The following is a 72089-nucleotide window of genomic DNA, read 5'->3' on the forward strand; positions in this document are numbered from 1 at the left end:
CAAAATACTATTCGATCTTTCGAAAATCCTCAGGAGCCTATTGCTCTTGAAATCCTTGTTTGCTTGCTTTATGGTTAATCCCATAAGTTTCGTAATCTTATTGGCATCTCTTGTCATTATCATTTTGAGTCCGTTGATTCAATTTGTTGCGAATGCTCGCAATCCTCAATCATATCCTAGAATTCATTCTTCCGACTCAGACGACATTTTAAACGTGAGCTGGATCTCGACCTATCAAATTGCCATCGATTGTACCCCTAAGCCTACTCAACTTATCCATCCTTGATCAGAGCGTTGCTTCTGACCCCATGATTTGGAAATCATAACTCTTTTGCATTTGAACTTTGAGTTAGTCAGTTGTTTCTTTAATCAGATCTCCTTGCATTCTTTCTTCCTCTGGTTGAGTACTGATGCTCACATCAGATCCCTTGTGGACCACCAGACCCTTTTGTCGGATTTTATCCGACAATGTCCTCCATATTAAATAAGCTTGTGAGCTTTTCCTCGGATACATGATGCCTTTGGTAAATTGTATCCTCTGCTTTGTCGACCATGCTCTACTTCTGAGTTTGTGTTATTTACTCCTGAAGTTTGTAGTATATCTTTCTTCGATGCCCCGATGGGTTGAACCTATGCCTTCCTTAATCTGTATGAACCCGAAAGATTTCGCGGGACATACTTATCTGGTATTGCACCAGGTAAAACTTTCGAAAACTAATGTCATTATCAAAATACGAGAGGCGAATGGAAGGTTATGCATTGAAGAAGTGGGAGTCGACCTTGAACCTTTGTGTTCATGCCCATGGACACGATATAGATCCTATCATGGAAGCTTCTTATAATAATAGCTATTTCCCTGGTATAATATCATCTGGTATCGGTGAATTGATCCTTGGCAATCGTGGTTCCGACCATGTTTCTCCTTGATTCCGTTTCTCGTGCAAGTTTGAGCATTTGTCTTCTGCAAAGCAATACCCTAGTCCAACCTCTACCTTGATCTGTCGTCGAGTATTACCCCCTGGTATCTCGAGATTATCATGGAACTGCATAACTTCTTACGAGTTCTTCATCAAGTGCTACATTCTCACTGATTCCAATTTTTCACGGGCTCTGAGTTATTAATCACGCAAAGACACCGATAACTGAACCGAGTCCGCACTACGGTTCAACAACTCTTAGTAATCTTCTTTAAGTACGAGTTTGTACCCGATCACGCCATTCCTGGCATGTTTGGCTATATCATTATCTTGATGATTTTAACTGTGCTACCTGGTCCTTATTCCCGGAGCACCACTTTCGACGATGAGCTAAGCTTACGTCGATTTTCCTCGTCACATCGTTTCACCTCGAACAACAAACTTGACCCCGAGTTTGTGTAGTATCTGTGGCTCCAATAATCTTTTGTTGCATCAGTCCTTTTGCTTGATGCAGTCACTGATCAATTGCTTCTTCATGGATCCCCTCAACAACAAAATGTCGTGATTTTCATCAACATTTTGACTCCTTCCAGGATATCAATGGAATTCTTGATGATAAGTGCCATCCTCGTTCCTTGGTAATTTGAGTTACCATCGACAACATGCTTACATTCCTTTCATCACAAACTTGATCATGTTATGGAGCTCCTTGCTAACCAGCTTATGTTATGTTCTACCTTGGAGTATTACCATCTTTTATGTCAAGTATGTCGTAAGAATCTCACCACCTCGTATGACATCTTGGTACAGTGATACTTCTCCCCATCACCATTCTTTCTTGGTCCCCGTGTTGTTTCTAAAAGGAATACCGACTAATGGTCAGTGATGTGTAAATTCTAAACTTCTAGCAAACCTATTGCTTTGAAGTTATTGGTCTATAGTTTCATTCTACGTCTATGGCTTAATGAATCATCATTCGGACATTGATTGTGCTACCTAGCCCATATTTCGGGTGCACATTTCAACCAATGTTTAACTGTGTATGTTTTCCTCGAGCATACATCATTAAGTCATTCGATCTAGCTAATGTTATCTCCTTGTTCACATAGTGGTGGAAATCCATCTTTTGGAAATCTCAATGGGTTGTCGCTGAGTCAAGCAGTCACCTCCTCACCTCTCCTTGATTTAATTATGAACCCTTGTTCGGAACTCGCTTCCATAGTTCATCTCCCGAGAATCTTCGATGTCGTTTCGACAATTGGTGTTGCACCTTTTCTTCTCAGGCCTCCTAAGTCTGAGTTATCCTGACACCAATCAAATCTGAATCTCGGTCAGATATGATGGTTGGAACATATTTCCAAGAGTTATAACATTGGCCTATTTATGACCCGGTAAGGTGATGATACCCAGCACACCTGGCGGGAGGCCCTATTGTTATAAGTTTTTCCTTTTAGCAAGGTTAGCTATTCTTCCATGAGGAAATTGTAAGACTTATTCTATAAGTTGTTCCTGATGGATCCTTTTTGTTTCCAAAGTCTGATCTTCCCCTGTTGACCATGTCAATGCTATCTCGAAGCATGTCTATGGTACTCCGATTTTCAACAGGAACATTTGAAGCCCAATGCTAAATGTTTCCTGCTCAATTATCCAAACACCGTTGTATGGGTAATGTCATGAAATTTCTCTCCCCTACCTAAAGAGTTTTCTACATTATATCCTGTCATGAATATCATGCTCAGCTTGTCCTTGGGAAGGATATAACCTTGAAGGATGTGTTTAAACACATTTTCCTTTCCATTCTTCTGTTTAATCTGATAATCATATTTTCCTTTCCATTGTGTGGTTTAACCTTTCTGGTGAACTATATGATCTAAGCAGTAATATTCTCCTGCTTATGTAAACACCTCGGTGTACAACTCTGTCAGTAAGACCCTGTTATTATTGTTGGTGACATTTCGGTAACCACCGATGGACGAGAACTTTGCCTAATGGTCCGCCTCGTTTCAACGAGCAGGAAAATGGTTCTCTTCGTCCCTCGCCCTTGGTACCGACGATGTTGCTGACATATAACTGACAGGCTACCCTCTGCCATGCCTTGCTATCATGATCGTGCAAGATGTCACCGCCCTTCCTACATTAACCACATGGTGGGCCCATAACCCACAGTTCCACGGGATCGAAACCTGACTCTCTTGTACACCCCCTGTTCCCAAGGTTATTCCTCACGCTTGGCTTCGTATGTAATTCACGTGCCCCCTTTCGTGAGATCATCAATTTTGGTATCAGACACAATACTTATTCCCGTTGCTCAGAACCCTTCAGGCATCAAACGATTGCCTACCCGCTCGAAACTTCCCCACGATCCTCATTACCTTGCTCTCGATGATTTTCTTAAATTTCCACTCGAGAGTTGCCTCTATGCCACGTTCACTGGGATAGTCCCCAGGTACCTATCTTGTGTTGAGCTCCATCCTTCCCGAGTCTTTCCCCCTACTACACCCTTTAAATCTCGGGACGAGATTTCTTGTAGTGGAGGAGATTTGTAATGCCTGGATAATCATGCTACAGTAATCCCATGCTAATCATGCCACGTCACTTTGGTTACTGTTGCTAACCTCGCAATGATTCGAAAACGTTTCAAAATTTAAATTCAAAATAAGTCAAATAATTAAAGTTTTCAGAAGTGGAAACAAAAATGCTCGGGCGGTGCCGAATATTACAAAAATAATTATAGTAAAGAAAACACAAATTTATAAAATTCTTAAGTGCTGAAAAATTAAATAAAACAGAAAAGGAAAATAAACAAAAGAAATAAAAAAAACAAGCAGATACAAAAAAAAGGGAACCCCCCCCCCCCCGCTGGGCCCTTTGGCCCAGCTGGCCATCCACGCGGGCCCCCAGCCGCCCGAATGGGCCGGCCCACCCCGCGCCCCCCACTCCCCTTATCCACTCCACCGACACCCCGTCGTCCCCCCTCCCCCGCACGATCCCCCCTCCTCCCTCTCCCTCCCTCGATCCAGATCGGGCTCCGACCCCGGTGCCCCGCTGCCCACCTCACCGTCGGCGTTCCCCTAGCGTCGCTCGTCGTATCCGGCGCCGCCTCGACCCCGTCGCTCGCCTCCCCGTCCTCACCCCTCATCGTGGATCCGGGCACGACCTCGACGCCACCACGCACCGCCGTCGCCGAGCGCCGTTCGCCGGAGCCGTCAACCGTCGCCGCCGTCATCCTCATCTCCCCCCCCGAGCAGCTTCACCAAGCCTCACCGCCCCTCGCCCCTACAACGCTGGTGAGGCCACCGGCCTCCTCTCCCCTCTATCTCTGTCACCGGCTCCGTCCACCCGCGCACTCATGGCCGCGGCCTCGTCCAGCGCACGCGCGCGCCCTCGCCGTCCCGCACGCGCGCGCCACCTGCTAGCTCCCGCCGCCTCCTAGCCGTGTGGCCTCGCCTCGACCACCTGCTGCCTGCCTGCACGCCGCCCGCTCCATCCACCCCTCGCCGCGGCCTCGCCCCCTCGCCGCTGGCATGTGTGCCCCCACGCGCTCGTCCCCTGCTGCGACGCCTTGCCGCTGGCGCCGAGGTTTCCCCCAATGCTGGTCTGCTGCGGAGGCTGAGGATGCGGGCCTAGCCCCTGCCGCCCCCCCTCCCGCGCCCGCCGAGGCCTACGGCCACTTCCGCCCACACTGGTCACGCCCATGGCGCCCCACCTACGCCTGGCCGCTCCTCCTATGCCTTCCCGTCTCAGGCACCACGGCCTCGCCCCGCCGCGTCGGGCGATGGCCACCGCCGGCGCCCCCTGTTGCCCTGTTCGGGTGCACAGGCGCCCACGCCCGCCCCGTTACCCGTTAGCCCGCACCCGCTATGGCCTATGGGCCTTTGACAGGTGGGGCCCAGCCCCAGAACGAATTTAAAAAAATAAAAATAATAATAAATAATAATAATAATAAATTAACTAATAAATAAATAAATAAAGAAAGGAAAAATAAAGTTATAAAAATAATAATAATAAAATTTAGTTAATTAACTTAATTAATCTGTTTAATTAAATAATTAAAACTAATTATTCAATTAATAAAAACTAACTACTGTTTAGTTAACCTGAGACTATGACGAACGGGACCCACGCATCTGATGACCCCATCAACAGATGGTTGACTGATGACATCATGCTGACCTCACGCTGACGTCATAATTAATTTTCTAATTGAATTAATTCTATTAATTCTAGAAATAAATTAAATCTTTATAAATTAATATAAAATAATCCGTAGCTCGGATGAAAAAACTTTGTACATGAAAGTTGCTCAGAACGACTAGACGAATCCGGTTACGTAGCCCGCTCGTCCGCCACGCATCCTAGCATAACGAATACGCAACTTTTCCCCTCCGATTCATCTGCCCGAAAACGCGAAACACCGGGGATACTTTCCCGGATGTTTCCCCCCTTCGTCGGTATCACCTCCTACCATGTTAGGGCATACCTAGCACCGCGTTTTGCCTCCTTATGTTTTGAGATGCTTTGTTTGCTCCGTATTTACTGTTTCTTCCCCCTCTCCTTCTCCGGTAGACTGCGAGATCGACGCTGCTGCTACCCAGTTCGACTACGGAGTTGACGATCCCTCCTTCTTGTCTGAGCAACCAGGCAAGCCCCCCCCCCTTGATCACCAGATATCGCCTATTCTTCTCTATACTGCTTGCATTAGAGTAGTGTAGCATGTTATTGCTTTCCGTTAATCCTATCCTGATTCATAGCCTGTCATTCTTGCTACAGTTGTTACCCTTACCTGCTATCCTACTGCTTAGTATAGGATGCTAGTGTTCCATCAGTGGCCCTACACTCTTGTCCGTCTGCCATGCTATACTACTGGGCCGTGATCACTTTGGGAGGTGATCACGGGTATATACTATATACATTATATACATGACACATGTGGTGACTAAAGTCGGGTCGGCTCGAGGAGTACCCGCAAGTGATTCTGATGAGGGGGCTGAAAGGACAGGTGGCTCCACCCCGGTAGAGGTGGGCCTGGGTTCCTGACGGCCCCCGACTGTTACATTATGGCGGAGCGACAGGGCAGGTTGAGACCGCCTAGGTGAGAGGTGGGCCTGGCCCTGGTCGGCGTTCGCGGATACTTAACACGCTTAACGAGATCTTGGTATTTGATCTGAGTCTGGCCATTTGGTCTATACGCACTAGCCATCTACGCGGGAGTAGTTATGGGTATCCCGGCGTCGTGGTATCAGCCGAAGCCTTCGTGACGTCAGCGACTGAGCGGCGCGCGCCGGATTGGACTGGAACGCCACTAGGCTAGGTCTGCTTCCGGCCGCGTACGCAACGTGCAGGTGTGCATAGGGCGATGGGCCCAGACCCCTGCGCGCATACCGGCGTGCTGACCTCTCTGTTGTGCTTAGGTGGGACTGCGACGCGTTGATCTTACGAGGCCGGGCATGACCCAGAAAAGTGTGTCCGGCCAAATGGGATCGAGCGTGTTGGGTTATGTGGTGCACCCCTACAGGGAAGTTTATCTATTCGAATAGCCGTGTCCCTCGGTAAAAGGACGACCCGGAGTTGTACCTTGACCTTATGACAACTAGAACTGGATACTGAATAAAATACACCCTTCCAAGTGCCAGATACAACCCGGTGATCGCTCTCTAACAGGGCGACGAGGAGGGGATCGCCGGGTAGGATTATGCTATGCGATGCTACTTGGAGGACTTCAATCTACTCTCTTCTACATGCTGCAAGATGGAGATGTCCAGAAGCGTAGTCTTCGACAGGACTAGCTATCCCCCTTTTATTCTGGCATTCTGCAGTTCAGTCCACTGATATGCCCCTTTACACATATACCCATGCATATGTAGTGTAGCTCCTTGCTTGCGAGTACTTTGGATGAGTACTCACGGTTGCTTTTCTCCCTCTTTTCCCTTTTTCTATACCGGATTGTCGCAACCAGATGCTGGAGTCCAGGAGCTAGAGATCCCGAGGATGATGCTACATGGAGTTCGGCTTCGAGGAGTAGTTAGGAGGGTCCCAGGCAGGAGGCCTTGCCTTTTCGATCGTTGCTACTTTTGTGCTAGCCTTCTTAAGGCAAACCTTTTTAACTTATGTCTGTACTCAGATATTGTTGCTTCCGCTGACTCGTCTATGATCGAGCACTTGTATTCGAGCCCTCGAGGCCCCTGGCTTGTATTATAATGCTTGTATGACTTATTTATGTTTTAGAGTTGTGTTGTGATATCTTCCCGTGAGTCCCTGATCTTGATCATACACATTTGCGTGCATGATTAGTGTACGGTCAAATCGGGGGCGTCACACGATCGTAGTGATACACATATTCATAATAATGAAGCCAAAAGATGCAAAGTTAATAATGATAGTGCAACTTATTTGTGGCAGTGCCGTTTAGGTCATATTGGTGTAAAGCGCATGAAGAAACTCCATACTAATGGGATTTTGGAATCACTTGATTATGAATCACTTGATGCTTGCGAACCGTGCCTCATGGGCAAGATGAAAACAACGCCGTTCTCCGGAACTATGGAGAGAGCAATAGATTTGTTGGAAATCATACATACAGATGTATGTGGTCCGATGAATATTGAGGCTCGTAGCAGGTATCATTATTTTCTGACCTTCACAGATGATTTGAGCAGATATGGGTATATCTACTTAATGAAACAGAAGTCTGAAACATTTGAAAAGTTCATATAATTTCAGAGTGAAGCGGAAAATCATCGTAACAAGAAAATAAAGTTTCTACGATCTGATCGTGGAGAAGAGTATTTGAGTTACGAGTTTGGCCTTCAGTTAAAACAATGTGAAATAGTTTCACTACTCACGCCACCTGGAACACCACGGTGTAATAGTGTGTCTTAACGTCGTAACCGTACTTTATTAGATATGGTGCGATATATGATGTATCTTACCGATCTACCACTATCGTTTTGGGGTTATGCATTAGAGACAGCTGCATTCACGTTAAATAGGGCACCATCAAAATCCATTGAGACGACGCCTTATGAACTGAGGTTTAGCAAGAAACCAAAGTTGTCGTTTCTTAAAATTTGGGGTTGCGATGCTTATGTGAAAAAGTTTCATCCTGATAAGATCAAACCCAAATCGGAGAAATGTGTCTTCATAGGATACCCAAAGGAGACAGTTGGGTACACCTTCTATCACAGATCCGAAGGCAAGACATTTGTTGCTTAGTATGGATCCTTTCTAGAGAAGGAATTTCTCTCGAAAGAAGTGAGTGGGAGGAAAGTAGAACTTGATGAGGTAACTGTACCTGCTCCCTTATTGGAAAGTAGTTCATCACAGAAATCTGTTCCTGTGACTCCTACACCAATTAGTGTGGAAGTTAATGATGATGATCATGTAACTTCAGATCAAGTTACTACCAAACCTCGTAGGTAAAGCAGAGTGAGATCCACACCAGAGTGGTACGGTAATCCTGTTCTGGAGGTCATGTTATTTCACCATGACGAACCTACGAACTATGAGGAAGCGATGATGAGCCCAGATTCCGGGAAATGGCTTGAGGCCATGAAATCTGAGATGAGATCCATGTATGAAGAACAAAGTATGGACTTTGGTTGACTTGCCCGATGATCGGCGAGCCATTGAGATTAAATGGATCTTCAAGAGGAAGACAGACGCTGATAGTAATGTTACTATCTACAAAGCTAGAATTGTCGCAAAAGGTTTTCGACAAGTTCAAGGTGTTGACTACGATGAGAGTTTCTCACTCGTATCTATGCTTAAGTCTGTCTGAATCATGTTAGCAATTGCCGCATTTTATGAAATATGGCAAATGGATAAACAAAACTGCATTCCTTAATGGATTTATTAAAGAAGAGTTGTATATGATGCAACCAGGAGGTTTTGTCAATCCTAAAAGTGCTAACAAAATATGCAAGTTCCAGCGATACATCTATGGATTGGTGCAAGCATCTCGGAGTTGGAATATACGCTTTGATAAGTTGATCAAAGGATATAGTTTTATATAGACTTGCGGTGAAGCCTGTATTTACAAGAAAGTGAGTGGGAGCACTACAACATTTCTGATAAGTATATGTGAATGACATATTGTTGATCGGAAATAATGTAGAATTATTCTGCAAAGCATAAAGGAGTGTTTGAAAGGAGATTTTCAAAGAAAGACCTCGGTGAAGCTACTTACATATTGAGCATCAAGATCTATAGAGATAGATCAAGACGCTTGATAAGTTTTTTCAATGAGTACATACCTTAACAAGATTTTGAAGTAGTTCAAAATAGAACAGTCAAAGAAAGAGTTCTTGCCTGTGTTACAAGGTGTGAAATTGAGTAAGACTCAAAGCCCGACCACGGCAGAAGATAGAAAGAGAATGAAAGTCATTCCCTATGCCTTGGCCATAGGTTCTATAAAGTATGCCATGCTGTGTACCAGATCTATTGTATACCCTACACTGATTTTGGCAAGGGAGTACAATAGTGATCTAGGAGTAGATCACTGGACAGCGGTCAAAATTATCCTTAGTGGAATAAGGATATGTTTCTCGATTATGGAAGTGACAAAAGGTTCGTCGTAAAGAGTTACGTCGATGCAAGTTTTGACACTAAATCTAGATGACCCTAAGTCTCGGTCTAGATACATACTGAAAGTGGGAGCAATTAGTTAGAGTAGCTCCGAGCAGAGCATTGTAGACATAGAAATTTGCAAAATACTTACGGATCTGAATGTGACAGACCCGTTGACTAAAATTATCTCACAATCAAAACATGATCACACCTTAGTACTCTTTGGGTGTTAATCACATAGCGATGTGAACTAGATTATTGACTCTAGTAAACCCTTTGAGTGTTGGTCACATAGAGATGTGAACTATGGGTGTTAATCACATGGTGATGTGAATTATTGATGTTAAATCACATGGCGATGTGAACTAGATTATTGACTCTAGTGCAAGTGGGAGACTGAAGGAAATATGCCCTAGAGGCAATAATAAAGTATTATATATTTCCTTATATCATGATAAATGTTTATTATTCATGCTAGAATTGTATTAACCGGAAACATAATACATGTGTGAATACATAGACAAACAGAGTGTCACTAGTATTGCCATACCTACCTATTATGGCATTTCCATAGCCATTTCGAGATATATTGCCATGCAACTTTCCACCGTTCCGTTTATCATGACACGTTCATCATTGTCATATTGCTTTGCATGATCATGTAGTTGACATCGTATTTGTGGCAAAGCCACCATTCATAATTCTTTCATACATGTCACTCTTGGTTCATTGCATATCCCGGTACACCGCCAGAGGCATTCATATAGAGTCATACTTTGTTCTAGTATCGAGTTGTAAATTAATAGAAGTGTGATGATCATCATTTTCTAGAGCATTGTCCCAAGTGGGGAATTAAAAAAAGAGAAAGGCCAAAAAAAGAGAAGGCCCAAAAAAAGAGAGAAAAAGAGAGAAGGGACAATGTTACTATCCTTTTACCACACTTGTGCTTCAAAGTAGCACCATGATCTTCATAATAGATATTCTCTTGTTTTGTCACTTTCATATACTAGTGGGAATTTTTCATTATAGAACTTGGCTTGTATATTCCAACAATGGGCCTCCTCAAGTGCCCTAGGTCTTCGTGAGCAAGCAAGTTGGATGCACACCCACTTAGTTTCTTTTGTTGAGATTTCATATATTTATAGCTCTAGTGCATCCGTTGCATGGCAATCCCTACTCCTTGCATTAACATCAATCGATGGGCATCTCCATAGCTCATTGATTAGCCTCGTTGATGTAAGACTTTCTCCTTTTTTGTCTTCTCCACATAACCCCCATCATCATATTCTATTCCACCCATAGTGCTATATCCATGGCTCACGCTCATGTATTGCGTGAAGGTTGAAAAAATTTGAGATTACTAAAGTATGAAACAATTGCTTGGCTTGTCATCGGGGTTCTGCATGATGAGAGCATTCTTGTGTGACGAAAATGGAGCATGACTAAACTATATGATTTTGTAGGGATGAAGTTTCTTTGGCCATGTTATTTTGAGAGGACATGTTATTTTGTAGGGATGAACTTTCTTTGGCCATGTTATTTTGAACCTCCTATATTGCTTAGTTAGTATGCTTGAAGTATTATTATTTTTATGTCAATATTGAAATTTTATCTTGAATCCTTCGGATCTGAATATTCATACCACAATTAAGAAGAATTACATTGAAATTATGCCAAGTAGCATTCCGCATCAAAAATTCTGTTTTTATCATTTACCTACTCGAGGACGAGCATGAATTAAGCTTGGGGATGCTTGATACGTCTCCAACGTATCTATAATTTTTGATTGCTCCATGCTATATTATCTTCTATTTTGGACATTATTGGGCTTTATTATACACTTTTATATTATTTTTAGGACTAATCTATTAATCGGGAACGTGATTTTCGGAACGAACGAGATCCAGAGGACTTGGACCCTACGTCAAGAAAGCTACCAGGAAGCCACGAGGTAGGGGCACGCCTACCCCCTGGGTGCGCCCTCCACCCTCATGGGTCCCACGTTGCTCCACCGATGTACTCCTTCCTCCTATATACACCTACGTACCCCCAAACTACCAGATACGGAGCCAAAAACCTAATTCCACCGCCGCAACCTTCTGTACCCGTGAGATCCCATCTTGGGGCCTGTTCCGGAGCTCCGCCGGAGGGGGCATCGATCACGGAGGGCTTCTACATCAACACCATAGCCTCTCCGATGAAGTGTGAGTAGTTTACCTAAGACCTTTGGGTCCATAGTTATTAGCTAGATGGCTTCCTCTCTCTTTTTGGATCTTAATAAAATGTTCTCCCCCTCTCTTGTGGAGATCTATTCGATGTAATCTTCTTTTGCGGTGTGTTTGTTGAGACCGATGAATTGTGGGTTTATGATCAAGATTGACAGTAGGGGCAGCAAGGCACGTATTGTATTGTTGCCATCGAGGATATCAAGATGGGGTTTATATCATATTGCATGAGTTTATCCCTCTACATCATGTCATATTGCTTAAAGCATTACTCTGTTCTTATGAACTTAATACTCTAGATGCATGTTGGATAGCGGTCGATGTGTGGAGTAATAGTAGTAGATGCAGGCAGGAGACGGTCTACTTGTCTCGGACGTGATGCCTATATACATGATCATGCCTAGATATTCTCATAACTATGCTCAATTCTGTCAATTGCTCAACAATAATTTGTTCACCCACCGTAAATACTTATGCTCTCGAGAGAAGCCACTAGTGAAACCTATGGCCCCCGGTTCTATTTTCCATCATATTAATCTTCCAATACTTAGCTATTTCCGTTGCCTTTTATTTTGCTTTTATTTTACTTTGCATCTTTATCACAAAAATACCAAAAATATTATCTTATCATATCTATCAAATCTCACTCTCGTAAGTGACCGTGTAGGGATTGACAACCCCTTATCGCGTTGGTTGCGAGGATTTATTTGTTTGTGTAGGTGCGAGGGACTCGTGTGTAGCCTCCTACTGGATTGATACCTTGGTTCTCAAAAACTGAGGGAAATACTTACGCTACTTTGCTGCATCACCCTTTCCTCTTCAAGGGAAAACCAACGCAGTGCTCAAGAGGTAGCAGTATGTGAATGAAGGGAAGGTTGTGGAATGATTTCTATGTCTGCACCACATCAAAGATACTACATCCGAGTCACTGAAGTTAGCTCTTGTAAAGCTTCTTGATCATTACAAATTATCAATTTCAAAGCTATGAGGGCAAGGATATGACGGTGCTTCAAACATGAGAGGTGAATTTAACGGTTTGCAAAGAAAAATTCTCGACGAAAACCCTCATGCTTTCTACGTCCATTGCTTTGCCCATAGATTACAGTTGGTTGTGGTCGCTGTTGCTAGTTCTTCTTGCTCATATATTCATTTTTTTTAGTACATATCATTGATTGTGACCACAACAACTTCATCTTGCAAGAAGATGGAAGTGTTGGTGGAAGAATCTCACAATGATATTTTGGAAAGGCTTGAGAGGGGTGAGATATCTACATGAAGAGGCTTGAATCAACAGACTAGTCTTGCTAGACCTGGAGATACTAGATGGGGTTCACATCATAAAACTTTGCTTCGCTTGGACCAAATGTGGGCCTCTGTAATAAAAGTTCTTAGCACGGTTGATGCAAATGGGCGTAATCGGAGCCATGCTGCGGGTTGCATAGAAAAAATGGAGTGCTTCAAATTTGCTCTCGTTTTGAAGTTTATGCTAAAGTTGTTTGGTATAACAAATGAGCTCTCACAACTTTTGCAAAGAAGGGATACAAATATTGTGCTTGCCTTGGAATTAATTCATGATGTTAAACTCCGGTTGCCTACCATGAGAGATAGTGGTTGGGAGAGTATTTTTGATGAGGTCAAACAATTCTGCAATTCCAAAGGTATTCCAGTGCCAAATATGGATGATGAATACCAGTTCGAGGTCGCTCGAGGCTAGAGGGAAGGACTATCACTAATCTTCATTATTATCGGGCTGAGATTTTCTATGTCGTTATTAACAAAATATGTGTTGAGATGAATCATCGCTTCAGTGACTCAAACCAAGAGGTAATTGCATGTTTCTTGTGTCTTGATCCCAAGAATTCTTTCTCCAAGTTTGATGTACAGAAGCTTTCTCGGCTTGCTGAAATATATAGTGCCGATTTCTCAAATAGTGATCGTACAATATTGAGGGACCAACTTGAGACTTTTGTTCTTCATTTGAGAAATCATGCTGCATTTTCTACTTGCAAAGATGTTGAAAGTTTAGCTACAAAAATGGTTGAAACAGAGAAACATTTGGTCTTTCCATTGGTTTACAAGCTCATTGAGTTAGCTTTGCTACTGCCGGTGTCCACGGCATCTGTTGAGAGAGCTTTCTCGGCAATGAAAAATATCAAGTCTAAACTGCGCAGCACGATCAATGATGGTTGGTTTAGTCACTTGATGATATGCTACACTGAACGTGAAATATTTAAATCACTCGATGATGAAGTTATCACTCGAAGGTTTCAGGCCATGAAGGCTCGAAAAGGGATTTTACCGAGGCATCATTAGTTCGTATGTTTCATTTCCCATGTGAATACGCTTTTACAACTCCACTATAGACTACTAATTCTTACATTTTCCAATTGCAGGGTTTCTTTTTGGGTGCTTGATCGGACATTTGGATATCAAGTATTTTTTTGCGAGTACTATCATTTATTGAGATATTAGTTGTCGTATTTAATTTTAGTTTTTATTAAAATTATGTGTATGAACAATACAATATCGATTGTTTGACTTTGAAACTATTCCGAATTTATCAGTCTCCAGTTTAGTGCCTTATAGTTGTATAATTCGTATCCAATTATTCGGTTGCACTTAGCCGGTTCTTTTAGACAGTTTGTAGTCCGCCGTGGCTCCTAATTTTTCCTGGCTCCGCCAGTGGTCCAGCCCGGCCACGAGAGAGACCGACCGACGACCGATTGGACCAACGCGTCTCGGGTGGCCGATCAATGCTAATGCACATCACTTACCTTTCAGATGAACCATCTTAAACAGTTCACAACAATTCCAACCAAGTCATCCAACAGGACACACGTTTTGCCCCAAAAGTTTTGAACATTTCCATGCATGATTTCTCAGTAGTTTTCATTGGCTGTGAAATATTCCATCATTTTTAAATCTTCACAGCTCTCTTGTCCCTGTTAGTTGTTCTTTTAGGCATAGCTTCTATGATCCGCAACATCTGCTCTTAGTCACGCCAAAAGAAAACATTTCCTCTTTGTTTTAAACTTTGCCACTCTCTCCGATCCATATTAATTGTCGCTGGTTTAGTACAACTATCTTTTGGGAGTCTGTATGCTCCATGTTCTTATATTGCTACTAGCTGATAATCCCAGCGTTTTAATTAATTTTGCTCTTGAAACTTTGTCTGGCACTATCATGGTCCCATGTTGAGCAGCATTGGAACTTAAGACCTTGTTACATTTTTTTTATATTATGGCCGTATGCATCGATCGGTGCAGAGGCCAGAGGTAAACCTCTTTTTCAAAAAAAATGTTGGGCGTGATTCAAAAACAAAAATAAGCAGTGATGGAGGTGCACGGAAGATCGACTAGCCTCCTTTATTCATAAAGTAGCAGGAACCAACGATGCATTAAGCAGACCCACTGCTCAACGGCACCGGTGGATGTTGGGGGTCAATAGAATACAAGTGGTTAAGCAGCAGATGCGTCAAGGCAGACCCACTGGCCAAGGAAGATCTTGACGCAGTTGATGTTGGGGTTGAAGCCAAGGAAATCCTCCTGGGCCAGGCCGGCGCCCTCCGCGATGGACGAGCAGGTGTCGCCCGACTGCACCGCGTTCACCTTGTTGCACGTCAGTGCCGGCACCGCCTTCGCCGCATATCCTGCAAAACGCACAGACGCGCGTCATGCGTGTGCAAACTGGGTGCGTGGGTGGACACAAGCCGGTTGACATGGACATACCTCCGTTAATGCTGTCGCGCTGCACGTTCACGGTGGCCTTCACGGTGATCCTGGCGTCGGTGAGGGTGACCGCCACCACGAGAAGGGACGCGATCAGGAGAGCGGCGACTCCGTGGTTGGCCATTGCAGATGCAGATGCTGCCGACGCGGAGGACGGTTTGAACTTTAGTTATTAGGCTCTGCTTGCGGTGGTGATGACTGATGAGAGGCCTACTCCTTGCCCTTTTTATAGCGGATGGCAAAGTTGATAATAAGATGCATGCAACAAAAAAGAAACATGCCGGGGGCCTTGGAAACTGCGTCCAGAGCGTGGATGGTATGGACGTGTCGTTGAGGCCATTTGTAAGCCGGCCAATGGTTCCGTGATTTGGTCATCCATGACCAAGTGAACGGAGGAAGGGTTTATGATTCCTATGAAACTAGATTGGCATGTTTATACAGCTTGATCAATTATTCGTTCGCTATTACTCCCTCCGTTTTTAAATATAAGTTCTTTTAGTGATTTGAAATGAACAACCAGTGGCGGAGCTGGTACCCGGCGACCCGGGGCAGCTGCCCGGGCTCCTAGCCCAGCAGCACTTGATAGTGACTAATAAACCACGTCCTAATTAGAAGAGTTTGGCGTTATTTGCCTCCTAAAATCTAAAAAGTGCATACGCACTATTTGATTGAATGGAGCGGCCGCGTTCGCATGCATGTGGCTGTTAATTTTTTCGTCTTCTAGTGCATGTGGCTGTTAGCATTAAACGCGTTCACACTGATTACTCCATTCCGAACTGAACGGATTCATGCATATTCATTTCGGAGTTTTAAATTCTAAAAAAAGTCATAACGCGCGTCGGAATTCAGATCCATTTTCACTGTTGGAACTCTTGCGACGAGATCTTTGAAACTAGATCTCGCATGAGTATGTTTCGACAAAAAAAATTTGATGCCAACTTTGGTGCTATATGGTGCAACTTTAGTACTGTATTGTGCAACTTTAGTACTACATCGTGCAACTTTTTGTAAAACCAGTTTTTGGATCTGCATGATTCAACTTCCTATGAGATTGCAGTCTAGCAACCATGACAACTTTGATGTTTAGTTGGCAGGACTATTGGCATACACATATGCTCATTTGGCGCGACAATTTAGTCTAGTTGCACACATATTGATATTTAGTTGGCAAGACTAGTTACACACACATGTACTCAGTTGGCGCGGCAATGTAGTCTAGTTGCACACATATTGATGTTTAGTTGGCAAGACTATTGACACACACATATGCTCATTTGGCGCGGCAATGTAGTCTAGTTGCAGACACATTGATGTTTAGTTGGCAGGACTATTGGCACATACATATGCTCAGTTGGCGCGGCAATGTAGTCTAGTTGCACACACATTGATGTTTAGTTGGCAGGAAGACTAGTTCGTCGAAATATCCCCATGCGGGATCTACTTTTAAAGAGCACGTCGCGAGGGTTTCAATGATGAAAACAGATTTGAATTTCGCCACGCGGTTTAGAAAATATGTCTTTTATAATTTTGAAAACCAAAAATTAATGCACTAGAGACGAACATGAGGGACAGGCATCCATCACGTGAGAAAAGGCCACATAGGATGATTAATTAGGAGTGTCCTTTTTAACACTTTTAAATTAAGTAATTTTGCTCTTTTTAATATGTGGCAGTGACTAAACGTCTGACCAGGGCCGGCCGCTTGCGAGCGGCAGCGAGTGCCCCGGCTAGACCGGTCCTATTTGCCCGGGCAAAAAGTTCCTAGGTGGCTGGGCCTTGCACCGTAGTCCAAACGTAGAGGCCTAGGCCCATTTAATTAATACATTTACGGAGTACGTTGTAGGCCTAGCCCAATACTCGTGGCTCTACGCCCGCACGTCTACGCGTAAAGTCTTAAAAAAATCGCCAGGGCTAGCAAAACCCTTGACGCCTTCTCGCCTCCTGCTCCTCCCGCCGCGATCGACCGCGACGGTTCAGTTCGTTCAACAGCAGCGGCACATCGCTGGGCAATCCACGGAAGGACGGCAATCCACAGCGCCTCCTCCTAGCAGTTTGTGGCTTGTCTTCCAAATTCTAATTAGGAGAGGAATTAAGGTGAGTTTAGGGCTTAGTCTTGTGCAGCTGCAGGCACACGCATGAGTAATTTGGCGATTCTAATTTCGGCATGTAATTTGCAGCGACATGTGTAATCAAAGATTCTATCACCCCCAGCAGGTTGATTGAAGGAATATCGATCTCCACTTGGCATAGGTATTGTCACTTTTGTTGTCGACACATCTAACCTGACCATTGTTAGTTAGTTCATTCAATCATTCTAAATCATCCAACTTCAATCTTTTGTTATTAATTTCAGATATGAGGAGGTTTTTGATTCCTAGAGCAAGTATTGAGAATGCAAGTGTTGTGCAGCCGGAATCAGAACAAGACCCTCCTATTCATGTTGCTAACAATAGTGAGTTTAATCCGGACGAAATTCAATCTGATCCCGCACTGAGAAAACAAATTGCTGAATATGCACCACAAATTCAAGACCAAGTTAGGAGGGCATACATATTAAAGGGTCGAACCAAACCAGTATTAGAATTTCTCACAGATTATATAAGATCCGCTTGACTTCTTCTCTAGAGTGTGTAAGGTATCTCATAGCACAAGGTTTGTCATTCCGTGGCCATGATGAATCTACTACTTCATTGAACAAGGGAAACTTTCTAGAGATGATAGATTGGTTAAAGGATAGCAATGAAGAAGTAAGAGATGCTTTTGATCGTGGTGGAGAAAACTGCAAGATGACTTCCGGTGAAATACAAAAGGACCTTGCAAGGTGTTGTGCAGAAGAAGTCACCGAAGTGATTATGGGGGAGCTTGGTGATAAAAAGTTATCTGTTCTTATTGATGAGTCACGCGATATATCGGTGAAAGAACAAATGGCAGTAATGTTGAGGTTAGTAACTATCTTTTATTTTTTTGGGTTCTTTATTTACTTCAATTCTTCGTTCATCCATGATTTATCTATTCATTCTAATTTTTTGTAGGTATGTGAATGAAGGGAAGGTTGTGGAACGATTTCTATGTCTGCACCACATCAAAGATACTACATCCGAGTCACTGAAGTTAGCTCTTGTAAAGCTTCTTAATCATTACAAATTATCAATTTCAAGGCTACGAGGGCAAGGATATGAGGTGCTTCAAACATGAGAGGTGAATTTAACGGTTTGCAAAGAAAAATTCTCGACGAAAACCCTCATGCTTTCTACGTCCATTGCTTTGCCCATAGATTACAGTTGGTTGTGGTCGCTGTTGCTAGTTCTTCTTGCTCATATATTCATGATTTTTTTGAGTACATATCATTGATTGTGACCACAACAACTTCATCTTGCAAGAAGATGGGAGTGTTGGTGGAAGAATCTCACAATGATATTTTGGAAAGGCTTGAGAGGGGTGAGATATCTACATGAAGAGGCTTGAATCAACAGACTAGTCTTGCTAGACCTGGAGATACTAGATGGGGTTCACATCATAAAACTTTGCTTCGCTTGGACCAAATGTGGGCCTCTGTAATAAAAGTTCTTAGCACGGTTGATGCAAATGGGCGTAATCCGAGCCATGCTGCGGGTTGCATAGAAAAAATGGAGTGCTTCAAATTTGCTCTCGTTTTGAAGTTTATGCTAAAGTTGTTTGGTATAACAAATGAGCTCTCACAACTTTTGCAAAGAAGGGATACAAATATTGTGCTTGCCTTGGAATTAATTCATGATGTTAAACTCCGGTTGCCTACCATGAGAGATAGTGGTTGGGAGAGTATTTTTGATGAGGTCAAACAATTCTGCAATTCCAAAGGTATTCCAGTGCCAAATATGGATGATGAATACCAATTCGAGGTCGCTCGAGGCTAGAGGGAAGGACTATCACTAATCTTCATTATTATCGGGCTGAGATTTTCTATGTCGTTATTGACAAAATATGTGTTGAGATGAATCATCGCTTCAGTGACTCAAACCAAGAGGTAATTGCATGTTTCTTGTGTCTTGATCCCAAGAATTCTTTCTCCAAGTTTGATGTACAGAAGCTTTCTCGGCTTGCTGAAATATATAGTGCCGATTTCTCAAATAGTGATCGTACAATATTGAGGGACCAACTTGAGACTTTTGTTCTTCATTTGAGAAATCATGCTGCATTTTCTACTTGCAAAGATGTTGAAAGTTTAGCTACAAAAATGGTTGAAACAGAGAAATATTTGGTCTTTCCATTGGTTTACAAGCTCATTGAGTTAGCTTTGCTACTGCCGGTGTCCACGGCATCTGTTGAGAGAGCTTTCTCGGCAATGAAAATTATCAAGTCTAAACTGCGCAGCACTATCAATGATGATTGGTTTAATCACTTGATGATATGCTGCACTGAACGTGAAATATTTAAATCACTCGATGATGAAGTTATCACTCGAAGGTTTCAGGCCATGAAGGCTCGAAAAGGGATTTACCGAGGCATCATTAGTTGGTATGTTTCATTTCCCATGTGAATACGTTTTTACAACTCCACTATAGACTACTAATTCTTACATTTTCCAATTGCAGGGTTTCTTTTTGGGTGCTTGATCGGACATTTGGATATCAAGTATTTTTTTGCGAGTACTATCATTTATTGAGATATTAGTTGTCATATTTAATTTTAGTTTTTTATTAAAATTATGTGTATGAACAATACAATATCGATTGTTTGACTTTGAAACTATTCCGAATTTATCAGTCTCCAGTTTAGTGCCTTATAGTTGTATAATTTGTATCCAATTATTCGGTTGCACTTAGCCGGTTCTTTTAGACAGTTTGTAGTCCGCCCCGGCTCCTAATTTTTTCTGGCTCCGCCACTATGGACAACCATATACGGATGCATATAGACATATTTTAGAGTATAGATTCACTCAGTTTGCTCCGTATGTAGTCAATTGTTGAAATCTCTAGAAAGACCTATATTTAGGAATGGAGGGAGTACTTTTTTGCAACTGTTTTTTTTCAAGCGCCAGTGTCCTTCTTCACACTCACACAGCCCTCTAGGAACTCTTTTTTTTTTTAGAATTGCCCTCTAGGAACTCTAGCAGGCTTAAGTCAGCCCCACAAAAATGCCATTACTAACTGAGGCCCGCTTCGGTACAAACTCCCATCCCCCTCTAAACGTATAAAGGGTAATATAGAACTTTGACAAATTATAGCCACTTTCTATGTATGATGGGTCGTCCGCCGGAATGTATACGTCGTAGGTTTGGGGAGAAGCGTCAAATAGGAGGCCGCACGACTAAGCTGGCCCATTGTTGCATGCGAAAACAAAGAAAAGTTCACCAAAAATGAATGGCAGCGTGAGGAATCAAACAATGTAACTATCGCTCGTCGCTAGCTACATGAGCTGATAAGATTCAGTGTCGAACTAGGAAACATGTACTACAAGAATTACCCTCAACGACCTGTTTACTATAGCGAATTGGTCTTTTCCCACTATTTCTTTTTCTTATTCCTGTTTTTTGTTTCTTTTTCATTTTTTGTTTTTCCTTTTCCACTTCTTCTTCAAAAAATGCTCGCGCATTTAAAATTTTGTTTCAAATTTAAAAAATGTTCGCCTTTTCAATTTTTCTTCATAAAATACAAATATTTACATAGCCAAAAATTCAAAAAACATGTTTGTATCTTTCAAAATTGCTCGAAATGTCAAACACAAACATTTTTATAAAAAAGAGCAAAAAGATCGAACACAAACACTTTTTGAATTTTTTCAACTGTTTTTTTTTAAACACTAACAAATGTGCAATTTCAAAACAAAACTGAAAAATAAGAACCAAAAAAATTAAACCATTTTTAAATTTCCCCGAATTGTTTTTGTATTTGTGTAGAAAAAATTGAAAACTAGAACGTTTCTGAAATTCCAAACAAATTTCGAAAGCACAAAGATTATTTGAAACTCCCCAAAAAAATTCAAATTTGTAGATTTTTTTAAAAGGTACATCTTTTGAATAGTGAATAAATTTTGAAAATAGAGACATTTTTAAAACGTTGTACAAAATTTGCAAAAGCGGACATTTTTTGGATTTGTGAACAATCGTCGAATTCTGAACAGAGTTTGACAACTCGAACATTTTTTTCGAATTTACGAACATATTTCAGGCAACATTTGTGTCCGGGTAGGCCAGAAGGCTCCGTTTGAGAGCACGTTATTTCTCTACATCCGTCAAATGACCCTAATTTTTTCATTGGCTTGTATGACCAATTCAAGGCATCATATCAAGTTGTTTTGGTTTTCGACATTTTGCATTTTCTAGAGTATTCTCGGTCAAAAAAGGTTAATAAATGTCCGGACGTGTCGCAACTTGCAAACAGTCTCGGAAATCGTTCAAACCTGTCATGGATGCCTACCATGGGGGCATGCCCACTTGCTTGCAAAAGTTAGGGCCATTTAAAAAACGGTGTCGAAAGTCGTTCAAACCAGGCATGGATGTCTAAAATGGAGAGTGTTCCAGTCTTGAGATTGCAAAAGTTGAGATCAGTCCTGAGACTCCAGAAAAAATACCATGGTCAACGGAGAGTGTTCGGGTACGCGAACATTCTCCGTTGCACAGGGGCCATCATGTCAAGTTGTTTGAATTTTTGAAAAGTTTTGCATTTTCTAAAGTCTTCTCGATGAAAAGGGGTAGATAAATAGTCGGACGTGTCGCAAAGTACAAACAGTGTCCGGAGTCATTCAAACCTGGCATGGATGCCTCATATATCCGTGCTAGGCTGCTACAAGAAGTTAAGAGTCATTTATCCATGGTCCCAAAAAACAATTAAGAGGAGTGTGACAGACTAGGCCAAACCGGTGCATCCATGAGGATTTAGTTTTTTTTTCTAATTTTGAATGCTTTTGTTACTACAATTTCTGTCATTATCAATCAACATGAACATTTTCTTATGGCCTTAAAGCAGCCGATAGCCACCTTACCCCCTCTCCTTGTGGCAGCAGCATCGTGGCTCTGGACTTGCAGCATTGGTAGGTTGGCGGGCTGTAATGGCGTACGTCGTTCCTTTGTTGTTGTGGCAGTTAGCATATCATATCAGTGATAAGATGTGAGAGAGAGAGGAGGAAGAAAGACGAGAAAAGGTCAGTAACATGTGAGATGAGATATTTCTAAAAATAATGGAAATGGTGTGTGGGTCCATGAATGACGCATGATACACAACCGAGGCGGTCGAGGTCGACGCTGACAGTTTCCAACACCTCATCCTTTGCAACAAGGCCCATATTGCGGCCATGTTGCAATACCGGATGAGTTTTCACAAAGACAGACGTTTCATATGCGAGACGGCAGATAACACAAGAAAATTAATCGGTTGAATTTCCGTTATATATTTGAGAGATTATATGTTTGAGGGAAGGGTTAGCTGAGCTTAATTCTTCAAACGATTTTGTTTTAGAAATTAAAGGATTTTTTGAGGATAAATTAAAGGATTTTAGGAAAAGGGCCGGAGATGGTCTTAGACCACCGGTGCACGACTTGTGAGTTCGAGGACTGAGTCACCAACAACCATAGACAAAATCGGATCGAGCCAACGGGTGAGGCGTGAGCATGAGGGCCAACTTCACCGCCCGACCTCATCCTGTTCGTCCTGGTCCGTTTGGGGTAAAACAGATAAACGGACAAATCAGACGGCATAGCGCGCGGGCGCAAATGGATTTTTGTTCGTTTTCTATCCGCTTTCGACCCATCCCCAACTTTTGGGGTGAAACGGACAGCATGCGGACGCGCGGGCCGTCTGCGCGTGTCCTCCTCTGGCCCGCCCGTCGGTGGCATAGGGGCGTCTTTTTCTATCCGGCCCCTCCCTTCCTCCGGCCGCACACCCTCCATTCTTCTTCACTCTTCCCCACTCTTTCCTCAACGCCGCCGCCGCTGCCATTGTAGCTGTGCAGCTCGGACGCGCGCTCGCCCAGCCCCTTCCCCTCGGCGCCCGCGAGCTACCCAACCACGGCCACCTGATTTGCGCACCCGCCGGCCGGATTTGGGGCGGATCCGGTCGGTCTTGAGCTCGCCCGGCTGTGGGAGGCCGCGCCGCGCCATGGACTAGCCGGGCACCGGGCCGGAAGGCCCTGGCAGGGCCGCAAGGCCACATGCAGGCAGTGGCTCCTCCTCTAGCCGCTCGGATCTACACCGTCGGTGGTCCACCGGCAGATACACGAATGGCGGGCGACCGGGCTCGGTGCTAGCCCAAAAGCTCGTCGGCGCCCGTTGCCGCTCATTAAGTGCGACCACTGCCCACAGAAGGTCGTGCGCCGCGTGTCTACAACGCCGGAACATCCCGGATGGGTGTTCATTAAGTGCTTAAACGATGGGGTATGTGCTCTTTTTAGCTTCGGGTTATGCTCTAGATTTGACTAGTTGTGCTCACTTTAAATTTTGTTATGTAGAATGGATGCAAGTTTTGGTATTGAGAAGAAGAGTACATCGATATATTGATAGAGCGCAATTTAGTAGATGCTCGTGCACTTTTAGCTAGCATAGAGGCTGTAGATGAGACAAGTGCACTTGTTGCTAGATTAGAGGCTAGACACGAGACTAGATGCGAGGAAGCAACCTCTACTTATTTAGGCTCGATGAAGAAGAAAGAAACACGCAAGATGGAGACGGCTCCTCCATAGATCAACAATGAATGCATCGAGAAGGCACTAATCTAACTTACAGGAGCAGTTATGAAAGTTGGACATCTTCTAAAATGTATTCTTGTAGTTCTTGTTTTTTACTTACTTGTCTAGTTAAAATTTGGTGATGTATTCCCATGTATCAAAAAATGGATGAAGAAAAAAGTTAAGGGCTTGCAAAGAAAATGATATGCGGACAGGATGCGATATGCGTCTGTGCTTGGACTCACGGTCACCGCATCCCAGAAACTGTCCGAACACGATCCATTGCCCTACCTAAACGAATAAAATCCGGACAAAGCGGACGTCTCGCGCGGTGGTGGAGTTGGCCTCAGTCAACGGGTGAGGTACGCAGATTTACCGCTCCAATCGTATCAGACGGCAGGCTCATCTCATCCGGTCCCGCCCAATCTCCCTCCCACCCCGAACTCCGATCGAGGCGATGCCCCCCACACCACACGTCCGCGACCGCGACGCCGCGACGCTACCGCCACCGCCACCGCCACCGCCACCACCACCACCACCACCCGGCCATGGCCACGCTGCTCCCCTCGTTTCCGCACGCCCTCTCCAAGCCCCGCCACCTCCACCACCACTCTCGCGTCGCCGCCGCCTCCGCCAGGCCCGAGGCCCCGAGCCCCGCCTCCGCGGCCCCCGCCAGCTCCCGCCTCCGCCGCCTCATCGCGCGCGACGACCTCGCCGAGGCCGCGCGCCTCGTCGAGACCTCCACCTCCCGCGGCGAGGCGCCCGACGTCTACCTCTGCACCAAGCTCATCCGCAACCTCTGCCGCCGCGGCCGCACCTCCGACGCCGCGCGCGTCCTCCGCACCGCCGAGGCCTCCGGCGCCCCGGTCGACGTCTTCGCCTACAACACCCTCGTCGCGGGATACTGCCGCTACGGCCGCCTCGACGCCGCGCGCCGCCTCATCGCCGAAATGCCCGTCCCGCCCGACGCCTACACCTACACGCCCATCATCCGGGGCCTCTGCGACCGCGGCAGGATCGGCGACGCGCTCGCCCTGCTCGACGATATGCTCCAGCGCGGCTGCCAGCCCAGCGTCGTCACCTACACCGTCCTCCTCGAGGCCGTCTGCAAGAGCAGCGGCTTCGGGGAGGCCATGAACGTCCTCGACGAGATGCGCGCCAAGGGCTGCACGCCCAACATTGTCACCTACAATGTCATCATCAACGGCATGTGTAGGGAGGGTCGCGTCGACGATGCCAGGGAGATCCTGAACCGGCTGTCGTCCTATGGGTTCCAGCCCGACATCGTCAGTTACACCACCGTGCTCAAGGGCCTGTGTGCCGCTAGGCGGTGGGACGACGTCAAGGTGCTCTTTGCTGAGATGGTGGAGAAGAACTGCGTGCCCAATGAGGTTACCTTTGACATGCTAGTCAGATTCTTCTGTCGCGGGGGTATGGTGGAGAGGGCAATCGAAGTTCTTCAGCAAATGTCACAGCATGGATGCACACCCAACACTACCTTGTGCAACATTGTCATAAACGCTATGTGTAAACAAGGTCGTGTGGATGATGCCTATAACTTCTTGGACAACATGGGCATATATGGGTGCAATCCTGATACCATTAGCTATACTACTGTGCTAAGGGGCTTGTGTCGCTCCGGACGATGGGAGCATGCCAAGGAGCTATTGCCCGAGATGGTCCGAAAGAACTGTCCCCCAAATGAGGTTACATTCAATACATTCATATGTATCTTGTGCCAGAAAGGATTGATTGAGCCAGCTATCAAGCTTATTGAACTGATGCCAGAGTATGGATGTTCAGTGGGTATTGTCACATACAACGCTCTTGTCCATGGCTTCTGTGTGCAAGGGCGTGTTGATAGTGCTCTTGAGTTGTTTAACAATCTTCCATGTGAGCCCAACACCATTACATACACTACGTTGTTGACAGGCTTGTGCCATACCGAGCAGCTGGATGCTGCTGCAGAGCTCTTGGCTGAGATGATTCAGAAGGATTGCCCTCTAAATGCAGTGACTTTCAATGTACTTGTGAGTTTCTTCTGTCAAAAAGGGTTTGTCGAGGAAGCAATCGAACTTGTGTATCAAATGATGGAGCATGGCTGCACCCCTAACCTGATCACATTTAATACTTTACTTGATGGGATTACCAAGGATTGCAACTCAGAAGAAGCGCTGGAGCTATTGCATGGTTTGGTCAGTAAGGGAGTATCCCTAGATACGATAACCTACTCTTCAGTCGTTGATGTCCTCTCAAGAGAAGATAGAACTGAAGAAGCCATTCAGATGTTTCATGCCGTGCAAGATATGGGGATGAGACCAAAAGCTGGGATGTATAACAAGATACTGTTCTCCCTCTGTAAAAGATGTGAAACAGATCAGGCTATTGATTTTTTTGCTTATATGGTGTCTAACGGTTGCATGCCTAACGAGCCGACCTACATTATACTCATTGAAGGCCTTGCCCATGAGGGTCTGTTGAAGGAGGCACGATATGTACTGAGTGAGTTGTACGCGAAAGGAGTTCTAAGCAAGAGTTTACTTGAAGACCAGCACTAAGGTTGTGCTTCACACTGCATATGCCTTATTATCGAAGAGTGAGAAAGAAATGTGCATATGCCTTGAGTCATGAGGTTTTGGTGCTTATTAAATTCTGTTGAGTCTCCATGGGCCTCATTTACAGCAAGTTGGAATCGGGTGGCACGCTTTACGTGTGTGCTTCAAGCTACAGTGATCCATAAAGATGGGATAGGTGAGCAGTACAAACACAGAAATTATGAGGATGTAACTTTCTTCCAGGTGTCTTAGTTTTGACTTTCAACCGCGGGATTGCAGACAGAAATATATTATGTTCTTGAAACTTTCTCTTTCCTAGTTCACTAGATGTGTTACCTTATTTTCCCTCGTTATATATTTGAGCTACCTTTCAAAAATAAGAACCCAACATATTTTGTGCTTAATTAGTTGTACACCTTCAAATTACCCTGTTAGCATGTACTCCCTCTGTAGAGAAATATAAGAGCGTTTAGATCACTACTTTAGTGATCTAAATGCTCTTATATTTCTTTACGGAGGGAGTAGGTTTATTTTAGATATCAAAACTTTCCATTTTACACTATCATATGCTTTGTTACTCCAAATATTTTATATTCGAGTAGTCTTCGGTTGTAGAAATCTCACTAACAGAAGTTATCTTCTTCAGGTCTTTGAAGTGTGAAGACCAAGGAAATCAAAAGGACGGTCTGGAGGATAACACAAGCAAATAAGATAAAAGCATGTTCATACTTATAACGGCCGAATAAAAGATACAGGCCAATAAAGTTTCTTAGAAACAATTCTCAGTTTCAGCAGTTTGAGACTAAATTGTTGAATTATTTGACTATACTTCTCCGTGTTTATAAACATTTTGGTTTGTCTTCCATGAGCAATGGTATGTGCACAGTTGCTTTCCTTCCAGGGCCTTGTTAACTATGCTTTTCTTGTATATTCTGAATATCTATTTTTATCTAGTTTTAGTTATGGACTAAGTGGTCCTCGATGAATCATGTTTCTGCCTAGGTTTCCCTGACTGAATATTCACATGTCAAGAGTACTGCAAGTGAGGAAAATATAATGTCAGCTGGATCTATTTTTAATCTATAAACAGGCTATCTACGGATACCAATTTCATCATCAAGAATTGCATATTGGTAAGCACGTTAGCTCTTTTCACTGGATGTATGTTTACAGCATCTCATTTGATCCTTTGAGATTAGAAATTCAGAATCTATCACGTGCTTTATCCTCAGGTTTGGTGTTAGGTTCTCATGTTGTTTTCTACATCTGCAGGGCATGACGTGAGATACCATTTACAGGTTGGCTGTTGTTCGAACACCTATACCCTTCGTTGTCTGCAGCAAAGGGCAAAGGTTCAGAGTGAGCCTCATGTTCTTTTTTGGGCTACAAAGTTGGAACCGCAGTTCGATGGCTCATAAGTCATATGATGGTTCATCACTTACCAGTTATACCTATACTGCTCTAGTGTCTACGGTGACATGAGTGCATTGCAGGGCTAAACTAAAAACTACCGTGTATATCCTACAAGATTTGGTTCAGTTTGTTGCATATTGATTGGTTCTAATTCATCTGTTCAAAGCATCATATGTAAGTTCACTGGCCTCTGTTTTAAAATTAGTTCCGCAAAACCATTTAAATGAAGGAAAAACAAGATGCAAGCAAGCTGGTAATAGGAAATCAGGATAGACTTACATCACATTACATTTTGCTGAGCTTCTATCTCGTGGTTTATAGGATTATTATGTAGCTTGTCTGCAACGGTTCAGAGCTGGGCAATGACAAAAAGTATTTCTAATCAGTAGCCTGCACATAAACAAGCAACTCTTCCATGTGAATATGTGATCATCTGGCATCTTTGGATTCAAGACCTGTACAGAATTCTGTAGTAGTTCTATTAAGAAGATATTTTCTCCAAATGAATGATACCACCAAAATTCCCATGGACTGTTCTTTTCACAAACCCAATCCTTTATTAGGAATCATGGCAAGAGGTTAGATTTCATGCTTTGTGTTTTCTCTCTTCGGATTCATGTATAGATTCCGAAAGGCCATGTAGGGTAAATATTGTAGGATTCAGGGAGCCATGACATCCTTTTTTTATATAATCAGGAGCCATGACATCCTTTTTTATATAATCAGGAGCCAGGACACCCTAATCCTACATTTTAGTTTAGAATCCAATGCGATGATCAAACTTGTTAATGGCGTGACAAATTACGGTTTATATAAGGTTAAATACCTTTATGGGTTATGACTGTTGTTTCTTAGTTTATGTGTTGCCACCTTACTAGAGACTGCAGAGGAGCGGAGAAATTGGGTCGGTTAGTGCTTATGATGACTGCCAGTAAGTAAAAACCCACTGCACCATACGCCACAACAACTTTGCCATACACAAACAGCCTTGCCAGCAAAAGGATCTTACAGGGGCAACGTCCACTGCTCGACAAAATCAGTGCAACGATCTATCTCCTACGCAGGACAAACTGTACAGGGCCCAGTTAGAGATTCAAGCTTCTACTGTTTTTTTCACATCATTCATGTACCGGAACGACAAGGCGGCCCCGAAGTTCCTCCGCTCCTCTGTGAAGTCATCGTCCGAGTCATCGCTGGAGCTGGAATCTGTGCAGGTTGTTGACATAGGGGAGTCGTTGATGCCTTTGGCTATACAGTCCTTGGTTGCGAGCATCTTGACCTGCCCAGCGTGGGATATCTCCACGACAACCTTGCCGTCATCCTCCTGTGGAAGAGGCTGCTTCCAGGGCTCACCGTCGATTCTCATGTAGGCATGGTCAGTTGCACCCCGGTGAAATTTGAATCGGACACGATGGGCCTGGGAAGGAATGGGATTTCAGTATCCATCAAGTAGTTTAATTTAAACTGAACACGTAAACACTCGACTGATGACAAGTCCATAGCTTTACATTTTAGGACCGAGGTATATATAATAGAAGTATTTTTTTTATTTACCTGAGCAAGACGAGTGCCGTGGCCTTTCGGAGATAACAATACAAGGCCATGCCAAGCATCTTTGAAACCCACAATCTCCAGAAGGCCATCATCCACAAGTGGAGGCAGTACCAAGTCTCTCTGCAATAGTATAATTTAAGATTTTAGGTATTATTAAGAGAGAGATGTTTAAAGTGCAATAGCAGCACAAATTGTTGGTATACTAGGAATGATGTTAACATCATGTCTTATACTTACTTTTCTTTGCTTCCTCTTACTTGGTGTTCCCCAGGGATTCAGTCCACCAGAAAAGCTGGGTAAATTGAGACAGACAATGGACCGGATACTGCATTTGCATAAAAACTTGTTCAGAACATTACGAAGTAGTCCCATATTTTGAAGAAGAATTCTGACATCATATCGTTAAGAGCAATCAACTCATCCATTTCCAAATATTTGGCGCTGCTTTTGACTTTTGCGCAATCTTTCAAGTTAAACGTTGACACCTGTTTTGTATTAATGCATTTATGGAATGTCATGGAAGTGAATGGTAAAACAACATTTAAAAAAAATGTATTTTAACATAATCAAAGTAAATACTTGGGAAAATACGATTAGTCAAAGTTTTCTAGGTTTGACTGTTCAAAACAAGGCGAGTATTTAGAAACGTGGTAATAAATTAGGGAAGATTCTACAAGAGATATAAGTAGAATTCAAGTATGATGTGTCAACCTTGTTAGTGAAATCCTCCAGCCTATTAAGGTTGATAGCATTTTTATGCATAGGCAATGCATGTTTCTAGCAATATATATTGCTAAAAAATAGACTAAGAACATATAAAATGTAAATGTTTCCGTTCTTTTCTTGGGAAATACTTCAAAGAACAAATATATGGATTGAGCATAGCCAAATCACGACCCAGAAAACTTGTAATCAAGAAGCAATTAATGAGGTTGATTAGTAATTAACTATGCCCTAGGTGTGTGGTTAAGTGGAACATCCAAGTACATTGTGAGCTGTTGACGAGAGATTTTATGGTTTAGATCAAGAGTATCCGCAACTTTTGCAAGAAGCATAGACAAGTGGCCTCGTTTATGTTGCACCTTTTTTTGACAGAAACAGTTGTGCTATAACTGAAACTTCAAAGTTCCATCCATGATCAAAGATGAGAACATACTCTCCTAAACACTGACATGGGCACACAATTTCAATACCGAAAAAGGGAAGCACATTAGAATTACCTCTGTGGAATTTCCAAGGTTTCCCATTTTCCAGATTTCTTCATTATCTTTACCTTTGCAAGGTGAGCAATATTCCTGTTATCCATTGGAAGGCATCCAAGAATGATGTGAGCCGAATGCAATGTCATTAAGAAACCTTGACTATTAGCCAAATGGAATATTAATAAGAAACCTTGACTATTTGTTCAAATGTAGAACTATTGAGTTTGTGACGAACATTTTAAAAAAATCCTATACCCTAGTTAGTGCCAAACAAGTAATTACCGTGACATTGGATGGCTTAAAGAGGCACAGAACCATCCTTGTGTGCATGCCAGCTTCAAATACTGTTTCTGCACAACAGATCCAAAAGAGGTTGGATTCAAGAGAGAAACTAAAAGCAAGCAATGAATGCATAAATAAAATGAAAGAAATTGCACAGATGCTTAGTTGACCTGATTAGACAACTGATTCTTGAATTTCTCTGGGTGCAATTTCCTCTGAGAATGAAATGCATAAGACACTTGTGCATCCATTCCTGTGACAGTATGAAAGTTTCTTTCAGCTTTCGGCAATCTTCTAAAAAAAGAACGATCCTCCTCATCGATTTCCTTTAAAGAAACCGGTACAGAACAAGATTCTTACAGGAATTAAGCAAATAAGAAAGGCAAAAGCAGTTCAATTTGATGCTACTTATTATGCAAAAAGCAGCCAAAAGCATGATCCCTCAAGGGTCTACAGAAAACAGCAAGTAAACATAAGCCTTTGGCTATTTAGCTAAACAAACTTTTGTTCTTCTCTTTCTGCTCAATTTCGTAAAAGAACAAGAATCAATTAAAAAATCAATCACCAACATATAAAATACACTTAGAAAAAGAAAACTCACCCATACTGAAATAATTCCAAAACCCTCCACGATATGTGTAAGAATATTCCTGGAACAAATTAAAAAAAATAAGGTTATGCACATACTATGGGACTCACATGATTTATAAGGTTCATTTTCTCTTCTTCAATAGTTGACATTCCCAATTCTATTTACGGATGGGGAAACATATAGAGCAAGTAAACTGAGGTTTTTTAACATCCGCAAAAGAAACATTGTAACTAAGTCACATCTATGGATTTAAAATGTATAGATTATTTTGAAAACCTACCGACTATTATAGAAAAGTATCAGATCGCAAGCAAGAAGTTGTACTTTCAGCAGGAACGCTCTGGTCATCTTTGTTAGATAGCAACTATTTCAGATATTTGTCTAAACTATCACGCCCACACAACAAATATGTATAATGAAGGTTATGATGGTGTTTTTTTCCGAAAATACATAACAGCCTACCAGAAAACAAACTCATTTGAAAAGAAGAACACAACAACTAAGTTAACACAAAAATATGAATAGGTGAGTTATACATAAAACTAATCCACATAAACAGTAGTTACCATATCTTCTGGATCTGTCTTTGGCACACGGTGAAATGCATGCAGAGAATGCGGCAAATCAGAAGGAGCAATTGGATCGCAAGGAGAACGTTTTGGGCATTTCATTCTCATGACAGTATGCCAGCTGAAACAGTGTAGTAATAACAATGTTAGATAACATCCAGATGAAGATCACATACAGAAGTATCGTGAAAACTGTAGAAAAGAAACCGACCTATCAATGTTTATCTCTCTTGCTTCTTTTACCAACTTTAGGAAGGATATGACAGACTCACGATCTGTGCCAGGATTTCTCTTGCCCTGCAAATCAATTTCGCGCTACTATTGAATTGACAGCACATCATTTAAAGTATTGTACCGTATAGCAACTAACACATATAGATGACATCACAAAATGCAAGTTAACGAGGAGTGCCTTAATGCCCACCAGAAGAAAGATTGTTTATCTAAGTTGAAAATGGAAAATGCCACGGATCTATGGCACTAACATCAACTACTTAAGTTGAAGATGACAACACACTTTTTTTTTACCAAAGATGGTAAATTTCGTTTACGCACAGCAAGTATAACACGCTGCGGTAGTATAAGAAGATCTATCAGGAACAAGATTGTTTCAGTTAACTACTTCCGATGTACATACCCATCCAAAAGAATATGGCAGGTTATTTCCAGTTCCCAGGGGAACTGTAGCAACGGGAGGTGGATGAACTAGCTTGAGATCAGATACAACTCCAAGCAACCAACCGGCTGTTCCATCGCCTCCAGCAACCTAATTAAATTTCCATGATAATAATATGTAAGTTCAGCCTGTTCAAACAACGAACACGAAAATATGATGGTCAAAACATTAGCAGGATATTTGGAGAGCAATGTCTATCTGCACTCACTATTAGCCTCAACCTCCTATGGATTTCAGAAGCAAGAGTATCCCCATCACGCTTGAGCCTTTCCACGTTGTTGTAGAGTTTGTGTAAGACTTTGTCTGGAGTTTCATCAAGTAGATCAAACACCTGCAATTCAGAAATTTAGAACTTGCCCTAAATCAATATATTTATCTCTGGCGGTAAAAATGCATGGGTACTGTAATAATGAATAAGTACATCTTGTAAACTTGAAAATATGTACCTGAGCATGATTGAGAAGCTTGCGGTATGTGATAAGTAAATTATGTCCAAGTTGGCCACCACTTCGGGTGTTGATGAAAACAATCACTGGACAGCAGGGTATGTGAGAAACTTGCTCCACCGAGGACTCTGGCATGAAAATATAGGTCGGAATGTAGAATTCTTTCAGCATGTTATTTTTCTCGAAACTGTTCTCCATTTGAGCTTGCTACCTGCAATGTTAATGCATCATCATTACAAGGGTATATAGGACCACGCATCATTTGCATGGCAATGTAATAACTAGCCCCCTGCCCCACTTGTGGTTGTGCGGGTCAAATTTTATAAGTAACTTTCAGATTTAAATTGGGCATATATTTTGCTGAAACAGCCGCTGCACTGCGTTCATTTGCTCGGCACAACTAAAAATGAACTTTAAATATCACGGGTGCACTTCTGTCTTGGTAAGGTCATGCACGCACACCCATTGTATTCAAATAAATGGTTTGAAGGTGATAATTTCATATAACTACTGTATGATGACAGAGATTCGGCAAAACTTGTGTAGTTTCAGCTGGTTGGATGTCGCTTATATCAGGTAAGCACTTCAATTTCGATATGATAAGGACATGGCCGTTCCAGTGAAGGAGATAGACGAGGGGTCACTGTCATCCTTGGAACGAATCATTGCAGTGTTCATTACGTATCAATTAATGTCACCGTACAATTGACGATCTGGAATAATCGAAGCAAACGAGCCATCAATGGTCCCAAATCATCATTCGTATACTGCCTAAATGGAAAACTGTAAAACTGACGCAAGTTTCACGCGGCGATTTGAAGTTACAAAACAGAGTGGTGCTAAATATTAGTAGTAAATTTGGACAGTAAAAACAAATCAAAGATCTCGATACGTTGAAAAACTGTGAAGATCCATAGTTAAAGCAGTATAACCCATGATTCAATCCCTATCGTGTCAGCAAACAAAGAAACCTATAAACTGAAGGGATGTATAATTTGCCTGAACCGTCTCAAAACTGGGATTTGTGTGTGTTATCAGTGTCATGCAAATGTAATTGGGGGGGGGGGGGGGGGGGGGGGGGGCCCTTATAATTCGAAGGGGAAAAGGAACAAAACTGGAAGCACGGAGGACACGTTGGAGCTGCAAATCGAATTCAGTGACGTATCATGGACAGAAGAAACAAGAAACGCTGGTTGTTAGCAAGGGAAAAAAATAGCGTGCTACGACAAAATAGCGCAACCCTCCTTAAAATCCGCTATAGCGATGGTGCACTAATTTCATTTAGCAAGACATTGCTCATGCTAATTAAATCAGTGGATACGGAAATACTACGTAATAACCAAGCAACAGAACGCATGCAGATGAAGGAATAGCGCTGCATTCCGATTCTGGTACTAATAACAAGGCATTAAAAGACCCTTTCGAAAAAAAAAGAGGCGCGTTTACCCGGCCGAATCCTGGGAACCCCGAAATTCCCGCTTGGTATCATACCAGGAAAGCAAACCGAGCAAGCAAATTCCACATGAACACAACGACGCAAGATCAATTAATAACCGGAGGAGCCTCTATCACTCTGTCTCTCACCTGCGCGAAGAAGGCGAATCGCTTGAAGGAGTTGCAGTGGACGGCACCAAAAGAAAGAAGGGATGTGCTGGGCGTGGCGGTGTGGAATGAACGTCGGATGCCACCAGGAGCGTCGGCCGGAGGAGGAATATATGATTCCTCCCCTCCCCTGCCCTCGCCTCCCCTGCCCTCCCAGCAGCGAGGAGGAGGAGCGGCGGTGCGGCGAGCTCCCGAGGAGGGAGGGTGGAAGGAAGGGGGGGAATTGATTTGGTTGAAATTGGGATTCCGCGGGGGGCTGGGCGCGTGTTATAAAGCGGCACGAGAGGGGCCCCGACGCGTGGCTTCTATTTACGGGACCCCCGCCGCGGGCGGGTCCAGCCAAAGGGGTGGGGTGGGGCCAAATCAAAGGGAAGCTAGTCGGTAGCTCCCGGCCTCATCAGGCAGGCTCAGTCCCACGGTCACGGTGACACAACACAACACGCTCGGTCGCCTCTACGCGTGTTGCAGTTCCATGCGTGCCTGCCTGCCTGGCCCAATGGGAGTTGGTTTGGTACTTTCGTCGGGGGCGGGGGTGGGTGATTCGTGGATGGAATCTCTCTTTCTCTTTCTCTTTCTCTGCCTGCCCATCTCATCTTATCTGGTGGATTTGTTTGTTTGAGCTCTGATGGTGGTGCCCATGGCGTCTTCCCGGGGAAGCCGTGGCCGGAGCTGGAAGGGATCCCGTTCCCGTTCCGTGTGGGGGGAGGAAAGGGAATCCCGCTCCCGTCCAGCGGCGGGCAGCGGTCTCGCGCGGCCGCTCCGATTCTTGAGGGGAGGGGCTGCGGTCCGGCACGGGCACGCGCGGCCGTGTGCACGCTCCCTGGGTCCTCGTGCTTTTCCTCTGCGAGCGGCCGGCGGCGGCGGCGTGGTGGGTGCGTCGTTGATCGGGCCGGCCAGGTCAGAGCAGCGGGGCAATGTCGCATGCCTCGCCCAGGGCATCAGAATCTTGGCATGGCAGCCTAGCAGGTCTTTGCCGGCAGCTCCAGCTCCGCCACCACGTGATCAGTCAGGATCCTATCTATATTCTCTCCACATACGCCGCCGGTAGCTCCATTCCACCACGTGACCAGGGTGAGGTGAGGTGAGGGTCCTGTATTCAGCCCGCTGGCTGCTGCGTGCGGGTCTGTGGTTGACGTTCAACATTCTTGCCCATCCGGGCGTATGGTGGGTATTCTTCGACGTCTCAACATTCCAAGGGTGCGCTCTCGGTTTCCCTCCAAAAAAAGCTAGCCCGCGCGCACCGCACCAAACTTGCATGCTCAAAACCCGGTCCAGATTCGAGAAGCTTCCGTGTCCTGCTAAGTCGAAATGACGAATATCAGACCTGTAAAAGATGAGCATTAGGAAACTGTCACCGCGCAGGCTGCTATCCATCTTATTGTGAAATGAAATCGCAAGGGAGAAAGGAGCAGCTCGGAGCAGCGCATCGGTCCGGAAAAGAAACCTCAGGGAACATGCAGCGACGACGTGACGACGCTTGGGTCCAGGAAGAAAGGACCTGAGCGCCGACGAGCGACCGACCGACGTCTAATCGCGGGGGCGAACTTTGGGCGCTTTCGACGTCGGGCAGTTGCATCGGCGCATCACACCACACCACCGGACAGAGATCACACTGCAACTACTCAAACACCATCCAACGGATAGCAGCCATCCAAAGTACAAGCACCCCACACTTGATGCACGGTCCATCCAGAGCACAGCCGAAACAAAAATCAGTTTTTCAAAGTCATTAGGAAATACAAATACTACTGCAGCATTTTTCAGTCAATTAACACTACGAACAGTTAGTTAAGAATACAAAAAAGCTTTTTTTTCAGCCTGTTTGCGTTATACAAATAGCATTGTGTACTGAATACAAGTGATCAGCATTTTTCAGTCAACTAGGGCATATCCAATATGGACTCTTAAATCGCCCGCATCCGTCCTGACAACACAATTCAAACTTGTTTTGCCATCCAACACAGTACCACATCCATCCGTCGACTGGTCACACCGCAACACCTGTCTACAGTGCATGTCTACAGGAACCGAAGAACAACGCATCTCTACGATGCATGTCTACAATACTTTCTCTTTACAGTAGAAGATCTGGGCTGTTTGCCGGCAACTACGGCTCAGGCTCCACAGATCAGCACATTTCTAACCGATCCCTTATCCGGTCGTAAGGGAGTAAATTTGAGTTTTTTATCCTCTAAACCGCACCTAGCCGATCCCTTATAACACTTACGGCCGCCTTTCATGGAAAGCTTGCTACGCGCTGAAGTGGCAGAATGAGAGAGCAATGTGAGCCGAAGTTCACGCAAAGTGAAAAATTCAGCGCCAATCAACTGGCTCCCCCTCCGCGTGTAGATGTTTTCCGTGGGCAGGCCGTCCGTAAGTGTAGCATCGTTGGTAAAATATTTACTCTGTCCCTATTCATCTCCTTATATTTACTCCGGCTCACGGTGGCTGAGTAAAAGTTTGCCCCGCCGCCGGCACGTCCCTCGCCCCCTCTCCTCCCGATGGCCGGACACGGTGGCCGCCGGTCCCCTCCGTCGATCCGCAGCGCGGATCCGCGCTGCCACGTCTGCGGCTGCTTCCTCGAGCCACCGCCGCTCGGGCGATCCACCCGTCGCTGCGCCCCTCCTCCGATTTGAGGATTTGCCGGATCTCCCTCTGCCGCGGCGACCGACGAAGACCTTCCTCGGCATCCAACAACGGTCGTGGACATGGGTGGCGGAAATCACCGACCGCGAGACCCACAAGCGGAAATGGGTCGGCTCGTTCCACACGGCCGAGCTCGCGGCCATGGAATACGACCGGTGGCAGGTACAGTTCCACTCCCGCGAGGTGAGGCTCAACTTCCCCTTTGACATGGCTTCTGTCCACCTCGTCCCGCCAGAGCGGGGGTGGTGAGCACTCGAATGGAGTGGGAGGACCGGGAGGCGAGGAAGCGCCTCGAGACCGAGGCCGCCGCCGAGGCCTACATGGATAAGCTCCGTCGGCAGTACCCGGAGCTCGTGGAGGCGGAGCGGGCGATATTCGCCGTCATTGACGGTGAAGTTATCGTCATCTCCAACGACGAGGGCGGCGAGGAGGACATCGACGTTGAGGACTGGCGGAGCATCTTCCCCAACGATGACGGCACCGGCCCGGACCCAGCTCACACCGAGGTGGCCTCACCTGAAAGGACTGGCTCGACCTCCACCGCGGCCGAATTTAGTTTAAATTTAGTTCTAGTCTAATTTATGTTTAATGTTCGGTTGCGAGGACTTTCTATGTTCAACTTTATGTTTAAATGCATCAACTTTCGGCTAAATTCGGTGCAAATTTAGGTTTTTCTTTGCGGATTGTGCAAATTTAGTTTTACTTCGCTAATTTTAAGGGATCAGCTAGTTCCGACGAAATTTTAGTGGCTTTTAGAGCAACTCCAATGGGGCGACCCATTTCGTCCGCCGCCGTCCATTTGGGTCGGCGCGGACACAAAAGGCGGCCCAACGCGCCGACCCAAACGGACGCGCGTTCGCTTGGCGTCCGCATGCTGACCCATTCCCGGTCCATTTTTGAGTCGGATTTGCATCGGCGCGGACACGAGACGGACGTGCGCGCGCCTACTCCTCCCCCCGGGCCCGCCGGTCGGTGGCAGGCACCACCATTTCCCCCCCGTTTTCCCCAAAACCCTCCCGCCCCCGCACGCGCTCCCGCCCCACACCCGCCATGGACGACGAACTCGACCTTGACGCCGCCGCCGGCCTCGCCTCCCTCGCCTCGTCCGGCATGACGACTGCCCCCTGCGGCATAGGCAAGCCTCGTGCCCCGCGCAAGACCACCGTCGCGCCCAAGCCAAAGAAGGCGCTGACGCCCGAACAACGGGCAAGGGGGTCGGCCAAGAGGAAGGGCCGGAGGCACGCCACGTGAAGGAAATATGTCCTAGAGGCAATAATAAAGTTGTTATTTATATTTCCTTATATCATGATAGACGTTTATTATTCATGCTAGAATTGTATTAACCGGAAACTTAGTACATGTGTGAATACATAGACAAACAGAGTGTCCCTAGTATGCCTCTACTAGACTAGCTCGTTAATCAAAGATGGTTAATTTTCCTAGCCATAGACATGAGTTGTCATTTGATGAACGGGATCACATCATTAGAGAATGATGTGATGGACAAGACCCATCCGTTAGCTTAGCTCTATGATCGTTTAGTTTATTGCTATTGCTTTCTTCATGACTTATACATGTTTCTATGACTATGAGATTATGCAACTCCTGAATATCGGAGGAACACTTAGTGTGCTATCAAACGTCACAACGTAACTGGGTGATTATAAAGATGCTCTACAGGTGTCTCCGATGGTGTTTGTTGAGTTGGCATAGATCGAGATTAGGATTTGTCACTCCGATTGTCGGAGAGGTATCTCTGGGCCCTCTCGGTAATGCACATCACTATAAGCCTTGCAAGCAATGTGACTAATGAGTTAGTTGTGGGATGATGCACTATGGAACGAGTAAAGAGACTTGCCGGTAACAAGATTGAACTAGGTATGATGATACCGACGATCGAATCTCGGGCAAGTAACATACCGATGACAAAGGGAACAACGTATGTTGTTATGCGGTTTGACCGATAACGATCTTCATAGAATATGTAGGAGCCAATATGAGCATCCAGGTTCCGCTCTTGGTTATTGACCGGAGATGTGTCCCGGTCATGTCTACATAGTTCACGAACCCGTAGGGTCCGCACGCTTAACGTTCGATGACGATTCGTATTATGCGTTTATGTGATTTGATGTACCGAAGGTTGTTCGGAGTCCCGGATGTGATCACGAACATGACGAGGAGTCTCGAAATGGTCGAGACATAAAGATTGATATATTGGACCATGTTATTCGGACATCGGAAGTGTTCAGGATAGTTTCGGATAAAACTGGAGTGCGGGAGGCTTACCGGAACCCCCCGGGAAGTTAGTGGGCCACCATGGGCCTTAGAGGAGAGAGGGCCGGCCAGGAGGTGGCGCACGCCCCCCTCCTTCCTTCTCTCCCCTTCCTCCTTCCTTCCCCTCCTTGTTGGACTAGGAAAGGGGGAACCTACTCCTAGTAGGAGTAGGATTCCCCCCCTTGGGCGCGCCCCTTGTGGCCGGCCGGCCCCCTCCTACCCTCCTTTATATAGGGGGGAGGGGGCACCCCATAGACACACAAGTTGATCTCTTAGCCATGTGCGGTGCCCCCCTCCACAGTTTTCAACCTCGGTCATATTGTCGTAGTGCTTAGGCGAAGCCCTGCGTCGGTAACTTCATCATCACTGTCACCACGCCGTCGTGCTGAGGAAACTCTCCCTCGGTCTCAGCTGGATCTAGAGTTAGAGGGACGTCACCAAACGTGTGCAGATCACGAAGGTATGCGTAGATGTTATATGCATGAGTAGAACACAAAGAGTTGTGGGCGGTAATAGTCATACTGCTTACCAGCATGTCATACTTTGATTCAACGGTATTGTTGGATGAAGCAGCCCAGACCGACATTACATGACCGCGTTCATGAGACTGGTTCTACCGCCGTGCTTTGCACACAGGTGGCTAGTGGGTGTCTGTTTCTCTAGCTTTAGTTGAATCAAGTGTGACTACGCCCGGTCCTTGTTGAAGGTTAAAACAGCACACTTGACGAAAAATCATTCTGGTTTTGATGCATAGGTAAGAACGGTTCTTGCTAAGCCCGTAGTAGCCACGTAAAATTTGCAACAACAAAGTAGATGACGTCTAACTTGTTTTTGCAGGGCTTGCTGTGGTGTGATATGGTCAAGACGTGATGATATATAAATTGTTGTATGAGATGATCATGTTTTGTAACAGTTATCGGCAACTGGCATGAGCCAAATGGTTGTCTCTTTATTGTATGAAATGCAATCGCCATGTAATTGCTTTACTTTATTACTAAGCGGTAGCGATAGTCGTAGAAGCAATAGTTGGCGAGACGACAACGATGCTTCGATGGAGATCAAGGTGTCAAGCCGGTGACGATGGTGATCATGAAGGTGCTTTGGAGATGGAGATCAAAGGCACAAGATGATGATGGCCATATCATATCACTTATATTGATTCCAATTGATGTTTATCCTTTATGCATCTTATTTTGCTTAGTACGGCGGTAGCATTATAAGATGATCTCTCACTAAATTTTAAGGTATAAGTGTTCTTCCTGAGTATGCACCGTTGCTACAGTTCGTCGTGCCGAGACACCACGTGATGATCGGGTGTGATAAGCTCTACGTTCACATACAACGGGTGCAAGCCAGTTTTGCACACGCAGAATACTCGGGTTAAACTTGACGAGCCTAGCATATGCAGATATGGCCTCGAAACACTGAGATCGAAAGGTCGAGCGTGAATCATATAGTAGATATGATCAACATAGTGATGTTCACCATTGAAAACTACTCCATCTTGTTGGGGAACGTAGTAATTTCAAAAAAATTCCTACGCACACGCAAGATCATGGTGATGCATAGCAACGAGAGGGGAGAGTGTTGTCCACGTACCCTCGTAGACCGAAAGCGGAAGCGTTATCACAACGCGGTTGATGTAGTCGTACGTCTTCACGATCCGACCGATCAAGTACCGAACGGACGGCACCTCCGAGTTCTACACACGTTCAGCTCGATGACGTCCCTCGAACTCCGATCCAGCCGAGTGTTGAGGGAGAGTTTCGTCAGCACGACGGCGTGGTGACGATGATGATGTTCCACCGACGCAGGGCTTCGCCTAAGCTCCGCAATGGTATTATCGAGGTGTAATATGGTGGAGGGGGGCACCGCACACGGCTAAGAGATCTCAAGGATCAATTGTTGTGTCTCTGGGGTGCCCCCTGCCCCCGTATATAAAGGAGCAAGGGAGGAGGAGGCCGGCCCTAGGAGGGGGCGCACCAAGTGTGGAGTCCTACTAGGACTCCCTAGTCCTAGTAGGATTCCACCTCCCATATGGAATAGGAAAAGAGGAAGGGAAAAAGAGAAGGAAGGAAGGGGGCGCCCCCCTTCCCTAGTCCAATTCGGACCAGACCAAGGGGAGGGGTGCGGCCACCCTTGAGGCCCTTTTTCTTCTTTCCCGTATGGCCCAATAAGGCCCAATACGTATTCCCGTAACTCTCCGGTACTCCGAAAAATACCCGAATCACTTGGAACCTTTCCAAAGTCCGAATATAGTCGTCCGATATATCGATCTTTACGTCTCGACCATTTTGAGACTCCTCGTCATGTCCCCGATCTCATACGGGACTCCGAACTTCTTCGGTACATCAACATACATAAACTCATAATAAAACTGTCATCGTAACTTTAAGCGTGCGGACCCTACGGGTTCGAGAACTATGTAGACATGACCGAGACACGTCTCCGGTCAATAACCAATAGCGGGACCTGGATGCCCATATTGGCTCCCACATATTCTACGAAGATCTTTATCGGTCAGACCGCATAACAACATACGTTGTTCCCTTTGTCATCAGTATGTTACTTGCCCGAGATTCGATCGTCGGTATCTCGATACCTAGTTCAATCTCGTTACCGGCAAGTCTCTTTACTCGTTCCGTAACACATCATCCTGCAACTAACTTATTAGTCACAATGCTTGCAAGGCTTATAGTGATGTGCATTACTGAGTGGGCCTAGAGATACCTCTCCGACAATCGGAGTGACAAATCCTAATCTCAAAATACGCCAACCCAACAAGTACCTTTGGAGACACCTGTAGAGCACCTTTATAATCACCCATTTACGTTGTGACTTTTGGTAGCACACAAAGTGTTCCTTCGGTAAACGGGAGTTGCATAATCTCATAGTCAGAGGAACATGTATAAGTCATGAAGAAAGCAATAGCAACATACTAAACGATCGGGTGCTAAGCTAATGGAATGGGTCAAGTCAATCACGTCATTCTCCTAATGAGGTGATCTCGTTAATCAAATGACAACTTATGTCTATGGCTAGGAAACATAACCATCTTTGATTAATGAGCTAGTCAAGTAGAGGCATACTAGTGACACTCTGTTTGTCTATGTATTCACACATGTATTATGTTTCCGGTTAATACAATTCTAGCATGAATAATAAACATTTATCATGATATAAGGAAATAAATAATACTTTATTATTGCCTCTAGGGCATATTTCCTTCAGTCTCCCACTTGCACTAGAGTCAATAATCTAGTTCACATCGCCATGTGATTTAACATCAATAATTCACATCACCATGTGATTAACACCCATAGTTCACATCTCTATGTGACCAACACTCAAAGGGTTTACTAGAGTCAATAATCTAGTTCACATCGCTTATGTGATTAACACCCAAAGAGTACCAAGGTGTGATCATGTTTTGATTGTGAGATAATTTTAGTCAACGGGTCTGTCACATTCAGATCCGTAAGTATTTTGCAAATTTCTATGTCTACAATGCTCTGCACGGAGCTACTCTAGCTAATTGCTCCCACTTTCAATATATATCTAGACCGAGACTTAGAGTCATCTATATTTAGTGTCAAAACTTGCATCGACGTAACCCTTTACGACGAACCTTTTGTCACTTCCATAATCGAGAAACGTATCCTTATTCCACTAAGGATAATTTTGACCGCTGTCCAGTGATCTACTCCTAGATCACTATTGTACTCCCTTGCCAAAATTAGTGTAGGGTATACAATAGATCTGGTACACAGCATGGCATACTTTATAGAACCTATGGCCAAGGCATAGGGAATGACTTTCATTCTCTTTCTATCTTCTGCCGTGGTCGGGCTTTGAGTCTTACTCAATTTCACACCTTGTAACACAGGCAAGAACTCTTTCTTTGACTGTTCTATTTTGAACTACTTCAAAATCTTGTTAAGGTAAGTACTCATTGAAAAAACTTATCAAGCGTCTTGATCTATCTCTATAGATCTTGATGCTCAATATGTAAGCAGCTTCACCGAGGTCTTTCTTTGAAAAACTTTTTTCAAACGCTCCTTTATGCTTTGCAGAATAATTCTACATTATTTCCGATCAACAATATGTCATTCACATATACTTATCAGAAATGCTGTAGTGCTCCCACTCACTTTCTTGTAAATACAGGCTTCACCGCAAGTCTGTATAACACTATATTCTTTGATCAACTTATCAAAGTGTATATTCCAACTCCGAGATGCTTGCACCAGTCCATAGATGGATCGCTGGAGCTTGCATATTTTGTTAGCACCTTTAGGATTGACAAAACCTTCTGGCTGTATCATATACAACTCTTCTTTAATAAATCCATCAAGGAATGCAATTTTGTTTATCCCTTTGCCAGATTTCATAAAATGCGGCAATTGCTAACATGATTCGGACAGACTTAAGCATAGATACGAGTGAGAAACTCTCATCGTAGTCAACACTTTGAACTTGTCGAAAACCTTTTTTCGACAATTCTAGCTTTGTAGATAGTAACACTACTATCAGCGTCCGTCTTCCTCTTGAAAATCCATTTATTCTCAATTGCTTGCCGATCATCGGGCAAGTCAACCAAAGTCCACACTTTGTTCTCATACATGGATCTCATCTCAGATTTCATGGCCTCAAGCCATTTTGCGGAATCTGGGCTCACCATCGCTTCTTCATAGTTCGTAGGTTCGTCATGGTCTAGTAACATAACCTCCAGAACAGGATTACCGTACCACTCTGGTGCGGATCTTACTCTGGTTTACCTACGAGGTTTGGTAGTAACTTGATCTGAAGTTACATGATCATCATCATTAACTTCCTCACTAATTGGTGTCGAAGTCACAGGAACAGATTTCTGTGATCCAATAAGGGAGCAGGTACAGTTACCTCATCAAGTTCTACTTTCCTCCCACTCATATCTTTCGAGAGAAACTCCTTCTCTAGAAAGGATCCATACTTAGCAACAAATGTCTTGCCTTCGGATCTGTGATAGAAGGTGTACCCAACTGTCTCCTTTGGGTATCCTATGAAGACACATTTCTCCGATTTGGGTTTGAGCTTATCAGGATGAAATTTTTTCACATAAGCATCGCAACCCCAAAATTTTAAGAAACGACAACTTTGGTTTCTTGCCAAACCACAGTTCATAAGGCGTCGTCTCAACGGATTTTGATGGTGCCCTATTTAACGTGAATGTAGCTGTCTCTAATGCATAACCCCAAAACGATAGTGGTAAATTGGTAAGAGACATCATAGATTGCACTATATCCAATAAAGTACGGTTATGACGTTCGGACACACCATTACACTGTGGTGTTCCAGGTGGCGTGAGTAGTGAAACTATTTCACATTGTTTTAACTGAAGGCCAAACTCGTAACTCAAATATTTTACCTCTGCGATCATATCGTAGAAACTTTTATTTTCTTGTTACGATGATTCTCCACTTCACTATGAAATTCTTTGAACTTTTCAAATGTTTCAAACTTCGTGTTTCATCAAGTAGATATACCCATATCTGCTCAAATCATCTGTGAAGGTCAGAAAATAATGATACCTGCTACGAGCCTCAATATTCATCGAACCACATACATCTGTATGTATGATTTCCAACAAATCTGTTGCTCTCTCCATAGTTCCGGAGAACGGCGTTTTAGTCATCTTGCCCATGAGGCACGGTTCGCAAGCATCAAGTGATTCATAATCAAGTGATTCCAAAATCCCATCAGTATGGAGTTTCTTCATGCGCTTTACACCAATATGACCTAAACGGCAGTACCACAAATAAGTTGCACTATCATTATTAACTTTGCATCTTTTGGCTTCAATATTATGAATATGTGTATCACTACGATCGAGATCCAACAAACCATTTTCGTTGGTGTGTATGACCATAAAGGTTTTATTCATGTAAACAGAACAACAATTGTTCTCTAACTTAAATGAATAACCGTATTGCAATAAACATGATCAAATCATATTCATGCTCAACGCAAACACCAAATAACACTTATTTAGTTTCAACACTAATCCCGAAAGTACCGGGAGTGTGCGATGATGATCATATCAATCTTGGAACTACTTCCAACACACATCGTCACCTCGCCTTTTACTAGTCTCTGTTTATTCTGCAACTCCCGTTTTCGAGTTACTACTCTTTAGCAACTGAACCAGTATCAATTACCGAGGGGTTGCTATAAACACTAGTAAAGTACACATCAATAATCTGTATATCAAATATACCTTTGTTCACTTTTACTAGTCTCTGTTTATTCTGCAACTCCCGTTTCGAGTTACTACTCTTAGCAACTGAACCAGTATCAATTACCGAGGGGTTGCTATAAACACTAGTAAAGTACACATCAATAATCTGTATATCAAATATACCTTTGTTCACTTTGCCATCCTTCTTATCCACCAAATAGTTGGGGTAGTTCTGCTTCCAGTGACCAGTCCCTTTTGCAGTAGAAGCACTTAGTCTCAGGCTTAGGTACAGACTTGGGCTTCTTCACTTGAGTAGCAACTTTCTTGCCATTCTTTTTGAAGTTCCCCTTCTTCCCTTTGCCCTTTTCTTGGAACTGGGTTGTCTTGTTAACCATCAACACTTGATGTTTTTCTTGATTTCTACCTTCGTCGATTTCAGCATCACGAAGAGCTCGGGAATTACTTTCGTCATCCCTTGCATACTATAGTTCATCACGAAGTTCTACTAACTTGGTGATGGTGACTAGAGAATTCTGTCAATCACTATTTTATCTGGAAGATAACTCCCACTTGATTCAAGCGATTGTAGTACCCAGACAATCTGAGCACATGCTCACTAGTTGAGCGATTCTCCTCCATCTTTTAGCTATAGAACTTGTTGGAGACTTCATATCTCTCAACTCGGGTATTTGCTTGAAATATTAACTTCTACTCCTGGAACATCTCATATGGTCCATGACGTTCAAAACGTCTTTGAAGTCCCGATTCTAAGCCGTTAAGCATGGTGCACTAAACTATCAAGTAGTCATCATATTGAGCTAGCCAAACGTTCATAACGTCTGCATCTGCTCCTGCAATAGGTCTGTCACCTAGCGGTGCATCAAGGACATAATTCTTCTGTGCAGCAATGAGGATAATCCTCAGATCACGGATCCAATCCGCATCTTTGCTACTAACATCTTTCAACATAATTTTCTCTAGGAACATATCAAAAATAAACACAGGGAAGCAACAACGCGAGCTATTGATCTACAACATAATTTGCAAAATACTATCAGGACTAAGTTCATGATAAATTTAAGTTCAATTAATCATATTACTTAAGAACTCCCACTTAGATAGACATCCCTCTAATCATCTAAGTGATTACGTGATCCAAAGCAACTAAACCATGTCCGATTAACACGTGAGATGGAGTAGTTTCAATGGTGAACATCACTATGTTGATCATATCTACTATATGATTCACGCTCGACCTTTCGGTCTCTGTGTTCCGAGGCCATATCTGTATATGCTAGGCTCGTCAAGTTTAACCTGAGTATTCCGCGTGTGCAACTGTTTTGCACCCGTTGTATTTGAACGTAGAGCCTATCACACCCGATTAACACGTGGTGTCTCAGCACGAAGAACTTTTGCAACGGTGCATACTCAGGGAGAACACTTTTATCTTGAAATTTTAGTGAGAGATCATCTTATAATGCTACCGTCAATCAAAGCAAGATAAGATGCATAAAGGATTAACATCACATGCAATCAATATAAGTGATATGATATGGCCATCATCATCTTGTGCTTGTGATCTCCATCTCCGAAGCACCGTGCTTGTGATCTCCATCTCCGAAGCACCGTCATGATCACCATCGTCACCGGCGCGACACCTTGATCTCCATCGTAGCATCGTTGTCGTCTCGCCAACTTATTGCTTTTACGACTATCGCTACCGCTTAGTGATAAAGTAAAACTATTACATGGCGATTGCATCTCATACAATAAAGCGACAACCATATGGCTCCTGCCAGTTGCCGATAACTCGGTTACAAAACATGATCATCTCATACAACACATTATATCACATCATGTCTTGACCATATCACATCACAACATGCCCTGCAAAAACAAGTTAGACGTCCTCTACTTTGTTGTTGCAAGTTTTACGTGGCTGCTACGGGCTTAGCAAGAACCGTTCTTACCTACGCATCAAAACCACAACGATAGTTTGTCAAGTTGGTGCTGTTTTAACCTTCGCAAGGACCGGGCGTAGCCACACTCGGTTCAACTAAAGTGAGAGAGACAGACACCCGCCGGTCACCTTTAAGCAACGAGTGCTCGCAACGGTGAAACCAGTCTCGCGTAAGCGTACGCGTAATGTCGGTCCGGGCCGCTTCATCTCACAATACCGCTGAACCAAAGTATGACATGCTGGTAAGCAGTATGACTTATATCGCCCACAACTCACTTGTGTTCTACTCGTGCATAGCATCAACGCATAAAACCAGGCTCGGATGCCACTGTTGGGGAACGTAGTAATTTCAAAAAAATTCCTACGCACACGCAAGATCATGGTGATGCATAGCAACGAGAGGGGAGAGTGTTGTCCACGTACCCTCGTAGACCGAAAGCGGAAGCGTGATCACAACGCGGTTGATGTAGTCGTACGTCTTCACGATCCGACCGATCAAGTACCGAACGCACGGCACCTCCGAGTTCTACACACGTTCAGCTCGATGACGTCCCTCGAACTCCGATCCAGCCGAGTGTTGAGGGAGAGTTTCGTCAGCACGACGGCGTGGTGACGATGATGATGTTCCACCGACGCAGGGCTTCGCCTAAGCTCCGCAACGGTATTATCGAGGTGTAATATGGTGGAGGGGGGCACCGCACACGGCTAAGAGATCTCAAGGATCAATTGTTGTGTCTCTGGGGTGCCCCCCTGCCCCCGTATATAAAGGAGCAAGGGAGGAGGAGGCCGGCCCTAGGAGGGGGCGCACCAAGTGTGGAGTCCTACTAGGACTCCCTAGTCCTAGTAGGATTCCACCTCCCATATGGAATAGGAAAAGAGGAAGGGAAAAAGAGAAGGAAGGAAGGGGGCGCCCCCCTTCCCTAGTCCAATTCGGACCAGACCAAGGGGAGGGGTGCGGCCACCCTTGAGGCCCTTTTTCTTCTTTCCCGTATGGCCCAATAAGGCCCAATACGTATTCCCGTAACTCTCCGGTACTCCGAAAAATACCCGAATCACTCGGAACCTTTCCGAAGTCCGAATATAGTCGTCCAATATATCAATCTTTACGTATCGACCATTTCAAGACTCCTCGTCATGTCCCCGATCTCATCCGGGACTCTGAACTCTTTCGGTACATCAACATACATAAACTCATAATAAAACTGTCATCGTAACTTTAAGCGTGCGGACCCTACGGGTTCGAGAACTATGTAGACATGACCGAGACACGTCTCCGGTCAATAACCAATAGCGGGACCTGGATGCCCATATTGGCTCCCACATATTCTACGAAGATCTTTATTGGTCAGACCGCATAACAACATACGTTGTTCCCTTTGTCATCAGTATGTTACTTGCCCGAGATTCGATCGTCGGTATCTCGATACCTAGTTCAATCTCGTTACCGGCAAGTCTCTTAACTCGTTCCGTAACACATCATCCCGCAACTAACTTATTAGTCACAATGCTTGCAAGGCTTATAGTGATGTGCATTACCGAGTGGGCCTAGAGATACCTCTCCGACAATCGGAGTGACAAATCCTAATCTCGAAATATGCCAACCCAACAAGTACCTTTGGAGACACCTGTAGAGCACCTTCATAATCACCCATTTACGTTGTGACGTTTGGTAGCACACAAAGTGTTCCTCCGGTAAACGGGAGTTGCATAATCTCATAGTCAGAGGAACATGTATAAGTCATGAAGAAAGCAATAGCAACATACTAAACGATCGGGTGCTAAGCTAATGGAATGGGTCAAGTCAATCACGTCATTCTCCTAATGAGGTGATCTCGTTAATCAAATGACAACTTATGTCTATGGCTAGGAAACATAACCATCTTTGATTAATGAGCTAGTCAAGTAGAGGCATACTAGTGACACTCTGTTTGTCTATGTATTCACACATGTATTATGTTTCCGGTTAATACAATTCTAGCATGAATAATAAACATTTATCATGATATAAGGAAATAAATAATACTTTATTATTGCCTCTAGGGCATATTTCCTTCACATCTCACGTGATGATCGGACATGGTTTAGTTGATATGGATCACGTGATCACTTAGATGATTAGAGGGATGTCTATCTAAGTGGGAGTTCTTAAGTAATATGATTAATTGAACTTTAATTTATCATGAACTTAGTACCTGATAGTATTTTGCATGCTATGTTGTTGTAGATAAATGGCCCGTGCTACTATTTCGTTGAATTTTAATGCGTTCCTAGATAAAGCTAAGTTGAAAGATGATGGTAGCAACTACACGGACTGGGTCCGTAACTTGAGGATTATCCTCATTGCTGCACAGAAGAATTACGTCCTAGAAGCACCGCTGAGTGCCAAACCCGCTGCAGGAGCAACGCCGGACGTTATGAACGCCTGGCAGAGCAAAGCTGATGACTACTCGATAGTTCAGTGTGCCATGCTTTACGACTTAGAACCGAGACTTCAGCGATGTTTTGAACATCATGGAGCATATGAGATGTTCCAGGAGTTGAAGTTAATATTTCAAGCAAATGCCCGGATTGAGAGATATGAAGTCTCCGATAAGTTCTACAGCTGCAAAATGGAGGAGAATAGTTCTGTCAGCGAGGATATACTCAGAATGTCTGGGTACCACAATCACTTGACTCAGCTGGGAGTTAATCTTCCGGTTGGTAGTGTCATTGACAGAGTTCTTCAATCACTGCCACCAAGCTACAAAAGCTTCGTGATGAACTATAATATGCAAGAGATGGATAAGACAATTCCTGAGCTCTTCGTGATGCTAAAGGCTGCGGAGGTAGAAATCAAGAAGGAGCATCAAGTGTTGATGGTCAACAAGACCACTAGTTACAAGAAGAAGGGCAAAGGGAAGAAGGGGAACTTCAAGAAGAATGGCAAGCAAGTTGCTAGTCAAGTGAAGAAGCCCAAGTCTGGACCTAAGCCTGAGACTGAGTGCTTCTACTTCAAAGGGACTGGTCACTGGAAGCGGCACTGCCCCAAGTATTTGGCGGATAAGAAGGATGGCAAAGTGAAAGGTATATTTGATATACATGTTATTGATGTGTACCTTACTAATGCTCGTAGTAGCGCCTGGGTATTTGATACTGGGTCTGTTTCTCTTATTTGCAACCCGAAACAGGGGCTACGGATTAAGCGAAGATTGGCTAAGGATGAGGTGACAATGCGCGTGGGAAATGGTTCCAAATTCGATGTGATCGCCGTCGGCACGCTACCTCTACATCTACCTTCGGGATTAGTTTTAGACCTGAATAATTGTTATTTGGTGCCAGCGTTAAGGATGAACATTATATCTGGATCTTGTATGATGCGAGATGGTTATTCATTTAAATCAGAGAATAATGGTTGTTCTATTTATATGAGTAATATCTTTTATGGTCATGCACCCTTGATGAGTGGTCTATTTTTGTTAAATCCCGATAGTAGTGATACAAATATTCATAGTATTGAAGCCAAAAGATATAAGTTTAATAATGATAGTGCAACTTATTTGTGGCACTGCCGTTTAGGTCATATTGGTGTAAAGCGCATGAAGAAACTCCATGCTGATGGGCTTTTGGTATCACTTGATTATGAATCACTTGATGCTTGTGAACCATGCCTCATGGGCAATATGACTAAGACTCTGTTCTCCGGAACAATGGAGCGAGCAACAGACTTGTTGGAAATAATACATACTGATGTATGCGGTCCGATGAGTGTTGATGCTCGCGGCGGGTATCGTTAGTTTGTGACCTTCACAGATGATTTGAGTAGATATGGGTATATCTACTTGATGAAACATAAGTCTGAAACATTTGAAAAGTTCAAAGAATTTCAAAGTAAAGTGGAAAATCATCGTAACAAAAAAAATAAAATTTCTACGATTTGATCGTGGAGGAGAATATTTGAGTTACAAGTTTGGTCTTCATTTGAAACATTGCGGAATAGTTTCGCAACTCACGCCACCTGGAACACCACAGTGTAATGGTGTGTCCGAACGTCGTAACCGCACTTTGTTAGATATGGTGCGATCTGTGATGTCTCTTACTGATTTACCGCTATCATTTTGGGGTTATGCTTTAGAGACGGCTGCATTCACGTTAAATAGGGCACCATCTAAATCCGTTGAGACGACACCATATGAACTGTGGTTTGGCAAGAAACCCAAGTTGTCATTTCTTAAAGTTTGGGACTGCGGTGCTTATGTGAAAAAGCTTTAACCTGATAAGCTCGAACCCAAATCGGACAAATGTGTCTTCATAGGATACCCAAAGGAGACTGTTGGGTACACCTTCTATCACAGAAGGCAAGATATTCATTGCTAAGAATGGATCCTTTCTAGAGAAGGAGTTTCTCTCGAAAGAAGTGAGTGGGAGGAAAGTAGAACTTGATGAGGTAATTGTTGGGGATATGACTATTGGGTATAACCCGCCCAGGCGGGGCCGGGTTATACCGATGGCGGTTCATCAAGAAAAGGCCCGTGAAGATGTTGAAGATGGCGGTTCAGGAAGCAGGCTTACTAAGGACCCAAAGCCCAAAGGCGGCTTGAGGCCCATAGATATAAACCGCCATATGTGTATTACTTGTATTGTAAGGCAAGCGTAGTTAGTCACCGAGATGGACACGTTGTGTATGAGCCGGCCGGTACTCCGTGAGCCGCGGGGCGTCAACCTGTGTATATAAAGGGACGACCTGGTGGTGGCTTGGGGCAGGAAACAAGAGATCGAAAGCTAGGTCAAGCGTATTCGCTCCCCGGTAATCAAAACCCAAGCAATACCACCTCAAACTGGATTAGGCCTTTACCTTCACGGCAAGGGGCCGAACCAGTATAAACTCCCTGTGTCCTTTGTCCCGTTTAACCCCTTTAAGCTAACCAAGTTGCGATGGCTCCACGAGTAAGTCCTTTTGCTAGGACATCTGCCGTGACAATTCCACGACAGTTGGCGCCTGATACGTCTCCAACGTATCTATAATTTTTAATTGCTCCATGCTATATTATCTTCTGTTTTGGACATTATTGGGCTTTATTATTCACTTTTATATTATTTTTGGGACTAACCTATTAACCAGAGGCCCAGCCCAGAATTGCTGTTTTTTGCCTATTTCAGAGTTTCGCAGAAAAAAAAATCAAATGGAGCCAAAAACCTAATTCCACCGCCGCAACCTTCTGTACCCACGAGATCCCATCTTGGGGCCTGTTCCGGAGCTCCGCCAGAAGGGGCATCGATCACGGAGGGCTTCTACATCAACACCATAGCCTCTCCGATGAAGTGTGAGTAGTTTACCTCAGACCTTCGGGTCCATAGTTATTAGCTAGATGGCTTCTTCTCTCTTTTTGGATCTCAATACAATGTTCTCCCCCTCTCTCGTGGAGATCTATTCGATGTAATCTTCTTTTGCGGTGTGTTTGCTAAGACCGATGAATTGTGGGTTTATGATCAAGTTTATCTATGAACAATATTTGAATCTTCTGAATTCTTTTATGTATGATTGGTTATCTTTGCAAGTCTCTTCGAATTATCAGTTTGGTTTGGCCTACTAGATTGATCTTTCTTGCAACGGGGGAAGTGCTTAACTTTGGGTTCAATCTTGCGGTGTCCTTTTCCAGTGACAGTAGGGGCAGCAAGGCACGTATTGTATTGTTGCCATCGAGGATAACAAGATGGGGTTTATATCATATTGCATGAGTTTATCCCTCTACATCATGTCATCTTGCTTAAAGCGTTACTCTGTTCTTATGAACTTAATACTCTAGATGCATGCTGGATAGCGGTCGATGTGTGGAGTAATAGTAGTAGATGCAGGCAGGAGTCGGTCTACTTGTCTCGGACGTGATGCCTATATACATGATCATGCCTAGATATTCTCATAACTATGCTCAATTTTGTCAATTGCTCAACAGTAATTTGTTCACCCACCGTAAATACTTATGCTCTCGAGAGAAGCCACTAGTGAAACCTATGGCCCCCGGGTCTATTTTCCATCATATTAATCTTCCAGCACTTAGTTATTTCCGTTGCTTTTATTTTACTTTGCATCTCTATCACAAAAATACCAAAAATATTATCTTATCATATCTATCAGATCTCACTCTCGTAAGTGACCGTGTAGGGATTGACAACCCCTTATCGCGTTGGTTGCGAGCATTTATTTGTTTGTGTAGGTGCGAGGGACTCGCGTGTAGCCTCCTACTGGATTGATACCTTGGTTCTCAAAAACTAAGGGAAATACTTACGCTACTTTGCTGCATCACCGTTTCCTCTTCAAGGGAAAACCAACACAGTGCTCAAGAGGTAGCAAGAAGGATTTCTGGCGCCGTTGCCGGGGAGGTCTACGCAAAAGTCAACATACCAAGTACCCATCACAAACCCTTATCTCCCGCATTACATTATTTGCCATTTGCCTCTCGTTTTCCTCTCCCCCACTTCACCCTTGTCGTTTTATTCGCCCTCTCTTTTCCGTTTGCCTCTTTTTGCCCGTCTCTTGTTTGCTCGTGTGTTGGATTGCTTGTTTGTCACGATGGCTCAAGATAATACCAAATTATGTGACTTTACCAATACCAACAATAATGATTTCCTTAGCACTCCGATTGCTTCTCTTACCGATACTGAATCTTGTGAAATCAATGCTGCTTTGTTGAATCTTGTCATGAAAGATCAATTCGCCGGCCTTCCTAGGGAAGATGCCGCTACTCATCTAAATAGCTTCGTTGATTTGTGTGATATGCAAAAGGAGAAAGATGTTGACAATGATATTGTTAAATTGAAGCTATTTCCTTTTTCGCTTAGAGATCGTGCTAAAGCTTGGTTTTCGTCTTTGCCTAAAAATAGTATTGATTCTTGGAATAAGTGCAAAGATGCTTTTATCTCTAAGTATTTTCCTTTCGCTAAGATTATCTCTCTTAGAAACGATATTATGAATTTTAAGCAACTTGATCATGAACATGTTGCACAAGCTTGGGAGAGGATGAAATTAATGATACGTAATTGCCCTACGCATGGTTTAAATTTGTGGATGATTATACAAAAAATTTATGCCGGATTGAATTTTGCTTCTAGAAATCTTTTACATTCGGCCGCGGGAGGCACTTTTATGGAAATCACTTTAGGAGAAGCTACTAAACTCCTAGATAATATTATGGTTAATTATTCTCAATGGCACACTGAAAGATCTACTAATAAAAAAGTGCATGCGATAGAAGAAATTAATGTTTTGAGTGGAAAGATGGATGAACTTATGAAATTATTTGCTAGTAAGAGTGTTTCTTCTGATCCTAATAATATGCCTTTGTCTACTTTGATTGAGAATAATAATGAATCTATGGATGTGAATTTTGTTGGTAGGAATAATTTTGGTAACAATGCGTATAGAGGAAACTTTAATCCTAGGCCTTATCCTAGCAATTCCTCTAATAATTATGGTAATTCCTACAACAATTCTTATGGAAACTTTAATAAGATGCCCTCTGAATTTGAGACTAGTGTTAAGGAATTTATGAATTCGCAAAAGAATTTCAATGCTTTGCTTGAAGAAAAATTGCTTAAAGTTGATGAATTGGCTAGGAACGTTGATAGAATTTCTCTTGATGTTGATTCTTTGAAACTGAGATCTATTCCTCCTAAGCATGATATCAATGAGTCTCTCAAAGCCATGAGAATTTCCATTGATGAGTGCAAAGAAAGAACCGCTAGGATGCGTGCTAAGAAAGATTGCTTTATGAAAGCGTGTTCTTCAAATTTCTATGAAAATAAAGATGAAGATCTAAAAGTAATTGATGTGTCCCCTATTAAATCTTTGTTTTGTAATATGAATCTTGATAATGATGGGACTGAATATGATCCACCTTTACCTAGAAGGCGTTCCAAAAATTTAGAGTTTTTAGATCTTGATGCTAAAATTGATAAAAGTGGGATTGAAGAGATCAAAACATTAGATATTAATAAACCCACTATTTTGGATTTCATGGAATTTAATTATGATAATTGCTCTTTAATAGATTGTATTTCCTTGTTGCAATCCGTGCTAAATTCTCCTCATGCTTATAGTCAAAATAAAGCCTTTACCAAACATATCGTTGATGCTTTGATGCAATCTTATGAAGAAAAACTTGAGTTGGAAGTTTCTATCCCTAGAAAACTTTATGATGAGTGGGAACCTACTATTAAAATTAAAATTAAAGATCATGAATGCTATGCTTTGTGTGATTTGGGTGCTAGTGTTTCCACGATTCCAAAAACTTTGTGCCATTTGTTAGGTTTCCGTGATTTTGATGATTGCTCTTTAAACTTGCACCTTGCGGATTCCACCATTAAGAAACCTATGGGAAGGATTAATGATGTTCTTATTGTTGCAAATAGGAACTATGTGCCCGTAGATTTTATTGTTCTTGATATAGATTGCAATCCTTCATGACCTATTATTCTTGGTAGACCTTTCCTTAGAACGATTGGTGCAATTATTGATATGAAGGAAGGGAATATTAGATTCCAATTTCCATTAAAGAAAGGCATGGAACACTTCCCTAGAAAAAAAAATTACCTTATGAATCTATTATGAGAGCCACTTATGGATTGTCTGCCAAAGATGGCAATACCTAGATCTATCCTTGCTATTATGCCTAGCTAGGGGCGTTAAACGATAGCGCTTGTTGGGAGGCAACCCAATTTTATTTTTAGTTTTTGCTTTTTGCTTCTGTTTAGGAATAAATATTTGTTCTAGCCTCTGGTTAGATGTGTTTTTATGTTTTAATTAGTGTTTGTGCCAAGTTAAACCTATAGGATCTTCTTGGATGATAGTTATTTGACCTTGCTGAAAATTGCAGAAACTTTCTGTTCACAAAAATAATTGTTAAAAATCACCAGAACGTGACAAAATATTGCTTCCAATTGCTGCTGATCAATAAACAAATTCTCTAGGTCGTCCTATTTTTGCTGAGTTTTTGGAGTTCCAGAAGTTTGCGTTAGTTACAGATTACTATAGACTCTTCTGTTTTAGACAGATTCTGTTTTTTGTGTGTTCTTTGCTTATTTTGATGAATCTATGGCTAGTAAAATAGTTTATAAACCATAGAGAAGTTGGAATACAGTAGGTTTAACATGAATATAAATAAAGAATGAGTTCATTACAGTACCTTGAAGTGGTCTTTTGTTTTCTTTCGCTAACGAAGCTCACGAGATTTTTTGCTAAGTTTTGTGTTGTGAAGTTTTCAAGTTTTGGGTGAAAGATTTGATGGATTATGGAACAAGGAGTGGCAAGAGCATAAGCTTGGGGATGCCCATGGCACCCCCAAGATAATCTAAGGACACCTAAAAGCCAAAGCTTGGGGATGCCCCGGAAGGCATCCCCTCTTTCGTCTACTTCCATCGGTAACTTTACTTGGAGCTATATTTTTATTCACCACATGATATGTGTTTTGCTTGGAGCGTCTTGTATGATTTGAGTCTTTGCTTTTTAGTTTACCACAATCATCCTTGCTGTACACACCTTTTGAGAGAGACACACATGATTCGGAAATTATTAGAATACTCTATGTGATTCACTTATATCTTTTGAGTTTTATAGTTTTTGCTCTAGTGCTTCACTTATATCTTTTAGAGCACGGTGGTGATTTTGTTTTATAGAAACTATTGTTCTCTCATGCTTCACTTAGATTATTTTGAGAGTCCTACAAAACAGCATGGTAGTTTGCTTTAACAATAATAGGCATACAAGATTAGTAAAAGAAAAATTCTTATGAGTTTGTTGAATACTATGAGAAGTTTGATGCTTGATAATTGTTTTGAGATATGAAGATGGTGATATTAGAGTCATGCTAGTTGAGTAGTTTTGAATTTGAGAAATACTTGTGTTAAAGTTTGTGATTCTCGTAGCATGCACGTTTGGTGGACCGTTATGTGATGAAGTCGGAGCATGATTTATTTATTGATTGTCTTCCTTATGAGTGGCGGTCGGGGACCAGCGATGGTCTTTTCTTACCAATCTATCCCCCTAGGAGCATGCGTGTAATACTTTGCTTTGATAACTTGTAGATTTTTGCAATAATTATATGAGTTCTTTATGACTAATGTTGAGTCCATGGATTATACACACCCTTCTTCCTTCCACCATTGCTAGCCTCTCTAATACCGCTCACTTTTTGCCGGTATCATACACCCACCATATACGTTCCTCAAAACATCCACCATACCTACCTATCATGGCATTTCCATAGCCATTCCGAGATATATTGCCATGCAACATACCACCGTTTCGTTTATTATGACACGCTTCATCATTGTCATATTGCTTTGCATGATCATGTAGTCGACATTGTATTTGTGGGAACGCCACCGTTCATAATTCTTTCATACATGTCACTCTTGATCCATTGCATATCCCGGTACACCGCCGAAGGCATTCATATAGAGTCATATTTTGTTCTAAGTATCGAGTTGTAATTGTTGAGTTGTAAGAAAATAAAAGTGTGATGATCATCATTTTTAGAGCATTGTCCCAAGTGAGGAAAGGATGATGGAGACTATGATTCCCCCACAAGTCGGGATGAGACTCTGGACGAAAAAAGAAAAAGAAAAAAAGAAAAGAGGCCATAAAAAAGAGAGAAAAAAGGCCCAAATAAAAAATGAGAGAAAAAGAGAGAAGGGACAATGTTACTATCCTTTTACCACACTTGTGCTTCAAAGTAGCACCATGATCTTCATGATAGAGAGTCTCCTATGATATCACTTTCATATACTAGTGGGAATTTTTCATTATAGAACTTGGCTTGTATATTCCAATGATGGGCTTCCTCAAAATGCCCTAGGTCTTCGTGAGCAAGCGAGTTGGATGCACACCCACTTAGTTTCTTTTGTTGAGATTTCATATACTTATAGCTCTAGTGCATCCGTTGCATGGCAATCCCTACTCACTCACATTGATATCTATTGATGGGCATCTCCATAGCCCGTTGATACGCCTAGTTGATGTGAGACTATCTTCTCCTTTTTGTCTTCTCCACAACCACCATTCTATTCCACATATAGTGCTATGTCCATGGCTCATGCTCATGTATTGCGTGAAGATTGAAAAAGTTTGAGAACGTCAAAAGTATGAAACAATTGCTTGGCTTGTCATCGGGGTTGTGCATGATTTAAATATTTTGTGTGGTGAAGATAGAGCATAGCTAGACTATATGATTTTGTAGGGATAACTTTCTTTGGCCATGTTATTTTGAGAAGACATAATTGCTTAGTTAGTATGCTTGAAGTATTATTATTTTTATGTCAATATAGAACTTTTGTCTTGAATCTTTCGTGTCTGAATATTCTTTCGTGTCTGAATATTCATACCACAATTAATAAGAATTACATTGAAATTATGACAAGTAGCATTCCGCATCAAAAATTCTGTTTTTATCATTTACCTACTTGAGGACGAGCAGGAATTAAGCTTGGGGATGCTTGATATGTCTCCAACGTATCTATAATTTTTGATTGCTCCATGCTATATTATCTTCTGTTTTGGACATTATTGGGCTTTATTATTCACTTTTATATTATTTTTGGGACTAACCTATTAACCGGAGGCCCAGCCCAGAATTGCTGTTTTTTTGCCTATTTCAGAGTTTCACAGAAAAAGAATATCAAATGGAGCCAAAAACCTAATTCCACCGCCGCAACCTTCTGTACCCACGAGATCCCATCTTGGGGCCTATTCCGGAGTTCCGCCGAAAGGGGCATCGATCACGGAGGGCTTCTACATCAACACCATAGCCTCTCCGATGAAGTGTGAGTGGTTTACCTCAGACCTTCGGGTCCATAGTTATTAGCTAGATGGCTTCTTCTCTCTTTTTGGATCTCAATACAATGTTCTCCCCCTCTCTCGTGGAGATCTATTCAATGTAATTTTCTTTTGCGGTGTGTTTGTTGAGACCGATGAATTGTGGGTTTATGATCAAGTTTATCTATGAACAATATTTGAATCTTCTGAATTCTTTTATGTATGATTGGTTATCTTTGCAAGTCTCTTCGAATTATCAGTTTGGTTTGGCCTACTAGATTGATCTTTCTTGCAATGGGAGAAGTGCTTAGCTTTGGGTTCAATCTTGCGGTGTCCTTTCCCAGTGACAGTAGGGGCAGCAAGGCACGTATTGTATTGTTGCCATCGAGGATAACAAGATGGGTTTTATATCATATTGCATGAGTTTATCCCTCTACATCATGTCATCTTGCTTAAAGCGTTACTCTGTTCTTATGAACTTAATACTCTAGATGCATGCTGGATAGCGGTCGATGTGTGGAGTAATAGTAGTAGATGCAGGCAGGAGTCGGTCTACTTGTCTCGGACGTGATGCCTATATACATGATCATGCCTAGATATTCTCATAACTATGCTCAATTCTGTCAATTGCTCAACAATAATTTGTTCACCCACCGTAAATACTTATGCTCTCGAGAGAAGCCACTAGTGAAACCTATGGCCCCCGGGTCTATTTTCCATCATATTAATCTTTCAACACTTAGTTATTTCCGTTGCTTTTATTTTACTTTGCATCTCTATCACAAAAACACCAAAAATATTATCTTGTCATATCTATCAGATCTCACTCTCGTAAGTGACCGTGTAGGGATTGGCAACCCCTTATCGCATTGGTTGCGAGGATTTATTTGTTTGTGTAGGTGCGAGGGACTCGCGCGTAGCCTCCTACTGGATTGATACCTTGGTTCTAAAAAATTGAGGGAAATACTTACGCTACTTTGCTGCATCACCCTTTCCTCTTCAAGGGAAAACCAACGCAGTGCTCAAGAGGTAGCAGCGCCCACCATGGGGCCAGCGCACGGTGGTTTCGAGTTCTTACAGGGCAGCTTCGAAGGGATCAAGGGATACGCTGTGGGCCGGATGACCAAGAGTCGTCGCGGCAAACTCTACATCGACGATGCAGGCTGGGGCCCCGAAGCTAGCTCAATTGAGTACGGGTACCGGGTCCCCTTCGACGGAATCCACATCTTCATCGGCAAGATCGGCGAACCGGGCCCTGAGCCGGACATCTGCACCGACATCATCGAGACGGCTCAGCGTGCACGACCGCCCGGGTTCAACCCGCCGTGAAGCGCGCCTTCGTTGGATTTATCCATGTGGCAGAATTTGAAGGATCTGTGTGTGGCGGTGAGACGGCCATCTACTCCGACGGTGAATCATCCACATGCGAGACTAACTCAATGTATCAGCTGCAAGACAGCCGGCTTGGGGGCTGTTCCAATGGCGATAGTATTTCGGACCCCTATGAGCCGCCGAACCGGGTTGCGACTTTCATGGCCGGTACACAGCCAAGGCAAAATTCTACGACTGCAGCAGCAATGATTTCTGGGTCAGCAACGGCAATGGCGGCCAGGGCAGGAGGCCCTGTGCGCCTGCCAACTCAGGTCTTGTCCGACTTGTTGGACGCTCTGACAACATTGTTAACAGAAGAGGTTAACCCGACAAATCAAGCTCAGCATAACACAGAAGTTGCAAAGCTGCAAGATGAGATAGCTCAAGCCAAGGAAGATCTGGCGGCTGAGAACGCTAGGATGACTGCGGAGCGGGCTGCTCTGGATGTTCAGGCACAACGAATTTAGGCAGAGTCCTTCCAGCTCACGTTGGATCAGAACGCTTCAAATGAAGTCATGAGGAGGAGGCACCGGAGTCGTCTGCCTCCGGTTTATGAGGCGAGGAACCTCTTCAACACACTTGGCGCAGGGACCAGCGACCCGCCAGTGGTAAACTGGATGGTTGAGGCACCTGGGGGCGGAGTGCCGGTTCAGCCATGCACAACAGATCCGCCCCGTCTGAATAATACCCCACCACAGTATGTGCCGACGCCACCGGGTCATTATTCTAACCCTTTGGATAATATGATCGCTGCGGTGACATGATTGGCGGCTCTCCCAGTCGATGGCGAGTCTCTAGCTGCAATTGAAACACGGAGGGCTAGAGAGCTTCTTCAGACAACACTGGTACAGCAGGAGGCTTATTCTTACAATTGTGAGAGGATTCACTGAACCCTCGCCTGAGCCAGAGTTATAGCAGACACATTGACTCGCCAGCCGTTTCAAGCAGTGACAGGCACCGTAACCAGTCTCGTGGACATGACCCGGCGCGTGATGGTGCTCAGGATTTGGTGGATCAGGGCAGAGCATGTCGGGAGGCTGAGCTGGCGGCTCAGCAAGTGGCTCATCAGCATTCTCCAGTTTACCCGGCCGATTCGGTGGAGGCAGGCATGATCTCTAGAACCTTGGGTGTGCCGTGTTTAGTACCGGCTTTGTGTAATGAGCGTTTACCCAAGGATTTCAAGGGTCCTCGTAAGGTGCCTAATTACACAGCTGACTTACCCCATGAAGCGTGGGTTGAGAGTTATGAGATGGCCATGGAACTTCTGGATGTTAGCGACGCTGCGGGTGCTAAATATTTCACTGTGCTGTTAAATGGGACGGTCCGTACTTGGTTAAAAGGGCTGCCTGCCAACTCCATTGGATCATGGGCCGAGTTAAAAGCCCGGTTCATCCAAAATTTTAAATATACGTGCAAGAAGCCTATGTCAATTATGGATTTGGACGCCTGTGTCCAAGAAGAGGGCGAGTCAACAACCCATTGGGTGCGCCGGGTCTCGGCTATCCTACACTCATCGGATCGCATCAATGCCGGCTCAGCAGTCTTAATGTTAGAGAAGAATTGTCGTTTTATGCCCCTTAAACAGAAGCTAGGGCGGCTCAAGCGCCACTACAACGACATGGGGGAGCTGATGGCGGCTCTGGTTAAGTATGCCGACTCGGATAGTACCAAGGACCCCGAGTCTGATGATGAAAAGCCGGGAAAGGGAAAGAAGAGTGGGAACATCAAAGGGCAGCATCATAACCCGGCGAGTCAGGGGGCAATGGTAAGCGCAAGGCTGATAATAATTCAGATTTTCTGGCTAATACCAACACAAAGAATAATGGTCAACGTCGTAAGGGAAGGCCACCTCCTCAGACTAGAGGATCAAGTTTCAATCTTGAGCAGGTGCTGAATCAACCCTGCCCGAAGCATGGTACACGGGAAAGGCCGTCCACTCACCTCTGGAAGGACTGCTTCATTATGAGAGAATACAAAAATTCCGATCTTTTCCAGAACAATCATGGTCCGGGCGGCAGCTCAGGTTCCGGCTCTCATGGTACGGGTTACGGTGGTGGCGGTTCTAATTCCGGTTTCCAGGGCCAAGGTAATCAAGGCAATCAAGGTGGTTTTCATCAACAACCTAGTCAGGGGAATCAGCAGCAGCAATCTGGTTATCAAAGTAATCCGAAGCAGCTGAATAGTGGGCAGTACCACGTCTTCACCACGAGTTTATGCAAGCAGGATCAGAAGCTCCATAAAAGGGCTGTGAACGCCATTGAGCCGGCGGTTCCCCGTTACTTGTGATGGTCCGAGCAGCCCATTGTGTGGAGTCGTGAGGATCACCCGCCCCGGGTTGATAATCTGGGTCACTTGGCGCTGGTGGTGGCACCTCAGGTTGGGGACACAAATTCACTAAGGTGCTCATGGATGGAGGCAGCAACATCAATATCCTTTACTATGAAACTTTCCGTTGCATGGGATTGACTGACAAAAATCTTAAGCCGTCGAACACTGTTTTTCACGGTGTGGTGCCTGGTAAGTCGGCATATCTGGTTGGTAAAATATCTCTGGAGGTTGCTTTTGGAGATGAGTATGATTCCAGATCTGAGACGTTGACCTTTGAAGTGGTTAAAATCAAGAGCCCTTATCATGCTCTGTTTGGGCGGCCAGCTTATGCTAAGTTCATGGCAAGGCCTTGTTATGTTTATTTGAAACTGAAGATGCCGGGTCACAAGGGCACTATAACAGTGCATGGGAGTAGCAAGATAGCCTTGTAGTGTGAAGAAGGCGATGCTGCTTATGCCGAGTCTGTTTGTGCGACAGAGGAGTTGAAGTTTTACAAGGATAATGTTGACCCGGCGAATATGACATCTTTGAAGAAGCCAACCACAGAGCATGACCCTTTATTGAAATTTAAGTCGGCAGACGACACCAAGCTAGTTGACTTTGTCCCTGGCGACTCATCCAAGCAGTTTAGTATCAGTGCTAATTTGGAGCCGAAATAGGAAAGCGCGCTCATCGGGTTCATCCGTGAGAACCGGGACATCTTTGGATGGAAGCCTTCAGACATGCCAGGTGTACCGAGGGAACTCGCTGAGCACACTCTCAATATTGAGCCAAAGTTTAAACCGGTCAAATAATTCCTTCGCCGTTTCAATGAGAACGCGCAATGCCATCGGTGAGGAGGTAGCCCGGCTCTTGGCGGTCGGGTTCATTGTTGAAGTTTTTCATCCTGAGTGGTTGGCTAACCCGGTGCTGGTGCTTAAGAAAAGCGACACCTGGCGCATGTGTGTGGATTATACGGACTTAAACAAAGCTTGTCCGACTGATCCCTTTTCTCTCCCCCGTATTGATCAAATTATTGATGCTACGGCGGGTTGTGAGCGTCTGAGTTTTTTGGATGCTTGTTCTGGTTATCATCAGATCAAGATGGCAGTTAAGGACTAGGAGAAGACAAGCCTTTATCACTCCCTTTGGAGCCTTCTGTTATGTGTCTATGCCTTTTGGGCTCAAGAGTGCCAGGCGACTTACCAGCGGTGTGTGCAGAATTGTCTTCATGATCAGATTGGGCGCAATTTTCATACCTATGTGGATGATATTGTGGTGAAATCCAGGAAGAAGGAAACCTTGATAGATGATTTAAAGGAAACCTTTGGCAATCTCCGGATTTATAAGATGATGCTTAACCCGACCAAGTGCATTTTTGGTGTGCCAGCAGGCTAGGATTTCTGGTTTCAGAACGGGGTATTGAAGCTAACCCGGAGAAGATAAAGGCTATCACCTCTCTGGCTAAGCCGGCGTGTATCAATGATGTTCAGTGTTTGGCGGGTCGTATTGCGGCCTTAAGCCGGTTCATAAGCCGGTTGGGCGAGAAGGCTATCCCTCTGTACCAGATGATGAAGAAGACATATCACTTTGTCTGGAGTGATGCTGCTGATCAGGCATTTGAGGCCTTGAAGAAACAATTGGCTGAGCCGCCGGTTCTTGCTGCTCCCATTGATAAGGAGCCTTTGTTATTATATGTGGCTGCCAATAGCAGAGCTGTCAGTGTAGCCATTGTGGTGGAAAGGAAGGAGTCCGGGAAGGAGCATCCGGTTCAACGGCCGGTTTACTACATCGGTGAGGTGCTTATTGAGTCCAAGCAGAGGTATCCACGTTGGCAAAAGCCGATATATGGGGTTTTCATGGCTAGTCAAAAGCTCAAACAATATTTTTTGGGTCATCCTATCACTTTAGGGGATATTATTCAAAACAGAGAAGCCACAGGTTGGGTAGCCAAGTGGGCCATTGAGCTTGGACCTCATGGTTTGAAATATATGCCTCGAACAGCCATTAAGTCTCAAGCTCTTGTGGATTTCATAAACGATTGGACAGAGCTTCAGATGCCTGAGGAGAAGCCGGATAACACTTACTGGACTATTCACTTTGATGGATCTAGGCAGCTGGAGGGCTCGGGGGCTAGAGTTGTCTTAACTTCCCCATGAGGTGATAAATTTTCTTATGTTCTCCGGTTGATGTTCCCTTGTACTAACAATGCAGCTGAGTACAAGGCCTTGCTCCACGGTCTTCGGATGGCTAAGGAGATGAACTTGAGCCAGGTGAGGTGTTTCGGCGACTCAGATCTGGTAGCTCAGCAAGTTTCTGGCACTTGGGACTCTAAGGATCCACTCATGACGGCTTATCGTCAAGAGGTTCATGCTATCGCAGGTCACTTCAAGGGTTATCAAGTTGAACATGTTGATCGCAGGAAAAATGAGGCGGCTGATGCTTTAATCCAGTTAGGGTCTTAGCGTAAGCTGGTGCCACCTAACACTTTCCTGGATATTCTGCATACCCCTTCTGTCAAATTGCCTACAGAAGAGGATCTTGCTATTCCTGACCCAGAAGCACAATTGGTGGCGGCTCTTCATGCTATTCCCGACTGGACGGTTACATATTTGGCTTATATGACCCGGGGCGAGTTACCTGAGGATGAAACTTTGGCGAGGCAGATAACCCGGCGGTTGTCGGGTGGTTGGTGCGACATATGCCAACGGATGGCTTATCAGTGTGGGTGCCAATAAGACGTCGCCGGTGCCTGGAAACGGGATGAGGCGAAGACATGCACGCCGGCGGATCTTACCCAGGTTCGGGGCTCTCCGAGGAGATAACACCCCTAGTCCTGCTCTGCGGGGTCTCCGCATGATCACTAGATCGGTGAAAGTAGCTACAATCGCTCCTAGAGCTGTTGGGTTCAAGGGAGAAGAAGAACAAGGCTAGCTCTCTCTTCTCTCTATCTGTGGTGTGTGTGCTATGCTTCGAAGCCAACCCTTTGCATGGGTGCTCCGGGGGGTTTATATAGGCCTACCCCCCGGGGGTACAATGGTAATCCGACTGGGCGCTGGTCCCAGCCGTCAGTGTCTACGCTCGCCGGCTTCTCCGCCGGCTGTTGGGTCCCGCCGGCTGCCGGCTTCTTGGTCGACAGGCCGGCCCCACCGCCTAGGGTCTTGTCGGCGGCTGCTTACTGTAGCCTCGCCTCTGATGACGAGGGATTTGTCGAGGTAAGCGTGGCTACAGTGGGCCGCCTCGGGGGCTCTCACTGTAGCCTTACCTCGTCTTGTCTCCTTAATGGGGCTCCTGCTTCGAGGAAGGGAGTAGCCGGCTTCTGGGGGCCGGCTACGCCCTTGGCCGACTGGGAAAGGCCGGGCCGCCTTCACGCCTCTCTCTGGCTGAAGGGGCCCGCCGCCTGTGGGCCGTACGAGAGTCTGTCGTGGATGACGTTGAGGCTAGCATGGCTACAGTGCCGAGCCGCACGGGAGACGGCCGTCCCGTACGGCCTCCTGTAGCCATGCCCGCCTCGGGCTTCGGGGGTAGTGGGCCGCACTGTGGCCACACCCCGTCTTGTCACCGTTATGTGGGGGTAGCTTTGGTGGTTGTGGTCTCGGCCGGCTTCTTGGAGTCGGTGCTCTTGGAGGCCGGCTCCTTGGAGTCGGCCACCCCGTGGTTGTTTTGGGGAGGGAGGTTGCTTGAGGCCGGGCCGCCTTCCGTGAGTCAGCTTCAGAGGTAGCCGGCCAGGGAAGGGGGTCCAATGCTTGGAGTGTTGGGAGGCCCAAAGGCCTGATAATTTTTCTGAAGAACCAGGGGTAGTCGGAATGGCTACCCATGGCCATTTACTCCGACAGTAGTCCCCGAAGCTGATTGGGCTTCGAGGTTGAGTAGGAGTTGAGAAGCTCGATCAGCTTCCCTTCTTAGCAAGCCGGCAGCAGGGAGCCGGCCTTGGTCAGGCGCGCCGCCTGAGTCGAAATCTTCCGGAGTCGGAGGGCGGGAGCCCGCTAGTGCGTGCACCGGGCCGCGGGCCGGCCACTGGCCGTCTGCGAACCACGTGGCCCTTCTTGGCCGGAAAGCCTGCCAGCCCACGCACGTGACGGGACGTCGCCGCAGGGAGGGGGCCCGCCACGTCCACGCCCTGGCCCAGGCGCGGATTGTCTACATCCCGAAACCGCCCGCACGTCCCGTGCGGCAGTTTCGGCTCGCATTTATGCGCAATAATCGCGAGGCGTGGGGGGAGTGGGTGCAGTTAATCCCACGACTCCCCCCACGTTTGGCTTCCCCGGTCCTGCCTTGCGAAGCTATAAGTAGGGGGAGGTGGAAGGCGGCAGGCCCTCGCACGCTCCTCCTACCTCCACCATCTTCTTCGCTCTCCCGTTCTTGCGACGGCGCCTCGCCGCCGCGCTCTTCCACTACGCATTCCTCCGCCGCCGCGCTTGTTTTTGCCATGCCTCCCGCTACGGAGCAGCATGGCGGGAATTGGGATGGCTCCAACGTCCACGACACGCGGCGGCTGCCCGACGCGGACAAGGTGGAGGTCCGCCTCGCGCCGGCGAAGGAAATCACGCCGGAGCCGCAGGAGGGCGAGCGGGTGGTCTTCCGCTCGCACTTCTTGCGCGGCATCGGCCTTCCAGTGAGCGCCTTCTTCCGCTCCTGGCTCGAATTCTATCTGCTCCAGCCGCACCACCTCACCCCGAATGCGGTGGTGCTGCTGTCGGCCTTCGTCACCCTGTGCGAGGGCTACCTTGGCGTCCTCCCCACTCTCGAGCTCTGGGGGGAGTTCTTCCAGTCCAAGCTGGGCACGCGCATGCAGGGCGTGCCGGCTCAGACTGGCGCCTTCATCGCGTCGCGGAGGTCGGTCGCCGACAACCCCTTCCCCGTCATCCCGCTAATCCAATCGGTGAAGAAGTGGCAGAAGTCGTACTTCTACGTGCGGAACATCGCCCCACGGGGCGACTACATCAACCTGCTGGCTTACGTAGCCGGCCCACCGGCGGGCAGGCGGCCCCAGTGGTCCTTCCGGGCTGTGACTCTGACGCCGGCCGGGTCCGCAGCCGTCGCCCGAGTGCGAGTGATGACCCAGTCGGAGGGCTTGACGGGGGCTGACCTTCTGGCCGCCTTCGTCACGCGCCGGGTTCTTCCACTCCAGAGCCGTCCTCATCTGATCTGTCAGATGAGCGGCTAGCTCGATCCGAGCCAGATGTGCACCAAGGACATGCCGCACGAGGAGGTCGCCTATATGGTGAACTACCTTGCGAATTGCAAGCTCTCCGAAGAGTGGCAATTCGGCAAGGAGCCATACAGCCGAGTCAATCCACCGCCCACGGTATGCTCTCCCTGTGTCTTCTTTTTCTCTCAACTTCGTTGCCGAGTTCCTCTTGGCCGACTCTAACTTAGTCGGCTTGTTCTTTGACAGAGTCCTCTTCTTCGGCCGGCCGGCGGGTCAGACACGGAGTGTCGATTCGTCCCCGACCGGACGGAACACGATCTGGAGGACCCCGACCTGGGGGCGGCCGGCATGGACGACAACATCGAGCCGGGTGGCGGCCAAGCCGGCGGCGAAGCAGGCGGCTCCGGGCTCGGAGTCACCTTCGACGACTGGCCAGACGACGACGAAGCCGAGGTCGTCCCGCGCCGCCAGCCGGCTTCTGGGCGTGGCGCGGGCTCCTCCGCTGCACCGCCTGCTCGGGGCGGAGGGCAGAAGCGTCGCGCCGCCCAGGGTCTGTTTGGCAGTCGGACGAAAAAACCCAGGGGCGGGGCGGCCGCCACCAGGCGGGAAGAGGCGGCCGCGAAGGCGGCTCGCTTCCGCAAGGCGGTGAAGCAACCGCAGACCGTGTCGGCGTAAGTACGAATTTTTCTTTGTGTACTCTCTTTCTTTCTTTTCTTTGGTGGTTCCTGAAACCTTGTCTTTTTTCTTCAAATGATCAGAGCTCCGTTGTCGCTTGAGCGGGCGGCTGCCGGCTCCGTCGTCGAGTCGCCAAGGGGATCTGGGAGTACCACTTGCCGCATGGACCCCCGTGCCGATCTTCAGGAGGCGACAGAACGGAACGCGCGGGAGGCGCGGGCGGAACGGGAGGCGCGAGAGGGGGAGCACGGAAGGCGGCGGCCGCTCAGGCGGCGCGGGAGGAGGAGGCGGCGAAGGTGCTCGCCGACGCTGCTGCCAGGGCCCAAGCGGAGCCTGCAGCCGCAGAAGCAGCGGGGGAGGTCTTGATGGTCACCCCTCTGCGCGTTGCGGCGCCGGGTTCCATGGAGCCCTCGCCAGAAGGAGCCAGCCGCGACCAGCCAGGGCCGAGAAGAGACGATGACGTCATCATCCTGGAGAGGGCGCCGGTGCCGACCCCGCCGACCGGGGCGGCTCAAGACGGCCGGCCAGATCAGCCGCCTACACAGTCGGCGGGGGGCGAGCCGGCTGTGAGGACTGAGATGGCGGTCCGGACGCCGCCGAGCCGGCGCGCGGGGAAGGCCGCGTCGGAGCCACAGCCGGCCGTGGGCTCCAGCTCGTCGGCCCAGGATGCAGAGGCGGCTAGCGCAACCTCAGGGTGGACGCCAGGCGGAGGGACGGCCGTGATGAACGTGGCTGTGCAGGATGTCCGGACCCGTCTCCAGGGCCAAGCCGTGGCGCTGCGGCAGTTCACCGATGAGTTTCTCGCGACACGGGCGGCCATCCGAGTTAGTCCTCCCATCTAGCTTCTCTTGATCTTGATTTCTTCCGTGGGGGCGCGTCAGCGCACCCACTGGGTGTAGTCCCCGAGTTCCGAGTCGGCTGCTGAGCAGGCGGCTTGGAACTCCTTGGAGGATTTGCCTTTGCTATTCTTGTTCTTACTCCGATCTTCTGTCTATTTTGCAGGACTACCACAATCTTCGTGCGGCCGCCTTCAACTCCCAGGCTCGGGAGCTGACCCAGAAGACCGCCGACCTTACTGAGAGCCGAGGTACGTGCTTGGTTCTTTGTGTCATGTGGGGGCGCGTCAGCGCACCCATTGGGTGTAGTCCCCGAGATTCGGGCCGACTGCTGAGCAGTCGGGTCGGATCTTCCTTGACAACTTCTTCTTACTGTTCTTTCTTCTTCTGCCGTCTCTGCAGCGGCCAACGCCAGTCTGAGGGCACAGCTGGGGGAGTCCCAGACTGCCCTTCGTGCCAAGGACGCCGAGATCGCCGCCTTGGTGCAGGAGCACGACCGCTTGGCCAAGAAGTTGGCCGACCAGGAGGAAGGCCACAGGGCGGCCCTGAAGGCTGCGCAGGACCGCGAAGCCACTCTCCAGGCCGAGTTGGAGACGGAGGCGGCTGGCTGGGCTGAGGCCAGGCAGACTCTGATCTCTGGCTACGGCCAGATCGAAGATCTGGTTGACGGTAAGCTGCCTACCTCTCCGTCCTTTCTTGCCATCTGCCACTTTGGCTTGTTTTCTGATTTTGGTGTTCTTTTCTTCCTTTCTTCTTCTTTCTTGCGCAGAGTATTTCCCTGGCTATTCTACTGCCGCCAACCAGACCATCGAGGCCCGTCGCCAAGCGCGAAGGCAGGCTGGCTTTGAAATCTCGCCAACCGCCGGCCGCTCGCTGGAGGAACAACTTCTGGTGATCCAGGCTCGTATCCAGCCGGCTGACCGACTGCTCCGCCGGCTTGAGCGAGCTGGGGCGCAGGTTTTGGCCGCCCTCTGGCCCGGCCAAGTGGTTCCTCGCACCCCCAGTCGGACTGCCGACTGGCTGGAGGTGGCAGTCGGCCGCTTCGAAGCTTGGAAGGCCTCGGCGGCTCGCTCCGGTGCCAAGCGGGCGCTGGAGTTCGTCAAGGCCTGGTATCCCGGCCTGAGCCTGGACCAGCTGGCTACCTGGCGGCAGCAAGCCGACACGGAGCTGGAGCCGGCACGGCCGGCCATCATCCGGCGGGCTTCGGCAATCGCCGACTACACCGACACCAGCGTCTTCTCCCCCGAAGTGGACGACAACGGTGTCGCCCAGCCGGAGGAGTGGTTCGGTCTGAACCCGGCGGACGGCGAAGACTCGGCGGAGGAGATCGACTCCAGCGACGAGGGTGAAGAAGAGGAGGAGGAGGATGGTGAAGACGCCGAGCCAGCTGGTGGAGCCGCCGGCCAGCCTCAGCCTGACCGCACCTCCAGCACCACGTCGCGCGCGAGTGCGTCGCCTGCCGTGGGTGGTGATCAAGCCGAGACCCGCTAGGCGGCCACTCCTTCAGCCGGCGAGGCCGCCTTCACCGACCAGCTCGGCCTCCGCATCGCGCCTTAGTCTGCTTTCTTTTGTTTTCCTGTCTAGTTACTTTTGGAACAAAGTTTGGTTAACTCTGCACAATTCCACCCACTGGGTGTATTCGAACTTATGTCTGTTGCCAACCCGTTGGGGGCTTTATGTGTATATATAACTTATGCATGCATTTGGCCTTTCCTTGTGCTTTGCTTTTTATCCTTCCGCTGTTTCCTTTGCCGCCCCCCCTTGGATGCCACCTCCCCAGTCCAACAGTTGCTCGGCAATCTGAAGCTGGAAGAGTGCTTGGCCGATGGGGGGGGGGGGCAGTACTTTAGCTTTACTGGACTAAAGCTAAGTTTTTTTAGGAAGCCGGCCAGCCGGCTGTTTT

General features: G+C 45.6%; 2 protein-coding genes across 2 annotated transcripts; one reads left to right on the forward strand and one right to left on the reverse strand.

The window, feature by feature from the left end:
• The first annotated feature begins 24509 nt into the window (after positions 1-24509).
• Positions 24510-28195, forward strand: LOC123079388 (pentatricopeptide repeat-containing protein At1g09900). The gene is made up of 4 exons (XM_044502156.1): positions 24510-26823; positions 27274-27501; positions 27630-27760; positions 27900-28195. Exon 1 carries the CDS (start codon positions 24621-24623, stop codon positions 26628-26630), a length of 2010 nt encoding a protein of 669 aa, XP_044358091.1. The 5' UTR covers positions 24510-24620; the 3' UTR covers positions 26631-26823; positions 27274-27501; positions 27630-27760; positions 27900-28195.
• A 799-nt stretch (positions 28196-28994) lies between these two features.
• LOC123079389 (diacylglycerol kinase 5) lies at positions 28995-35230 on the reverse strand. Its single transcript, XM_044502157.1, has 13 exons — positions 34946-35230; positions 33362-33572; positions 33124-33246; positions 32877-33005; positions 32451-32536; positions 32237-32360; positions 31680-31728; positions 31249-31331; positions 31079-31146; positions 30815-30889; positions 29832-29919; positions 29595-29714; positions 28995-29457 (listed from the first exon to the last, which is right to left on the reverse strand). The coding sequence occupies exons 2-13, from the start codon at positions 33557-33559 to the stop codon at positions 29134-29136; spliced, it is 1467 nt and encodes a 488-aa protein (XP_044358092.1). The 5' UTR covers positions 33560-33572; positions 34946-35230; the 3' UTR covers positions 28995-29133.
• Positions 35231-72089: the final 36859 nt, after the last annotated feature.

Source organism: Triticum aestivum, chromosome 3D (assembly GCF_018294505.1).
Source record: "Triticum aestivum cultivar Chinese Spring chromosome 3D, IWGSC CS RefSeq v2.1, whole genome shotgun sequence".
NCBI lineage: Eukaryota > Viridiplantae > Streptophyta > Magnoliopsida > Poales > Poaceae > Triticum > Triticum aestivum.

Bases quoted from the DNA above. Each gene is read 5' to 3' on its own strand.
- LOC123079389 (XM_044502157.1), bottom strand. From the start codon at position 33,559: ATGGAGAACAGTTTCGAGAAAAATAACATGCTGAAAGAATTCTACATT. The intron at 31,332-31,679 runs GTGAGTTTTCTT...ATACTGTCACAG, and splicing joins TTGGAATTATTTCAGTATGG to GAATGGATGCACAAGTGTCT. The intron at 29,458-29,594 runs GTAAATAAAAAA...ATTCCTTCCCAG, and splicing joins ACGGCACTCGTCTTGCTCAG to GCCCATCGTGTCCGATTCAA.
- LOC123079388 (XM_044502156.1), top strand. From the start codon at position 24,621: ATGGCCACGCTGCTCCCCTCGTTTCCGCACGCCCTCTCCAAGCCCCGC.